Raw genomic sequence first — 55,501 nt, 5'->3', positions numbered from 1 at the left:
CAAAATCGTTCCCAACCTTTCTTTTGTGGTCATAAACCTTGTGTCAAAATTTCATATATTTCTATTAACTTAAACTAAAGTTATAGTGCGAAAACCAAGAAAATGCTTATTTGGGCCCTTTTTGGCCCCTAATTCCTAAAATGTTGGAACCAAAACTCCCAAAATCAATACCAACCTTCCTTTTGTGGTCATAAACCTTGTGTTAAAATTTCATAGATTTCTATTCACTTTTACTAAAGTTAGAGTGCGAAAACTAAAAGTATTCGGACGACGACGACGACGACGACGACGCCAACGTGATAGCAATATACGACGAATTTTTTTTCAAAATTTGCGGTCGTATAAAAACTTAAACCACAGAGTGAATATTTGTGGACGCCGCCGCCGACGACGACACCGACGACGACGGAATGTAGGATCACTTAGTTCGCTTTTTCGACAAAAGTCGAAGGCTCAACAAAAATGGATAGATTAACGTCCAGTGAAATTTGTTTACACTGGGATATTCTTTGTTTTTATAATACCTATGCCTTTTAGTTTGGTAGGTTGGATATTTTTTTTGTCAACAATATTGGTTACATTATTATAGACAAGACCATGTGCTCCGCAGGGCATAGCTTTATACGATCACAGAGGTCGAAACCCTGAACAGTTGGGACAAGTATGGACACAACATTCAAGCTTGATACAGCTCTGAATTTGGATTACTTTCAAATTTTGACATAATGTAGGTTTCTGACACAAAACAAATGTCAAGTCTTACAAATATATTGCGCAATACTCCTAATATACATGGTCTATACAAACAAAACTTCAGAGAGGAATCGTTTGTTTAAGGTGTTTATGATAATTTCGATTTTTTTAAAGAAATTAATGAATAGGAACAAAAGACAATTATGGAGTTACATGTATTAATTCCCACTAGGCGATCTACTTTAATTCGTTTAATTTCTAAAATTACTTATAATAATGAACAAATAAGTTTTATTTAGAGACAACAAGGCAGCCATTTTAAAAGGGGGTTGTTACCAACTCAGGATAAAGAAGGGGGCCTAACCACATTTCCCCATTCAAATGCATTGATCTTCCAAAAAAAAAAGCAGGATTCAAACCCCCGGACCCCCCTTTTGGATCCGCCACTGCAAGGTATACCAACAGAGACAACATAAGCTCTAATGAGCTTTTAACCGACGTTGGTCAACACTTATTTAATTTCGTGAATAATGGTTAATTGATCGATTTTTGTTTATCAGCACTATTTTGCTATCTTTATTAGTGGAAGAAGCCGATATACCCGGCGAAGACTGACAATCCAAGTGAATTAAGATTGGAGTCGAACACACCTGCTACATGTACCTGCCGGAATCAAACACACCAGCTGTATCCGATGACTATCAGTATGTGTGTAAAAGATAAGAGATGACAGAGATGCATGCACAGGTATCAGCTCATCAATGCAAAATTTTCTAAATAGGGTGTTCAGTAATAATTAGAAAATAGTGTGACAATTTTGTTTCTCAGTTCATTTAACATATTAAACCAGATGCTCCGCAGGGCGTATCTTTATACAACCGCAGAGGTCGAATCCTGAACAGTTGGGGCAAGTATGGACACAACATTTAAGCTAGAAACAGCTCTGAGTTTGGATTGTGATTAAAAAGGTGACACAACAAAGTTTCTGACACAGAATGAATGTGGTCTAAGAACTAAAAACTTAAAAACTTTTCTTATTTGGGCCCTTTTTGGTCCCTAATTCATATACTGTTGGAACCAAAACACCCAAAATCAATCCCAACCTTCCTTAACTTTTGTGTTTAAATTTCATAGATTTCTATTTACTTTTACTAAAGTTAGAGTGTGAAAACCAAATGTCTTCCGAAGATGAGGACGGCAACGACGCCAACATGATACCAATATATGACGGTCATATAAAAATTCAATCAAAGTATCTGAAAACAGTAAGTAGGCGTATGAAAGATCCCCAAAAGCTACTGACCAGGAGTACCTGAGAAAAGATTGACAGAATTTGTGTTTAGTGGGGGTATACTTAATATGTACTGTTACACATATGTCACAGTCTGGGGAGTGTTGGTGCCCTCAAAATAGTTTAACCCGGCCTTATTCTGTATGTGCCTGTACCAATGCAGGGACATGTATATCAGTATTTTTGCTTAATATCATATTTGTCTTCTGATCATTTTTTGTACATAACTCGGGCTGTTAATAGTTTTTTGTTTGAATTGTTTACATTTGTCATTTCAGGACCTTTTATAGCTGTTGAGTTGTCTTATTGGCAATCCTACCACATTTACTTTTTTTATTTGTATTAAATATTAACACATAAATAATGATCACATTTAATTATAAAAGCGAAATATATAACCAATGACAAATAATTAACAATTATAAACAGGATATTTTATCAATAACAACTTGTTGTAAGTTTACACTTGATCTAATTCTCTTTTTGTGTGTGTTGTATGGCAAACCTTTTTTCTATTTCTTCTAACTTCAAAGATATTTTATAAATGTTTTTATCGCTATTATCTGTATTTTTCCTTTGATGTTTTTTTGTGATAATTTTCATATCACTCGTGTAGAGTGAGAATGAAAATTATCGCTAGTTTCTAAGGTCCTTAGCAACAGCGTATTAATCTAATTCATGCGCTAGAGTGTCGGCCAATCAGAAAAGATTAGCCAGAACTATACAAAAATCTGTTATCGGATGACTTCACTGAAATGTCAACAATAAAAGATGATTTCTCGTTTTAATATTTTACCGTGAATTTCCCCGTTAAATAATTTATTGGAAGTTAATAAAAGTAATCAAATCATGTTATTAACAAATAAAAAAAATCCTTTTTTTTTTTAAATAGGTCTACTTCAAATCATCGTACGTAAGTCTGTCTGCATGTACATTTCTTCATGCATGTATATTTCTTCGTCTGCTTTGAAAATACATAATATATTCAACCGTTCACTTCATTTAGAAACACCAAATTACAGCTTATCAACAGTGAAAATGGTTTTAGCCATTTTTGAACACGCCGGATGGTCAGATGAGACATCTTATTTCAAATGAATGAATTACCTGAGCGACTACATATATATATCAAATAAGCTTACGCCAAAAAAAATAGTACCACAAAAGAAAATGCATTATCATCGTATAAGATACTCTTTTTTTTACTGAAATTTAAATTATATTATTCGAAAATACAAATAATAGCGATAAATAGATTATTTATGTTTTTTTTAAACTCGATGCATTTTCTCATTCTCATCACATCTCAGGGCTCCGCCCTTCGATGAGATGAGAATGAGAAAATGCATCTCGTTTAAAAAAACATAAATAATCTATAATTATAGAAGATATCTTTTAAATATTTTTCATATAAGATATCTTATAAAGTTCATTACTGATAGATATTTCGAAGTTATAATAAATAGTAAAACAGCTTGCCATAGTATTGGTAAATTATGTATCCTGAAAATATGGTTGCAGAACATATACCATGAAAGTACAAAGTTAGTATATTTTGAACAGGAACATATATATTAACAGATAGATATATTGTTCCCAGATAAACATATAGTTTGCACATAGATACCATTACAAATATGTAAAAATATTTAAGTGTTTATTTTATTTTCCACTACCAGCTTAATTTGATGACAAATTATTTTATTTAAAAATAAGCCAACCCTGCTTTGAGCTTCTCCTCTCCCCACCAAAAATGTCAAATTAAACAGAACAGTAATGGACTGTCATTTACTACATGTATATTGGAATAAACATTACTAAATACTAACTAAAGAATTTCACCTGATCATTCAAACTTTAATATTAATTCTTCATTTAAACTGCAATGCAATGGATATTTGCTTGGCTGTGCAGATAGTAGGCCCGAGACCACAATTAATTCCTCTATCATTTCTTTATAACGTTTTGTCGCATTAAAAAAATGTTGCCTATTCTTTTTGTCTAATTTTTTGTGTGTGTAATGTACAGTGCATGCAAGTCCATAAATATATGTCATTTTCAGAAAAATTGCATCATTACATCATACAAAATTTGGACAATACACATCCATACCCCTATAAGCAAGCCAAGAGATGTCCCTATAAGTGTAAATATGACCTTTTTGCACCTGGCCTAATCACTCTTTCCTTATTAAAATCAGTTAAAATAAAACCAAAAGTTTATTTCAGCTCTCTTCTTTCATTTCCAACCCAGAAATGCTCAGAAATGAATGAGAAAGGGAAAGAAAAAAAATAAAGAAAAAATACACTATAATTAAAGAAAACTGAATTTGTGAACAACGAAAAGTGGGGTCAGTAATTGTGGTCTTGGGCCATTATATAATGAGCAGTCAATACTAGTTGGATAGGGAATGTTAAATCATGTCTCATGTAGGGAGGAAACCCACCTGCACTCTGCATACTGAAGAATCTGTGCAAAGAATATTCCAAATGATTATAAGGGAGCTAGGATGACAAATATGGTCCTGCCTTTTTATATTTCTGACACTCTATTAAGTTCTGCCTTTTTTATTACTTAACATTTACATTGTCACCCTGCCTTTTTTATTGCCAAGTTGCTCACCCTGCCTTTAAATTTACTCAAAACTTCTATCCTGCCTTCTTTTAAATTTTATTCTACCCCCCATCCCTTTCCCATAAAATTCAAATAGTAGATAGGGATAAAATTTCTTACATCATTATCAAACACAACATCATTTTCCAATGACAGTCCACATTTCTGTCCTACCAAACCAACCTAATTTTTATAACTGACTTTTAGATTTATTTTTATTTGTTCTTGTCCTGAGACTTGAGCTATCATCTGGAAACACAATTAGGATGTACTTAGGTGAGGTTTATGATTTTGAGTCAGATGTTTGGACTCCTTGTTTTTTTCCCTTCAATATGAAGTAAAATGTTTTGCCCCATAACACCAATTTTTCTTTTCAAGAGACTTCAATAGCTCTTCAAAGGTCATTTACCAAAATTCAAGCATATTCTAGAGTTCTTTTCGTTCAATATGAGACCCCAATAATACAAATGCAAATATAAGGTAAAAGTATGAGTCAGCCTTTTCCTGTCATATTTTTTTTATAATCAAATATCTTGAAAAGGAGTTCCATAACAGTTAACCCATCAATATTTTTGGTTTATTTTGTTCCTTAACTAATGTTCTTCCAACTTATAGCTTCAATTTTAAATTCTTGATTTTTTTTTTAAATTTCAAGTACATCCTTAAATAAAGAAGTTTATGCAGATGAAGAACAAACTGTTTTATCTTATGTATTCTATCATAAATCAATATGTGACACTTAAATAAATAAACTATTATTTATCTTATCAATGGTATAAGTTGAAAAAAAGTACATTCAAATGAAGAATAATAGTTTGATAAAAAGCAAAAGCTACTAAAGTAAAACAATAATTATCACATAAAAAACATCAGATCTATTCATCTTTCATCAGGTATATTTTCTGCCAGTTTCTATGACATAAAAACAATTGTTATTTACAAGTGTATGTGTTGCACTAATCAAGCTAAGTACCATTAAATATAGATAAAAAATATGAACATTGAACAAAATCTAAAAAAAAATCAGTAGCATTTGAAAACATTTATCATATTGTAACCTCAGTATATGAAAACAATAACAACTTTAATTCTATAAATGACAAACAATCATCATTATAAAAACAACAATCATTTTACATTGAAAAAAGAATATTTGGTGAAAATTCAAACTAGAGGCTCTAAAGAGCCTGTGTCGCTCACCTTGGTCTATGTGCATATTAAACAAAGGACACAAATGGATTCATGACAAAATTGTATTTTGGTGATGGTGATGTGTTTGAAGTTCTTACTTTACTGAACGATTTTGCTTCTTACAATTATATCTATAATAGACTTTGCCAATTAGTAACAGAGAACTATATTTGGTAAAAATTTACATAAATTTACCAAATTGATGAAAATTGTAAAAAATTGACTATAAAGGGCAATAACTCCTTAAGGGGTCAATTGACCATTTAGGTCATGTTGACTTATTTGTAGATCTTACTTTGCTGAACATTATTGCTGTTTACAGTTTATCGCTATCTATAATAGTATTCAAGATAACCAAAAACGGCAAAATTTCTTTAAAAATTACCAATTGGAGGGCAGCAACCCAACAACCAGTTGTCCAATTCATCTGAAAAAGGACAGATAGATATTGACTTGATTAACAATTTAACTTCTTGTCAGATTTGCTCTAAATGCTTTGGTTTCATAGTTATAAACCCAAAACTGCATTTTACCCCTATGTTCTATTTTTAGCCGTGGCGGCCATCTTGGTTGAATGGCCAGGTCATCGGACACATTTTTCAACCTAGATACCCCAAAGATGATTGTGGCCTAGTAGTTTCAGTGGAGATTTTTGTAAAAGATTACTTAGATTTACGGAAAATGGTTAAAAATTGACTATAAAGGGCAATAACTCCTAAAGGGGTCAACTGACCATTTCGGTCATGTTGATTTATTTGTAAATCTAACTTTGCTGAACATTATTGATGTTTACAGTTTATCTCTATCTATAATAATATTCAAGATAATAACCAAAAACAGCAAAATTTCCTCAAAATTACCAATTCAGGGGCAGCAACCCAACAACCTATTGACCGATTCATCTGAAAATTTCAGGGCAGATAGATCTTGACCTGAAAAACATTTTTATCCCATGTCAAATTTCCTCAAAATGCTTTGGTTTTTGAGTTATAAGCCAAAAACTGCATTTTACCCCTATGTTCTATTTTTAGCCGTGGCGGCCATCTTGGAAGGTTGACCAGGTCACGCCACACATTTTTTAAACTAGATACCCCAAAGATGATTGTGGCCAAGTTTGGATTAATTTGGCCCAGTAGTTTCAGAGAAGAAGATTTTTGTAAAAGATTAATTTAATTTACGAAAAATGGTTAAAAATTGACTATAAAGGGCAATAACTCCTAAACGGGTCAACTGACCATTTTGGTCATGTTGACTTATTTGTTGATCTTACTTTGCTGAACATTATTGCTGTTTACAGTTTATCTCTATCTATAATAATATTCAAGATAATAACCAAAAAAAGCAAAATTTTCTTAAAATTACCAATTCAGGGGCAGCAACCCAACAACCGATTGACAGATTCATCTGAAAATTTCAGGGCAGATATATCTTGACCTGATAAACATTTTAACCCCATGTCAGATTTGCTCTAAATGCTTTGGTTTTTGAGTTATAAGCCAAAAACTGCATTTTACCCCTATGTTCTATTTTTAGCCGTGGCGGCCATCTTGGTTGGTTGACCGGGTCACGCCACACATTTTTTAAACTAGATACCCCACTGATGATTGTGGCAAAGTTTGGTTTGATTTGGCCCAGTAGTTTCAGAGGAGAAGATTTTTGTAAAAGCTAACGCCGGACGACGACGGACGACGGACGACAGACGACGGACGACGGACGACGGACGCCGGACGCCGGACGCAAAGTGATGAGAAAAGCTCACTTGGCCCTTTGGGCCAGGTGAGCTAATAAAAAATGACTTGATTTTTTTTATGAAATTCATTTTCAGGAGGCTGTTCTATTAAAATCCTACGCTACACCTGGAAATTAAAACTGTGAATTCACCTGTTTTATTTGTGTCACTGCTCAAAAGATATGCTGACAAAATAACTACATGTTTTCCACAATAATCAACACACAGTACAAAATCTTTGAGGGTCTGGATGGGGTATCCTTCATTTCTGTATTTTTTAATTTTTATGCCATTTTTCTCTATTCTTAATATTGTTTGTCCATAATCTATTCTTTTCATTGAACTATCTCATTATTCTCTTTTATGTTTTGTTTTGGATGTTTTTCTCTATTCTTCATATTTTTGGCTTATCTTGACTGACGCCGTTTATATTTGACTTGACTGATGCCGTTTATATTTGACTTGACTGATGCCGTTTAGATTTGACTTGACTGATGCCGTTTAGATTTGACTTGACTGATGCCGTTTAGATTTGACTTAATTGACGCTGTTTAGATATGACTTGAGTGATGTTGTTTAGATTTGACTTAACTAATACCGTTTAGATTTGACTTGACTGATGCCATTTAGATTTGACTTGACTGATGTCGTTTAGATTTGACTTAACTGATGCCGTTTAGATTTGAATTGATTAATGCCATTTAGATTTGACTTGACTGATGCCGTTTAGATTTGACTTAACTGATGCCATTTAGATTTGACTTGACTGATGCCGTTTAGATTTGACTTGACTGATGCCGTTTAGATTTGAATTTACTGATGCCGTCTAGATTTGACTTGACTGATGTCGTATATATTTGACTTGGCTAATGTCTTTTAGTATGACTTGACTAACTTCTAGTGACTAGATCAACTACAAACATAAACAATGAACACAAGTATAAAAATGAAGCTAACTCAGAGATTTCTCTCCCCTGCTTTCACATAGTAATTCAACAGACTGAGTATAAACAATGTTATACACATCTGCATTACTAACATTAAATAATATGCAAGTATGTCTAGAAAAGGTGAATATCAAAAAAATAAAACTAGTGCCTAATTTAATAGAAAACAACATATGAAAGTCAAATATGACAAACATGATCCAATGTCAACCACTGTACTTCAGGCTCCTGACTTGGGAGAGATACATGTACATGGAGAAAGTGCCAGTTAAACATATTTGTAAGTGTTCAAACCCTCCCCTAACCTGGGACAGTGGTGTATTAGCAACCACACAAAACAAGAACAAACTGTCAAAATCAGTTTCAATTTGCTTTAAACAATTGATACTAGACAAGGGACAGAGTTCCAACCAAATGTTCCCAATTAAAAGCATTGATCCTCAAAAAGAGGAAGTGGATGTTCTAACCCCTGAAATCCCTCCAAAACCCTGGATCCACCACTGTAGGCAAAAACACTACTTGCATACAAAAAAAATAGACACAAAGCACTGAAATAAAACATTATCATTACCCCTTGTCTTAACTATGTATCTATTTGATCTATTATATAGTGTTGAAAAAATAAAAAGTCCTTTAATTACATTTAATTATTTGAGTTCTCTTTCATAAGTCTTGCACCCTGAACTAGCTAACTTGGAACCATGAGAATTCCAGCAGAGTTATATGAATTTACTACAACATCAACATATATTTACTAAGAATTCACAAAAATTTGTGAATATTTTTTGTGTGCGAAATTGAATCAGAATATGTTCATGGGCGGATCTAGCCATGTTAAAAAGGGGCTTGGGGATCCCCAACCCAGGACAAGGGGGGGGGGGTTCAACTATATGTGCCAATTGAAATGCATTGATTGTCCAAAAGAAAGGGAGGTTCCAACCTCCAGACCACCCGCAGGATCCCCCACTGACGTTTAACATAAAAAATATGCTTATAACAGTTGTATGTAGAATTCATTGAAATTTCAATAATTAAGCTTGCAAATTGATCTGCAGTAACAGTAAGTTATCATGGATAGTTTTTGACTACAAAACATGGTTGCACAAAATTACAACGACAATTATGAAGACACTTAGTTAAAATTGGGAATGTGAAAAATTTAATACATACATAACAAAACAATATCAAAAACTTAGCACTTTATATTCAAAAATATTATATATATACAGTGTAGTGTTATATCATAAAGAGGCACTGTCTGGGGACATGATGAATTATCCAAAACTGTTTATAATTCTTTTGAAGATTCTGAAAACGGGGAAATCAATTTATTGAATTGAAAAATACTTTTCATACAAAAAATAAATATTTATCAACATATCATACATTTTGTACTAACTATTCACAAATTCTGACGGCACAAACTTCTATATCCAGTAGAAAAATTTCAGCCGAAATGTCAATTTTTCCGTGTCTTTTTTTTCTTAAGTGTAGGGTAGATAAAAATCGATCACAGGTAACTTGTGAAATATTGGATAAAAATTAGTAACAATACACAATCTATTTATAACTAAGATGAAGCCCATTACATTTGATTAGTTATATGAAACCCAGTACAGTTGATTAGTAAGATGAAATAATAAATATACAAAAAGTATCAATGTACCAGACATTAATTTGATATTTACAAACTATGCACTGTATATAAACATGATTAAATATACTAAATAAAAGCACAAAAACATGACGTTTTAATTATTAGACATATACAAAGATATCCTATTCAATAATAAATAATATAGTGAAACCCATCATGCTTGTTTACAAAATGCCTAAATTGATATCTTGTATAGATAAACATATATATACTGTTGGAAAATATAAAATTTGAACTACCAAACAAACAAATGAAGGGCTTGAGAAGGATACATTTTCTTTGATTTAGTTTAGAAATCAGGCAGTAAATTTTTTTCTATAGTTCATAACATTTGTATAAAACTAGGCTTGAAAGAAGAAAGCAAAGAGGACCCTAAATGAAAGTTAAAATTATTGCCTTTGTCACACAAGTAATAAATTAACCTCTCCCACCTTGTAGAAGCCTCTATTTTAATAAGTATAAATAAAATAAACATTTATTCAAAATTGAGAATGGAAATGAGGAATGTGTTAAAGAGAAAACAACCCAACCAAGGAGAAAACAGCTGAAGGTCACCAATGGGTTTTCAATACAGCCAGGTTATTATTTGTGAGATAGTTAGCAGATTGGACGATAAAACGACTTACGAAGACGGTGCTTCATTTGTTCAATATTTGTGGTACATAACACATGGTAAAGTGGCAAAGTTTACCTATTTTGACAGGTTTCACTGTATTTGACAAAATATATCTCTCTTTCAGTCAATATATACATATATAAAACAATCCCTGAATATTAAAAGGTTAGGATTTGTTCTTTAATGAAACAGAATATACAAAGAAAAAAACTAATTGTAATTTGTTTACTAACGGTAATAACCTACCCAATATGTAATGTACAGTTACTTAACATCAAAGTACATGTAACGTAAGGGTACCCAAATTGCACCGGGTACCCAAATTGCACCTATTTAGAAAAGATATCTATCGGAAATCTTACAAGATTTCCTAGAGACTAAACAATTTGTATTTTTATTATTTGATACTATGCACGTCTTTTAACATAGGTAAACATATTTAAATACACACAAAATGTTCACAGTATTTATCAACAGATGGACTGTTTACTGAAAAAGCATAATGTACGAAAAACGTCACCATGCGACGTCATCAAAACGTCATCTTTTTAAAATTAGCAAATACAATATATTATAAGTATCCATTTCCTAAAATATGGAGAGTAAGCATGGACTAATATCCAATTGTTCAAAATATTTGAAAAAATTTAACAAAAGCTCGGTTATTAGACTTTTGACGATGTGAATTTAAGCATAGATGCAATTTGGGTACTCCTCGTTACAGAATCATGGATAGTTTGGAGGTTGATTCAAACCCATTTTTGTATGACTCAATATGGATTAAAAATCAAATTGGTGTACCTATACAATAAAGAAGGATAGGGCTACAAAATAAACACAGTAGAAACATTTTTTTCTTGATCATAAAAAAACGTAGGTGGAAAAACTGTCAAAATAGGTGCAATTTGGGTACCGTCACGTTATGTATAAATTTGTAAATTTGAAAATGGATGCCATCATGGCTTTAAAAAATTGAGATTCATATACTATATTTGAAATTCATTTAAATGGTCATTACTTCATTGATGTACCAGGAATAAAGGGTTTTATTCATCCAAAAACAGAAATAACTTCAAAAATGCACTATTACAAAATTAAAGTTAATTATAATGAAGACATGCCATTGTCTACATTTCTTTTCTTCTTTTAAGCAGCTTGTTTTCAGTAACACTTTCTTGGGGTTGAATTTAAACTATTTTACAATAAATTTTCAGAACGAATCAAGTTTCAATTCAAAAGGTGAAAGGAAAACCTGTGCAAAAAAATAAATGAAAAAGAATAAAAAAAAATGCTCTGACAGTGACGAGCCATTAAATAAATCTTATGGTGTACATATTTGTCAGATACAATACATGTAGCAGGATTCTTGACACCACAACTCATTTCATATCTATATTCAATGATCAAATATCAGATTTCCAATTTAGAGAATATTTTATGCTAAGTAAGCAATACAAATTAAAATGGCGAAAGAACCACATATAAATTAACAATATGGCGAATGGGTTATATGCATTAAAGTTAAGCATATGGCTATTAAAAGGCCCATTTGCCAATGCAATTAACCATCAGGTCAAAAGATCATAGTATAATAAACATGATATAAGATTCACTGCATGCAGATATTTTTTTAAATAAAACTCGGATATTTGAACATTGATTTAAATCTACAATTCCCTGACATTAAACCTCTTGCAAATGGGAATATTTCTGTGACCCATCTCTTCCACGATTTCCACCTTGATCTTGATAAAAATCATAGTCCATTCTGCGTGCTTGAATTTCATCTTCAGGCAAAGCACTAAAGTTGACCCTCTCGTGATCGTCTTTTAGCTCCACAGTCCAGAATTTGTTGCCGTTGGGAAGGCTGTTACATTTACGATACAGAATATATCCCACAACAACACCTATCAGAATCAACAGACCAATACACACTCCAGCCACTATTCCTCCTGTGTGTGCTGATGTTGCTTTTATCTTATCTGCAAAAATACAGTGGATTCATTTATATTCATGGGTATCAGTTTTAGTGAACTGAGGAACAATTGCATTATCCTTTGATATTGGATTTCCGGGTTCCCCTGTATCCACAAAACCCTAGAAAATTAGTTTAAAAAAATGAATGTACAGTACACAAATGTGTATAAAAAGAAAGACAGAATACTTTATAATAAACCTTATAGAACAAGATATTTATAGAAGAATATTTATATGTGTCCATAAGACATGTTACCCCACTCTTACCATTATTCTTCCCTGTTTCAATGGTTCATATCATTAATAATGAACATCAGCAAAAAGTTTCACCTCAATTCAAACACAAACTACTTAAAACCAAAACCAAAATCTGATAATGGACAGACAGACAGACTAACAAACAGAAGGATAGACCAAACTAGAGGCTCTCAAGAGCCCGTGTCACCCACCTGTATTTACTGCTGATTTTGAAATCATGTAAAATAAGGTTAAAATCATTGTTATTAGTATAAGATAATAAATAAAACTTCAAAATTTCCTTAAAATTACTAATTCAGGGACAGCAACCCAACAACAGGTTATCTGAAAATTTCAGGGCAGATAAATTTACACCTGATGAACATTTTTACCTGATAACAGATTTGCTCTAACTGCTTCGGAGATATAAAATCAAAACAACATTTTACCCCTATGTCCTATTTTTAGCCTTCAGGCCAGGTGAGCTTAAACAATTATGCTGTATGTATGGCATAATTAGGTTGGTGTTAAAAGTTTTATACACAACAGTTTATCAGTTATTTTACTGGTTTATATGTACAGAACATTTATTCAACGGTTACAGCTGACAGTCATTTATCAACATGTTTATTGATAATATTTCTAAGTAAATCCTAGTATGTTCCTATATATCTAACACAGTGATTTAGCTAGCGCTCGTCACTTTCGTAATTTACGAAAAGGTTTTCGAAATGACGAAACTATTTCATATCAATTTCGTCACTTAAATTTGGAAAGTGTAAAAATATTTACACATCAAATTACTTGAATTCTACCTGTCTTTATGTTTCTGACAAGTTTATGACCCTCAGGTAATTAACGTTTACCAAAGGTGTTAAAAGTTGTGATGACAAGTAATCCGCCTATCGCCAATCAGATGGGTCGCTAATCCCTTAATTATCATTATAAAACCTCATAAATGACCATCATAATAATCTATTTAGGTTAAATCAGTCAGTCAGCATTTCATTTTAATCATTTCTCACAGTTCAGTCGTATTTTCGTCATTTGAACAAAATTGATAAACTTCCCGGACATTTCAACTTTATTTTAATTTCAATATTTCCCTTACGATCATAATTTGCAGTTTGCTTGTCGTAGTTTCGTCATTTCAACGTATTTTCGTCATACTTTATATAAATATTCATCAAAAACTTTCGACAACTTCGATTAAAAAGAATGAACTTTATTCAAAACGTAAATATTTTCACTTGCAAACAGGTGCTTCCTGTTCTATGTATTGCGCATGCGTAAAAGATCGTAGATGAATCCGGTTTTATTCTGAAATTATAATTCAATTGTCACTTCCCGTTTTCATTTCATTTCGTTTAAAAATCGAAAGTAAACATGATCTACAGTCTACAGTCATTAGAATCGTCACATTAAATACGGATGCAGATCCTTCTATCCAATATTAAAGAAATTGATTCCAAATAGATATTAAAACGTATTTTCAAGGATATACATGATTGTGAAGTGAAAAAGTCGTTACAAGTTCATTTGTGCAGTGGTTAAAAAATAGAGGCACCCAAATTTTGTTGATAAGGGGTGTGCCCTGAAAATAACTGAAGTGATTTTTTGACCATATTACCAGATCCCTGTTCTTATCTTCATATCTTAGCATCACATCAGTCAATTCATTCAATATTGTCAATAACTGCCTACATTAGCAATCCTAAAGTCTTCAATGATCCTAGACTAGTCCTTGAAGAACTTGGACATATATGTATAGCTAGTTTGATAAACATCCTAGATCCCTTGCTTTATAAAAAATTAAGGCTGATTTTTATCATGCGCAAAAGTGACTAAAGCCCTCAAAATCCTAGCTAAAACCCTGTCTAACAGACTTATCCCCCCTTACCTTTATGTATACAAGGTCTATTATGCATTGGGTCCCCTATGTAATCATCTTGACATCTTTCACAGCTCTAACCAGTAGTATGTTCCTATATATCTAACAGACGTATTCCCCACTCACCTTTATGTATACAAGGTCTATTATGCATTGGGTCTCCTATGTAATCATCTTGACATCTTTCACAGCTGTAACCAGAAGTATGTTCCTATATATCTAACAGACTTATCCCCCCTTACCTTTATGTATACAAGGTCTATTATGCATTGGGTCTCCTATGTAATCATCTTGACATCTTTCACAGCTGTAACCAGTTGTTTGTTCCTATATATTTAACAGACATATTCCCCACTCACCTTTATGTATACAAGGTCTATTATGCATTGGGTCTCCTATGTAATCATCTTGACATCTTTCACAGCTGTAACCAGTTGTTTGTTCCTATTAGTCCGGCGGCTACAAGCATATTTCAGACGAATTGTGCACATCCTGTTACAAGCATGAAATTTGGCATAGACCTTCCCCAACTATTACTCTTTTCTTTGAGATAGGGAGGCATTTGAAAAAAAATGTCTCACTTCCGGTAAAATCCAAAATGGCGGACGTCATACTTAAATCAGCCCAATATCGAAGGCTAGCGTGTAAAAATGTGTTATTATCATGCTACTATCATAACATTTGGTACAGACCTTTGTTTTTTACTACTTTTGGATAAATAAAATAGATTAGATGTCTTCAGAAACCCCACTTCCGGTTTAAATCCAATATGACTGACATTGTACTTAAATAAGCTTATTTTTTAGGGAGGGTAAATGAAATGTGTTTTAACGTATTGCTACTATCATTACATTGTGTATGAACCTTTCTTTGGTGTTTCTTATGGATACAACGCATACGACATATGTCTTAAAAACCCTTTCTTCCGGTAATATCCAAAATGGCGGACAGAGAAATATTAATTTCTTATTCAAATTTTCATTTTTTTCAAAATTATTTTATTTTGTGCTGGTCATTAAAACTTTTGGCTTTAAGTTATCTTCAAAACTACTTATTCTAGCATGTTGTAAATATTTAGATATAAAGTTGACACTTCCGGTTAAAAATATGACGTAAATTTCAAAGATAAGTCCTCAATCTATTTCTTCGATGTAGAGTTTTGGATAGATTGATTAAAACAAAATAAAATCACTATAGTACTTTCTTACATCCACAATGTATAAGCTTTTGACAAAATGATGAGGCCTCAAAAAGAGTCTTTTAAAAGTTATCCTCTTTGTCCCCGCCTGGAGTGGGCAGCACCAGAGCCAATCCCAAGCTCGTCTCCCTAAACACCTACCTAAGTATATTGCATGATTTACATGCTGGAAAAGACTAGACCAAGTTGAGGGAATAGCCTCAAAAAGCCGTTCCTGTTGCGCAAATAGCTATTTTCTTGCTTCGTTAACCATGTTATACCCATCTGTTAAGTTTGTGCGATCTTACAGTAAAACCTCGGTGATTTAGTCTGATTAATCATCATTCTTTTTGTTAAAGTCACATCTTCAAATGCAATTCAATGTCTCCCACATAGTCTTTATCCCCCTTTCAAGCAAAGAGAGAACCATATCACTACATGTAAAGACATGAATAACAATAAGTGTTTCAGATCACTCAGATCACTCATTGCCTAGAGCATTTGAAAGGCCATTGATAGATATTAATCCAATGTCTTTTGCCCTCCCAAACACAATCCATAGTTCGTCTACCCCTATGTCACGGAATAGCGAAACAGTAGTGACAGCATCATCATTAACGACTGTTCGAATCATGACTCGTTTAAGTGCGTGTTTCACTGCATCAGACACATGCACCATGATTTTAGTGTCTGCCTCTAAATGTGAACTTGGTGCTGAACTTGAAATACATTACGTGGTGGATAAGATAGAATATCCTGACCATTTGTTGCTATAACTACCATACGCATCCAAGACTTCATCCACTCGTATTTCAGTTTCAAGGTATTTTATTTAGGTAAGGACATAATACCCATCAGCATACTCAGTAGGCCGCAATTCACAATCGGAGAGCTGATTTCCAACATTTACAAAGACTGTGGTATTGTTTCTCACATCCATAAATTCTGCAAAAACACATATTTTCTTGCCTTGTTAACCTAATCTGCTTCTTTTCTTTTTTCGATATTTCAACAAAACCACGTATCGTTTTCAATGACATTAAACATCAAATACATATGGTGATGTTGGCTGGTCAATCATCATTCTAAATGCTATAGTCACATCTTCAAACTCCATTAATGTCACCAACGCAGTTCATTTTTCCAGCAAACGTGTTACCTTTAAATGCATAGTGCATTTAAAAGGTCATTGATTGATATATATCTTATACTTTTCCCCTTCCAAATGCAAACCAAAGTTTGTCTGCCCCTATGTCACGGAATAGCGAAACAGCAATGACATCAGTATCGACTGTCTGAGTCATGACTCAGTTAAGTCTATATGTTTCACTGCATCAGATACATCTATCTTGATTCTAGTGTCAGTCTCTTCGTGTAAACATGGTGCTAAACTTGAAACATCATCAAGTGGTGGATAACACTGAACATCCTGAGCATTTGTTGCTTCAACTACCTTGTACTCAAAATTGTATTGAGCAAGCTCCTGTGAATAAAAACTTAAAAGTCATCTCTCATAAAACTTTCCCAATTTTGAGGATGTTTTTAATCCTGGGTTCGTCTGTGTATTCCCTTTCCCCTAAATGTTGCCCTTGCTTCTTTTAGCAGCTTTCAAACTACCAGTATTGTCTATGTTCACATCCAACACTACATCCACTGTTGTTACAGTTTCAAGGTGTTTCCTAACGAGTATGATTGGGTATTATGTCCTTACCTTAATAAAATACCTTGAGACTGTAACACTAGTGGATGAAGTCTTTGATGAGTATGGTAGTTGTAGCAACAAATGCTCAGGATATTCTATCTTATTCACCACGTGATGTATTTTAAGTGTAGCACCATGTTCACATAAAGAGACTGACACTTACATCATGGTGCATGTGTCTGATGCAGTGAAACACGCACTTAAACGAGTCATGATTAACAGTCACTGATGATGCTGTCAATACTATTTCGCTATTCCGTGACATAGGGGTAGACGAACTATGGATTGCATTTGGGGAGGCAAACATCTTTGGATTAATATCTATCAATGGCCTTTCAAATGCACTAGGCAATGAGTGATCACACACTTTTATTTCTGACCCATACCTTATGACGGGTTGTGATACTGTTCTCTCTTTGATTGAAAAGGAAAAAAAAATGACTGCGTGGGAGACATTGATGGTATTTGAAGATGTGACTTTAACATAAAGAATGATGATTGATCAGCCTAAATCACCGGGGTTTTACTGTAAGATCGCACAAACTTATCAGATCTAACATGATTAACGAAGCAAGGAAGTCAATTTTTGCACAAAAGGGAAAACTCATTTTAAGTGAGGCTATTTCCACGACTTGTTCTAGTCTTTTCAAGCATGTAAAACGTGTAATATACTAATGCAGGTATTTAGTGAGACGAGCTTTGGATTGACTCTTATGCTTCCTAGTCTTGTCACTAATAGATTGCAAAGGGACAAAGAGGGTTCCTTTAAAAAAAAATCTTTCTGAGACCTCGTCATTTTTTCAGAAGCTTGTACATTATGGATGTAAGAAAGGATGCCACGGTTATTTTTAATGTGTAAAATCGGGTCTCCCGTGCACTGCCTTGTGTGCATGTGGTGGTGACTGTGAACAAGCATGTATTCTTGGCCAAATAGTAGTAATTTTAAATATTTTTTAGTACTATAGTAATTTTATTTTGTTTAAATCAATCTATCCAAAACTCTACATCGAAGAAATAGATTGAGGACTCATCTTTGAAATACGTCATATTTTTACCGGAAGTGTCAACTTTATATCTTAGCATTTACAACATGCTAGAATAAGTGGTTTTGGGGATAACTTAAAGCCAAAAGTTTAATGACCAGCACAAAATAAAATAATTTTCTTTACATTTTGAAAAAAGTTGAAAATTTTAATAAAAAATTGATATTTCTCTGTCCGCCATTTTGGATACTTCCGGAAGTAAGGGTTTTTAAGACATAATTCTTATACATTGTTTCCATCAGAAGCACCAAAGAAAGGTTCATACACAATGTAATTATAGTAGCAATACGTTAAAACACATTTCAAATACCCTCCCTAAAAAATAAGCTTATTTAAGTACAATGGCCGCCATATTGGAATTTAACCGGAAGTGGGGGTTCTGAAGACATCTAATCTATTTAGTTTATCCAAAAGTAGTAAAACACAAAGGTCTGTACCAAATATTATGATAGTAGCATGATAATAGGACATTTTTACACGCTAGCCCTAGATATTGGGCTGATTTAAGTATGACGTCCGCCATTTTGGATTTTACCGGAAGTGAGACATTTTTTTTCAAATGCCTCCCTATCTGTAATTAAAGAGTAATAGTTGAGGAAGGTCTATGCCAAATTTCATGCTTGTAACAGGATGTGCACAATTTTTCACAAAGCCGCCGGACTATATATATTTAACAGACATATTCCCCACTCACCTTTATGTATACAAGGTCTATTATGCATTGGGTCTCCTATGTAATCATCTTGACATCTTTCACAGCTGTAACCAGTTGTTTGTTCCTATATATTTAACAGACATATTCCCCACTCACCTTTATGTATACAAGGTCTATTATGCATTGGGTCTCCTATGTAATCATCTTGACATCTTTCACAGCTGTAACCAGTTGTTTGTTCCTATATATTTAACAGACATATTCCCCACTCACCTTTATGTATACAAGGTCTATTATGCATTGGGTCTCCTATGTAAATATCTTGACATCTTTCACAGCTGTAACCAGTTGTTTGTTCCTATATATTTAACAGACATATTCCCCACTCACCTTTATGTATACAAGGTCTATTATGCATTGGGTCTCCTATGTAATCATCTTGACATCTTTCACAGCTGTAACCAGTTGTTTGTTCCTATATATTTAACAGACATATTCCCCACTCACCTTTATGTATACAAGGTCTATTATGCATTGGGTCTCCTATGTAATCATCTTGACATCTTTCACAGCTGTAACCAGTTGTTTGTTCCTATATATTTAACAGACATATTCCCCCCTTACCTTTATGTATACAAGGTCTATTATGCATTGGGTCTCCTATGTAATCATCTTGACATCTTTCACAGCTGTAACCAGTTGTTTGTTCCTATATATTTAACAGACATATTCCCCACTCACCTTTATGTATACAAGGTCTATTATGCATTGGGTCTCCTATGTAATCATCTTCACATCTTTCACAGCTGTAACCAGTTGTATTGTCTTCACATGCTATGCAATGGCCTACAAAGATAATAACTTATTTGTAAAAAATTGTTAAATGATTTCTTATTACCAAGAACCTTCAATAATATATTACTCAACAATAATGAATATAACAAGGATTATGCATGTTCTGTGAGTTTTGCATGGGAATACATATTTCCCTACGGATTAAAAATTCATTTTAAATGTTTTTGAAAAAAATTAAAATTTGATCTCTAACATGGCATGGTGTAAGCTATATAACAAATTTCAATTCTACATTTTTGACCACATATAAATTAAGTGTTGAAAACTAAAATTATGGTCCATAACTCTTCAAAAATGATTACACCAGAACAAAATTCTAACTTGATCTGTAACTTGTCATGATAAAACAATATACGAAATATCAAATCAATATCTTCAAGCATGACAAAAAAAAGTGAGGAAAACTGATTGTTTGAAAGAATTTTCTAAGTTCAAGGACCATAGTTGATAACTTTTGTCTAAATCATCAATATCCTAAAGCATGACGAAAAAAAGAATGCAAACCGAAAGTCCCCTTCGACTTCATTGGTAGGGGACTAATAACTTATTCTGTAATATGTATTGCACAGCAAAGTATTTGATTTTAACGATAGAAATTTCTGTATTACTAAAAAATATCACAAACTAGTAAAAACATTTTCTAAATTTTATCATCTGTAGAAGGACATCATTTGTTAATATAAATCAACATGCAGACAACTTATACATTCACGTATTTCACATTCAATATTTAATGGTAATATTCTTTACAAAGCACAAAAATGTTGGCATTCACCTCAAAAGCTAACCATGCAATTAAACCTTCAGGTCATTCAGGATTTCATATTTTGGTATTAATATTGATTTACTCATAAGGTCCTTTATTAAGTTTTGTATCATTGTCATTTTGCTTGGTTTCATTAAATGTATTTTGATTACCACCCTTACACTACTTTTAAATTGTCTTTAAAATTGTCCTTTAACTAGAATAAAATCCTTGTTTTCACTCCTCTTTTAGCCCCAATTCCTAAATGGTTTGACCCAAAACCCCTAAATTCAATCCTAACCATCCCTTTGAAGTATGGAAACTTGTGAATTTCAGAGAGATTCATACACTTAAACACAAGTTATTGTCTGGAAACTACAAAAATGCTTGTTTGGGCCCCTAATTCCTCAACTATTGGGACAATAACCCCCAAAATAAATCCTAACCATCCTTTTATAGTTATAAACCTTGTGTTAAAATTTTATAGATTTCTATAAACTTACACTTAAGTAATTATCCAGAAACAATCTGTCTTCGGACAATGCAGTCTTATTAAAAAATAAGGAGATAAGTTATGATTGCCAATAAGGCAACTATCCACCGTGCATAATGAAAATTAGATGGGGACACCTCTCTTGCAAGCTGTGTTCATTTTTGTTGCACTGATTGTTAATAGTTGTGAATAATTATGGAAAGCAGAATTTAGATTTTTTTTTAAATGTACTCGATCTATATCATCTTAGAAGTACCATGAAAATAGTAATAAATTTTAAATACCTTTGCAGGACTCAAATGAAAATATTTCAATGCATTGTTATAACTTACCTGCCCTGTCACAGTAATTTGATCTGCCATAACACATACATTTCCTACAATGTTCATCTGACGAGAGACGGAAATATCCATCTACACATTTCTCACACCGCCTTCCTCCTTATCCTTCTTTACACCCTATGCACTGGAGTTTATCCTCATCTATAATAAATATATATATAACAAATATATATGCAGCTTTAACATGTTTAAGTTCATTACAATTGAATCTTATTTCACGCAACTCTTAATGTAAGGCTAAAATAAAAATATGCACTAAAAAAAAAATAATCTGTTGGTAGATAAAATATTCATTTATTTTAAATATTTTCCAAGAGGATTTGTTTTAGATTGGTAATTTATTTTTGTAAACTAGATTATCTATTTTCTGCACAATTTTTATTAAAGCAAGGAACTGATCATTTATTTTCCCAACTATATTTATAATATTTGAAAACATTTTTTTTTGTTTATTATAAATAATACATGTATAGTTAGGTCATTAAATGTACCATTTAATTAGAATTAATCATCATCCTCTGCAAAAATGAATCTTCCCAACTGCATATACATGTATTGCATGTATTCACAGTAACCCAAGTTTTGATGTATCTAGCCTTTTTTCAAAGTATTTGCAAACATGTTTTGCTGAGCGAGGAAAATTTAAAAAAAAAGCTTTTTGGAGCCACTGACGGCACAAGAAGCTGAGAACAAATGATGCAAAGTCATTCTTTCTTGGTGTTTCCCAGACCCTTTTTTAATCTAAAAAATGCAAGTCCTGTTTTTAATAATGTTTTGACAATATTTTGGTCTCAAAGCAAAATGTAAAGATTCAGTGAAAGACTTAAGTTGCTAGGGACAATATCAAAAGACCAATATGCATTATAAAGCAAAAATGTAAATCACATAGTTAAGTCTGGCTTCTTGTTTTTTTTATTTTAAACTCATGATCAAGTTGATAACAAAATTACTAAATTACAAAAAGGAATGCAATACTAACAAAATACAGAAGGGCTCTCAATGAAAAAAAGACAAATAAATAGGAAACATTGATCCCAAAAAATCAGGGGCTATGTCTGAAGGAGAATAGAACTTGTTTCTTGTAAGACACTCACCGTGCACACAATTTGATATGGAGACAAGCGTTTGGGTTTGGAATTACCCACATGAGGCATTTGCCTCAATCATGTCAATGTACAATGATGTAGTTACAGCCCTTTTATAAAAGTGAGGTAAGTGTTCCTGATGGCAATAGCTCATAATGCATTTCAGCCTAGGTGAGCTGGAAATTAAATTACAAAGTACTAACACCAAAATTATCAATGATTATTCGTGCATGTGAAATTCAGATTCATTTAAAACCTATTTATTTTTCTGCAGCTTTTGAGAATTTAACACAGCTGTAGTTCCATGTGTTAAACTTTTCTTTGGTTATAAAGGGAAACAACTGCTACATACTTAAGATGATGACTAGTAGAAGTATGCTTGCCTGATCAAAAGATATCCAATATAAAATTTAACAAATTTATTTCTGTGTTTATGATTTTTTATGTTAAAGTGATGAAGACACTCCTTAAATGATCAATTGTTGGTTGGAATTGAATTGTTTCAGAAAAATATTTCAAAAAAACAATAAAAGAACAAAGTAATAACACTATGTCCATGCTGTACCATCATTTCCCATGTGCTATGTGTGGTACCTTTAATCCAAACTGTAGTCAAACATCCCCCCTTAAATTTTTTTTTAATATCCTAACAGAACAATTTATTTTGTTGAAGACATGTGAAATTGATAAAACAAAGACTATAATTTAAGGATTTAAGTCATTCTGATTCAAATTTTGGTTTCTTGTATGCATATGTTCCACGTCCAAAATAGGGAAAATTTTATATTTTGAAAAAGGTAGATAACCCAATCAAAACGTATTAAAAATTATGAAAAAGATCATTATAAATCAAATTATTGACAAAGGAAAATAATTTCAATCTTAAAAATTATACCATTGATACTTTTGGAACAGATTCCTTTTTTTTCGTTTGTACAAGAGCATAACTCTAGAACAGTCGAAGTGACAACAACAAAATTTAAACTTAGTCTGTATTTTGTGGTAATAAGCATTTGTAAAACTTTAATAACATAATAACATGTGGTTGAGGCAAACTCTGTCTGTGCCTGGTCAAGTTAGAAAATGGAAAACAATTTTGGGACATACGTAACTATGTATAGACGGACAAGGATAAAACTAAATGCTCCCTTGTCAACGACAGGGGCATTTAAATGTAAAATTGATTCTTTACTCAATAGGCTATTTGCCAATTCCTGTAATTGACCCTGTAATTAGAGATCCCTCTTTCCATTGTCTCCCTTACGAGGGACATTAATTTTCATTCATAATGGAGAGCTAGCAGAACGAGCAAATTTATGTAATGTGAGTAATCTTTTAGGTTTTCAAATCTTTTAATTACATTAATTTGTTGTTAATCTAAATACTTTTGACATCAGAAATTATTTTTTAAGAATAATTAGTTAAACCGCCGATACATCACTTTCAATTCATCATACTTTGCATTGGCAAAAGCCAATTTTGTCCGGTATGGAACCAGTCTATGAATGACAAAGGGAAGTAATTTGTGGACTAATGTCAAATGGACTATTGAAGATCAGTAAACGTATCTGTTTCAACATGTTTCATTGTTTATTTCAGGATTTTAAGTCCATTTAATATGGGTAATTTTGGGCATTCAATGTACTCTACTATGTGAGCTTATATAAATAAAAAAAAATGTTCCAAATGTGTAAGTAAAACAAAACAAAACATGTAAAACTATGAACTACTGCTCACAGATGATACCCACGCCAACATATTTCAGTGAACAGGAAGTTGTTGAGTGATGAATCTGAAAACCCATCACACGGTATAGATGACTTATATAAACCCTGTAACCAAGTTTAAGATATCCTTAACTTGTATTGTAGTTGTTCAGAAAAATGAAACGATAAATTTGTAACTTTTGACTATTATTGTGTAATGATACAAGACTACAAGTGTTCGGTAAACAGAAAGTTGTTGAGTGATAAATCTGAAAACCCATCACATGGTATAACTGACTTATTTAAACCCTGTAACCAAATTTCAGAAATCCTTGTCAAGTAGTTCCTGAGAAAAATGCAATGAAAATATTCATGGGATGGCGGGACTGATGGATGGATAGACTCACGGATGGAAAGGTAGAGGTAAAACAGTATTACCCCACTTTTTTAGAGAAAGGGTATAATGACAGGGTACTCAGCTTCCTTTTAACCTTCAGATCAGATTGTTAAAGTGATAAAATTAAATGGTGGGTGAGGGGATTATAGAAAACAATTTGAAAAAAAATCCATTTTAAGAGGATTTTTATAAAAAGGAAACAGGAAGAAACAATTTCTGCTTTTTTATCTTTTGTTCAGTCTAATGTTTTTCGCAGAAACTGATTGTCAGCCTACATATAAGTTGATATCATCTGATAATTTGAAGTATTTTAATCAGCGTACTAGAAAGGTCCAGATGTTTATGAACAAAGAGAAAAGAAGGATAACAATTTAAAGCTAATTTTTTGGTATGTATATACATCATTTAAAAAAATATATGAGAGTAGAAAGGCAATTAACAAATTTAACTGCTTAAAACATAAATTTGTGGCTGCTTAAGTATCATTTGACCCAAATTTGATAAGTAAAGGAACTGTTTAATCTACACAAGGAATTGTAATGCTTCTTCCATAACTTGTAATTGAAGCCATAAAAGTGACAAAGTTTACTTTTTACTTGGTATCTTATTATATATCGTACTACAGATTTACCAGGTGTTGGTTCACTTTCGTTATTATATATTTGTTCAGTTTCTTTCAAACTTTGAATCTACAATGAGTATTCTACTCGGGTTACTGTTGTTTGGTTAAAGCAATTTAGAATCTGCTGGGTTTAATATATGTGGCTTGCATTTAATGTTTCACCTGATTATCTATGAGAATTGAGTATTTCATGGTTCCATTAACAACATTTTCCTGTCAAAAGGTGTGAAGATTATATGGATATAAAATAATTGATAGAACTTGCTTGTTTTACTACATTCATCAAGTTTTGAATTTTTTATCAATTAGTTGGTTTACACAAAATCTCCTTTTAAACATATTGTATAGTAACTGGTTTGAACATTTCTTCCTCCATTAATGGTATTTACTATATATATTTAATATACACAGCTCCTCCCCCTTTTCCTTCCCATTAATATCAGCAGTTAATAATGTCAGATAAATCATAGTAGATTTTTTTTTCTTTTTCACATTATTCTATTTTTCTTTTTTAGGTAAATAAGATCCAGATAAACAAACTTAACTATCTTATTGAAGAACTAAGAGAATGTCTCACAACAAAGCAGAATCTTTGCATTTTTATAATTATTTGTGTCATAAGATCGGTTCAGAGGAAGTTGTAAAAGCGAGACGACTGACACTGACAAGTCAAGATATTGCAGGTTCACCTAAAGACTTTTTAAGACTAAGCAGTGGCAGTAAAGGAGAAGGTCTAAATCTAAATGGTAGTGATTTAGATGTGATGTTCTTTGATCAAAGATTCAAAGTATATGAATCAGAGAGAGAAGCTGTCCAGAATCATGATTGTGTGTTAGTTATGGAAACAGAAGATACACAACCATGCTACACATATCTTCGTCTATTCACAAATTATAACATTTTACCAAACAAATACAAACAAGTGCTCCAGCAACAATCTGGGAAGAACCTTATTTCAAGTGAACTTTACAAATTATGGATGATAGACAACACTATTTCAGACATCATGATTAATTCACCAATAAACAATATCCATGGACCCTGCTTATCAGATAAAAAAGGCGAGTATGATGTTGCATTCTGCTTTCAGTGTGATCAGTGGGTCTCTCATGCACAGCCATGGATTACTAGAGCACGTGAAACATGGCCGTCACCTGAACTTATTTCAAAAATAACTTTATGTGGTGTCTTATTCGTTCCTATTGGCTACAAAGGATCTAAAAATGATCATCTACAATGGAGAATTTCTTTTTCAATAGCTGAAAAGTTACTTATATATTCTTTTAGTCATACTCAGTTTCTTTGTTATGCACTGTTAAAAGTTTTATTAAAAGAAATAGTCGATAGAAATGAAAACTTAAAAGGTTTATTATGTTCATATTTCTTGAAGACATTGATGTTTTGGATTGCTGAAGAAACAGAACCCTATATTTGGAGATCAGACAATATAATACAATGTTTTAGGGTTTGTTTAAAACGATTGTTATACTGTATTGAATATTCTACATTGTTACATTATTTCATTCCAGACAATAACTTGTTCTATTTAAGGTTTACCAACAAAAAAAGGGACACTTTAATCAATATCTTAAAGAATTCATATATAAAAGGAATTGAGATTTTCTCATTTTCTCAGACTCTGCACGACTACAGCATTTTGTGCAGTAGATTTCATAAAGAAATTACCAGATCTAGAAGCAAAAAGGATAAATTAATTAGAGAAATAGGATTTTTTTGGAGAAATGACACGTTTCTTTTCGTTTGTGGTGGTTCTTTAAGTTGTAATGTAAAGAACTTATGTAACACTTTGCTGTATCATTGTAGAACTGAATTATCTAAATTTATCTTTACTGTTTCTTTATCAAAAAGTTACAAAATGATTTGCGTTCATCATACAGAACAAATTAATAACCCAAACAATAAACAACCGTACAACAGTTACAGACATCAACTCAGTCAGCTTTTGGTTGGGACACATTCAGATGCTGTATCAGGATGGCTGACATTAGCCTCTTTCTTTTATGTCCATAAACATTACTTAAAAACAATAGCCATAACAAATCATGCTTTGTCAAAATGTTCAAATGAAATTTTGACTCCTTTTAATTCTTGTACATTTATCAAAAAGCAAGAATGTGAGCTGAAAATGATAATGAAAGAAAGGCTGAGCTCAGTATGGAAAAAAATAATAATTCAAATGGTATTATTGAAGAGTGTTATCTCACCAACAGAACTTACATTAAATATTAGTGACCTTTATTTAAATGGTTACCATCCCATTTCATTTGCACACCTACTAAGTTTTTTAAGTAATTACCATCTCAATGATAATATATCATGTAGGCAATCTCTGTTACAGTTTATAGATACATGTACACACAATAAAATGTGTGTAACAGAACGAATCAAATACAATGATATTCTTCAGGCACGTTTATCATATATATTCAGTAATCCAACATGTAAGAGACAAGTTTGTGAAAGTGTGGCCAGATTGATGAATATGTTTAATAAAGTGTTACATGCCAGAATATAGAATAAAGACTCAAAAGAGACTGAAAAAACTTGAAACTACCATTTAATATTATATTAATCTAAGTTTAATGTATTCTGAAACAATAAAAGTGTACTCACTGCATTATTCATGTTATTGTGTTAACATATGTAAACAAAAGTACCAAAAATGTACTTATTGCATAAACATTTTAAATCTATGTGCTATAAACATATTTATTGCATAGCAACATAATATTTCCCACAGAAAGTAACCAAAAGTTAGCATGCAATAAATCTTTAAAATTCATGACGTCATCAACAACAAAATCTTAGTTTAAACCAATTTTTACTTTCAAATATAATATTGCTATACAATAAAAGGTTTAAGCTTGCTAGTGCAATATATGTTCTACGAGGGACAATATTCCCCAATATTCATGCAACAATCCTATAATATGCAATGCTAAGTTGAATGTAAATAAAATATAAATATTGCATAAAAATGTGTTTTATAATTTGTTATTATCCCAGACTACATAAAAATGCTCTTATTGTATAACTGTGTCAAATATCAGCTGAGCTCATACAAGTTATTTGTCTGCCCTCCCTCCTTATTGATCTAGAGCAACCTACAGTAATACTGGTTGGAACCAAATTATTTTTAAAGTTAAAAAAAGAATAATGTGGATCATGAATAATTTTGAATTCTGGAAAATTGATATGAAATTTATGGAACAAATGGATCTACATGTATGTATAGATGTATGCACTGACTTAAAGATGGACAAGGGTTGAATCAAATGGGCATAAACATTTGAATCTTGAAGTAAAGCAGTGATTTTATCCAGCCATAAAATATTAAAATTTAGTATTTCAGAATTTGTGAAAAGAATTTATGACCCCGTTAGCTTAACATTGTCCATATTTTGAGTTAGAGCTGATGAAGTTATCTATCATCTTGATACAATCTGTTCCAAAAGTAGTGCACCAAACTGTTAAAATATGATTGTGAAAGCACAGGTGGATTTTTTTTTTACTTTTCATTTATTGTCTTAGAAATACACTCCAAAATAACTGTGTTCTCTGGTCCCATAATGCATGTGGTAAATTATAACTGTGTTCTCTGGCCCCACGATGGATGTAGCCTCAAAGTCTCAGGACCTATGATGTAGTGGCAAAGGGAAATAACTGTGTTCTCTGGCCCCATGATGCATGTGGTAAAGGGAAATAACTGTGTTCTCTGGTCCCATGATGTGTTCTCTGGTCACATGAAACATGAGGCAAAGAAAAATAACTGTGTTCACTGGCCACATGATGCATGTTGCAAATCAAAATAAATGTGTTCTCTGGCAACATGCTGAATTTGGCAAAGAGTCCCTTAATGCATGTGGTAAATTATATCTGTGTTCTCTGGCCCCATGATGGATGTAGTGGCAAAGTCTCAGGACCTATGATGTAGTGCCAAAGGGAAATAACTGTGTTGTCTGGCCCCATGATGCATGTGGTAAAGGGAAATAACTGTTCTCTGACCCCATGATGTAGAAGCAAGGGGAAATAACTGTATACTCTGGTCTTATGATGCATGTGACAAAGGGAAATAACTGTGTTCTCTGGTCCTTTGATGCATGTGGTAAAGGGAAATAACTGTGTTCTCTGGTCCCTTGATGCATGTGCTAAAGGGAAATAACTGTGTTCTCTGGCCCCTTGATGTAGAAGCAAGGGGAAATAACTGTACACTCTGGTCTTATGATGCATGTGGCAAAGGGAAATAACTGTGTTCTCTGGTCACATGATGCATGTGACAGAGGGATATAAATGTGTTCTGTGGTCACATGATGCATGAGGCAAAGGAAAATAACTTTGTTCACTGGTCACATGATGCATGTTGCAAAGGGAAATAACTGTGTTATCTGGCCACATGATGCATGTGGTAAAGGGTAATAATTGTGTTTTCTGGTCACATGATGCATGAGGCAAAGGGTAATAACTGTTTCTTCTGGCCACATGATGCATGTTGCAAAGGGAAATAACTGTGTTTTCTAGCCACATGATGCATACTGCAAAGGGAAATAACTGTGTTCTCTGGCCACATGATGCAAAGGGAAATAACTGTGTTTTTTGGTCACATGATGCATGAGGCAAAGGGTAATAACTGTTTCTTCTGGCCCCATGATGCATGTTGCAAAGGGAAATAACTGTGTTTTCTGGCCACATGATGCATATTTCAAAGGGAAATAACTGTGTTCTCTGGCCACATGATGCATGTTACAAAGGGAAATAACTGTGTTCTCTGGCCACATGATGCATGTTGCAAAGGGAAATAACTCTTATCAAAATCGCATCAAAACAAAACTTGCTGTAACTAAACTTACCAAAATCACACAATCCAGTAGAGACTGATCTGTTGCACGGACATGGATAACAGGGATGACGTCTTTGTGTTCTAAAATATGTATGTGCACAATTCTCACAGAACAATCCACTATGACCTTGCTTACAGTCACACTGAGGAATCAAGAGTTTTGGATACATTTTAACTTTGAGACATTTTTTCCCGTTTTCCTTTGCACCATATGGATCACAATAACAACCTTCATCTGAAATAAATCCATCTTTTTTAAAACATTTAAAGAAAAAAAACTGTAGTACTTTGGATTCATTATTATTCACTGGATACTAATTTTCCTGGATTGCGTTGTAACAGGTAAATGCAACTATTCCTCAATCCACGAAAAATAAATGAATCCACAGTACTTGATTGTTTATATAAACTTTTTTCCCTTTGGTTAACAAATATAAAATGGGGATAAAAACTTTTATGGCTTAAGATGAACTCAAATGAAAAAGGCAGGTTGGTATGCAAAGATGTCATAACACTAATGCGGTATGGTCTTTGCTCATTGTTGAAGGCTGTACAGTGACCTATAGTTGTTAATTTCTGTGTCATTTAATTGGTCTCTTGTTGAGAGTTGTTTCATTGTCAATGATACCACATCTTTTTTCATATCCAGGAAAATGAAATATCTCCTTCTGTAATAAATAAAATTGGTACCCCATGAGGATAATGAATTGATAATTGGTACCCCAGGAGGATAATGAATTGATTATTGGTACCCCAGGAGGATAATCAATTGATAATTGGTACCCCAGGAGGATAATGAATGGATAATTGGTACCCCAGGAGGATAATGAATTGATAATTGGTATCCCAGGAGGATAATGAATTGATAATTGGTACCCCAGGAGGATAATGAATTAAAATTGGTACCCCAGGAGGATAATGAATTGAAAATTGGTACACCCAGGAGGATAATGAATTGATAATTGGTACCCCAGGAGGATAATGAATTGATAATTGGTACCCCAGGAGGATAATGAATTGATAATTGGTACCCCAGGAGGATAATCAATTCATAATTGGTACCCCAGGAGGATAATTAATTGATAATTGGTACCCCAGGAGGATAATCAATTGAGAATTGGTACCCCAGGAGGATAATGAATTGATAATTGGTACCCCAGGAGGATAATGAATTGATAATTGGTACCCCAGGAGGATAATCAATTCATAATTGGTACCCCAGGAGGATAATTAATTGATAATTGGTACCCCAGGAGGATAATCAATTGAGAATTGGTACCCCAGGAGGATAATCAATTTATAATTGGTACCCCAGGAGGATAATGAATTGATAATTGGTACCCCAGGAGAATAATGAATTGATATTTGGTACCCTAGGAGGTGAAAATCAATACAGTGAGAAAATTCCACACACGGATATATTTAAGGAAAACTGGTATAGTGTATCTTCTGACTATATACCTGGTATAGAAGTTGAAGTTGTATTTAGTATTGCTAATGTTGTTACATAAATGTCTTCACTCTTCATAAATGTTACACTCTTATAGTAGGCTGTCACTGAAATCTGGTATGTGGTGTCTGGCTGTAAGTCTTTGATGTGGTACTCTGTTTCATTCTTGGACAAATTAACATTTGTAGTGTTTGTTTCTGAAATCAAACATTGTATTAAACAACAAGGAACATAGCAAAATACACAACAATTACTTGATAACAATGAGGGAACATACATTTGTAGCTAAACACCAAATGATCACTTGATCACAAAGAGAGAACATATAGCAAAATACTCAATGATCACTTGATCACAAAGTGGGAACATGGAACATAGCAAAATACCCAATAACCACTTGATCCACAAAGAGGGAAAACAGAACACTACAAAATACCAAATGTTCCTTTGATCACAAAGAGGGAACATGGAAAACTGCAAATATCCAATGATCACAAAAAGAGAACTAGGAACAAAGCAAAATACCCAGGATCAATTGATCACAAGTGGGAACAAAGCAAAATACCCAATGAATACTTGATCACAAAGAGGAAACAAAGCAAAACACCCTATGATCAGTTGTCAGGTTGAATTTTGAAAGTTTAAAAAACATTTAAAAATATTCTAGTTAAATATTTTGTAGAAGTGCAGACTAAAAAATGTCAGAGGTTCGAGACTAATTACCCCAGATAACACACTTAAAAAATGAAGCTTTTTAGAAGTTATACATTTTTAAGATCCAGTTGTAAATTCTATCGTCACATACTTTTAATAAAAATTGTACATGTTGTAATTCGAACACACCTACTCTTTTGTTATGACTCATTAAAAAGGTATTTAACTTGACCCATATATTTCATTCTTAAGAAATGTGAATTTTTAATGTTATTATATCAACCTGTAGATTAAATATATAGTTAAAAGTAATAGAACCTGAAGCGTGTGTCAAATATTTTTGCATCAAGACAGAATTTAAACTAAAACACGAACATAAAAAGGTGCACTTTTGCTGGGGGCAGACATGCAATTTTTTTTTTAGAAAGACCAATCTATTATCTACCTGTGGCATTTGTTTTAGCAAAAATTATGCTTATGCACAAAATAGATCCACTTGTATTTGAACCCAGGGGTTTCACTTCATTTTGTTTGAAGGGGCCAATTAGAGATTTAAGCAGGCCCAAACCTAACAGGGGGGGTTTGGGGGGGCTTGCCCCCCCCACGATTTTTTTAAAATTAGACGCAAAATCCTGCATTCTGGCGCATTCTGGGCATTAAATTATAGTTCTGAAAATGTCACTTTTACCACTAGCCCACCCCAAAATTTTAACAAAAAGGCTTAAAAACCTGCATACCTGCCATAAAACTATAGTTCTGAAAATGTCATTTCTACCACTCCCCCACCATCAAAGATTTAAAAAAAAATTAGACACAAAATCCTGAATTCTGGGCATGGCAGAAAATTATTATTGTTCTAAAAATGTCACTTTTACAGTAACACTGTTAATGTAGGCAACCTAAAGTTTTTCTAAGTAAAAAAATTGAATTAATATCTAACATCACCAAGTCAGAAAGTATAATATTGAAATATTTTCATTTATATCACTTCAATAAGAGATTAATTATTAGAATGATTGATGGATACAATTCAATGACACTTATGTATAAAAACTTGTTATTCATGCCAAAATAGAGTTCACCAGCAACAATCGTCCTCAAAATCTGATCATCCTCAGAATAAAAAAATACTACATTGAGCATCATAAATTTATGTCTGGCTATATAATAATAGTTGATAAAAGGTTACATGTAGTAGCAAAAACTCTGAATCTGAAAAGAGGTTTATTTTATTTAAATAGGGACATGGGACAATAAGAAAATTATGGTGCTATTTACATTTAAAACCAGATACTTGTCCTACCTTTGGGGACCCCTAAAAAAATTTGGACAGCACTTCCCCTGCACGCAGCAGTTTTAAATATCCCCCTTCCCATTATCCCGGTGGTATGAAAAGATGTGTAAAGAAAGAAAAAGAAGAAGTGCTGGCCAGGCTCATTTATAAGAAAACATGAGCTTCCACTTCTTCTAAATTTCGTTTGATAGCTTTTAAAAGGGTTACATACCTCACAACTGAAAGTATTATCACCAGAAATATATCTATGATTTGGAACGGGACCAGAAGTTCTGCCAAAGCAATTTTTCATCGATGTACCCTGCCCCCTTTTCGGATGCTCTGTAGTTGCCGGCAGATCGACGGGGTCCGTTGTAGATCACTTAAACAGTAAAACTATGTATGTGTGTACGTAGATCCCTCCGTTTACGGAGCACCCCTCGAGAGCTGCGAGGGTACAGTGGAATCCGTGTACATTACTATTCATTCAATCATAACAACGATTAGCACGTGTGTCAAACAGGAAGTCTGAAATAACAGCCAATGAAAATCGTCGTTGCAACCGCATGTCGGTGAAAAATATAAACACAAATCTTCGAACTCCGTTGTAATGATTTAAATATAAAAAGATCTGATAAAAAAAATCGGATTTTTTTTTATTTTTAAAGGACAACTGAACCGGCCAGAAATTGATTTGAACAGGTCAAAATGGCCGGCGGCCGGTTCTTAATGAAAACACTGTGAACCTAAGCCACAATCGACTGTTTTATGAAAATTTGTCTAAATTATTTAAAAGTTTACAAATACATCAAAGTTCCATACTACAATTCAAGTAAAAACATTTAAATGCAATGACAAAATACTAAATTATACACTTTCGTTAACCTTTTAATTTAAAGTCAAAGAAACAAACGTAAACATTTCAAACATGTCAAATACCCCTTCTCTAACAAAGTTACATTACTTAAGTTTAATTTTGACTAAGTTTCCACCTGTAAAAGGCAGCAAATCTACAGTACAGTTCAAGAGTACCAACTCTCCCACACCCTACACCGAGGAAAATGTCGGAGCCACTCCGACAAACTCCGATATTCCTCCCAAAATGTTGGGAGGAATTTGGGAGTAATCTCTCCCAAAATTAGGTAAATGTTTATTGTGATAACGAGCTCACTCTCTACACCGAGGAATTAATTGCCCTTATCCTACTTTGATCTATACCAGCACAAGACTGAATGGGTAATTGGATTACCTGACAGGTAAAGGTAAAGGTTGAAGTAATAAAGAGTTATATTTCCGGTCTACTGTACCAGTTTAAGTGTCAAACAGGTGTATAATTTTAAATGTCTTTTATACTAATTAAATTATATTTGTGGTAATAAAAAAGTCAAAATATTTTCGTATTTTTTGTTAGCCCATCTAAAAATATCTTAACCTTAATGTACTTGCTTAAAAAAAAAACGATTATAAAATATAGCGGAATATGTGAAAAACAAAATATTCTACTTCAAAGTTAAAGTCTTTATTTAAAAATTATAAGTCTAAAAGTTTTATATATGCAAGTAAAAAGGAAAATTTATTCACCATTCATTAGACAAAATGATTGTCCCGTATTAATTGTGTAAATCTACGGCATTTTCTTTTTACGTTTATCTAATTGCTGGAATGAATAAAAGATTTAAAAGCAAAATGTTGTTGTTAATTCTTTCAATTGTATTTAAGTTTTATAAAAAAATAAAACTACTTAATTTTGACCTCGATGTCTTCACCAGTAAATTAATATTTTATTTACGAAATGAGCATACTTGTGTAAAAATAACCGGAAACTTTCGCTAAATTAATCTGAGCAGTTAAATAAAATTACGTGTTTGAAAGTTTTGTATATTCAAGTAAAAAGGAAAATATTATTCACCATTCGTTATGCTTAACAATTACGGCATTTTCGTTTTACGATTTGTTGGCAGTACAGCAGAATAATAATACATTTCCGTTACAACAGGAATACTTCCAGCTGCATTAATTCGTCTTTGTTTAATATTAACTTTCGCACAATGAATGTAAATTTGTGTATTTTCAACAAAAGATTTTAAAAACAATTATTTGCCGTGCGAAGACAATTCCACGATACACATCTCAGTTATCAACAGTTTGGGTTGAACTTGAACTTGACTTACTTAACAATGTTAAATGCTAAAAATAGTTAACATCAATGTTATCCACAGCACGAGTTTTTTAAAGGGCGGGAAAAAATATCGCGTACTAGTAAACTCAGGTGACCTTTCTGGCCGACCGTGGGAAAGTCGATTCAAGGTTTCTAAAGTTGTAGAACGACATTTTTGTGCAATCGTATTGAGGCTCCAGAAGGTTCTTTTACAATTGATTAATAGGAATCTATAATACAATTCTTATCCGAATAAACGAGAACAAATCTTTTACTATATGAATCTTAATGTTTATCTTTCAAAAAAGAAAGTAGACCTGAACATTAGTTATACGTCCATGGTTAATAATATAAATTCACGGTTGATGATGTATTAATTGAAATTATGATGGAAATTGTCCCGGGTGATTTTAAATTGTTTTCAAATGACAATAAAACGATAAAGAACTGCCAATTGTAGGCGGGGGTTTCAAAAATAAAATGATGACTGCTTTAACTGGAATAATAATTATGATGGGCAATTATGAGGTTTAATAAATTTTATTAATAATTAAAGGATTAGTGACCTATCGGATAGCATACGCGGATCACTTATCATCACAACTTTTAACATCTTTTGTAAACGTAAAATGATTGAGCGTCATAAACTTGTCAAACATATGGAGACCGGTAGAATTATAGTACTTTAATGTGAAAATATTTTTACACTTTCCAAATTAAAATGACGAAATTGATTTAAATACTTTCGTAAATTTGAAAACCGTTCCGTAAAATACGAAATTGACGAGCGCTATCAATATCACTTGAAATTATTTCCTTTGTTCAACAGAGTTGTCATTTTACAGTTTCTGTTCGTAATTTAAATTATTCAAGTCTGTATAAATGTACCGAGGTGGTGAAACATAATATTTCACATTGCTCAGTAAACTAAGTTTACTTGATGATCCGAGCGTAAAAACAACATGATTTTATTAGCCAGTTGATTTTTAAATAATGAACAGTTAATGCGCCGATATTGCTTATTGAATAAGTTACAAAAGATACTAATTGTGGCAAAATCGTCCTTGTTGAAAGAACACAATGTATGACCTGACTGGACTGTAATAGAAACACAAAATAACACGTATTTTCTTCATACTTTTTCGTATGAACGTTTTATTTTAAAGATAATGGCACAAGACAAAAAATATATAAGATAATAATTATCTTATTCTAAATGATATTGTCACATCTTTATCTGTAAAAGAAAGGAAAACATTTGCTCAATTTATAATACCGTGATTTTAAAGCACACCTGTGCAACCAAGATCGATTAAATGTTCAAAGGTAAATTATCTGGGTAATCCAATTATGATGTCACGCGTCGTTAATTTTAAGTACATCCGATGGGCAATAAACCAATTAACATCCACGCGGTGTTGGGAGAGAATCTTTGGAGGATTTTAGGAGTGAAATCCGCGGTACGCGGTGTGATTCCGAGAAACACGGAAATCGGACAAAAAAGATATCGAATCGATATTTTTGGATGGTACTGTATTAAGGTCATAAATTTCTACAGTAATTACAAATTCCATCTGTGTTCATGGCATTACTGTAATCACCTATAATCAAAACTGTACATTACATTTTATTTATTCTGTTTGTTTGTAAATGTATTGAAATACCTGTTCCATTTTCCTTCCATTTTACCATGTATTCTATTAAGTGAGCCTTGTGAAAAGGAACCAGTTCATGTCCAAACCAGGTTGTTTCATTCATCTTCTCTTCTGTACTGGTTCCAGCTTCTGTTTTCCCTGTAACTACATGGTATGTATTTTCAGGACTGGAATGAGAAGACAACTGGTTTCCACTGGTAGGCTTAGGTCTGTCAATGGGATCAACACTAGATAGATCCATGAAGAAAGGTATTTTCAGATGGTAGTTTTCAGGTTCATACCAATAAATATATATGTTATACGTCCCAACATAACCTGTTGTTACATTGCCTGGTGGGTGTAATTTAATCAGTCCTGTTGGTAATCCAATATCAGGTTTAACTAAAAAATAGATGAAATTTTCTGAATACTAAGTTAATCATGTTAATTAATTGTATAATATTAAAGGGGCTACTTCAATACTTTAACAACTTTGACAAAATAGGAGTAACATTTATCAAAAAAAAAAAAAATTAAGAGTAAATTGTGAAAGTGACAAAAAATGGAGAACGGCATTTTATCAAATAACTTTAAAATAGACAAATTATGCATGACCTTAATAAGACATGTAAGATAAGGTATTTTCTGTTTTTTAGCAGTGTGTTTGAATCCAAAGATATCAAATGAAGCCTAGCACTTAATGGATCACTTAAATTGACAGTTATAAACACAACTATTCAAATTTTGTGTCCAGGAAGAAATACAAATTTGCTGATATTAAAAAGGAAAATCACTTTTAGGAATCAGTCTAAAGGCTCAAGAATTTGGGTTAAACATGTCATTTACTGAATTCACAGGTTATCAATTGACCCATCTGGTACTTACCAAAAATACTGGGTATGGGGTGAAATTCTTGGGTGTGACTCACAGGATACTGTTCAGTTGACAGGTATTATCAAATAAAAATTACAATCCCAAAGTGTTGCATGTGATGCATTGGTTTCATAAATTTTTGGGACTGCAGTCAGAAAGAGTGGGGTGATCTCAGGTGAATGGTGAAACTTTGACTAATCATTGCTTATTGTCTTCCTGACAGATGTAATTGGCCTAATAATTTAAATCTTTCGCTTTATAGGAAATTTATCTGTCAAAATAGAGTTCTAAATGGATATACATGTATAAAAGTATAAAATGCATCTTGTTTTTAATATACATGTACATATGGAATTTGATCGTTTTACTTTAAATTGAGTACAAATTCAGTAAAAATTTATTTATTTACATGCATTTACTTTTAATTTCTATTTTTCTAACCAAAACATTAAATACAAATTCAAAAATATAATTTGCTATTTTCTTCCCTGAACCAACTCACAAAATCAGTAAATAACTGATATTTTGGTTTCTCATAATATGGGTTTTTGTCACAAAATTAATGTGGTCAAAGATCTAACAAATCTATTGCACAATACTGTGCAATTGAATATTTCTTCTTGAAACTTTTCAAAATTTGAAAAAAAGGAATCCCTTAAAAAAATGGTTAACAAACCCTCTCCCCACTTTTTGAAACCCCCATTGGAGCAATAACCCTTAAACTCAATCCAATGCTTTTTTTTGTAGTATTGAACCTTGTAGTACAATTTCAGAGAGATCCATACACTTAAACACAAGTGATCGTCATGATTGTTTGGAAACTAGGAACATGCTTCTTTTTGGCCCTTTTTAGGACCCTAAATCCTACATATTTAAGGCAATTAACCCAAAACTTAATACCAGCCTCCCCTTTGTTATATATGGTACGTTGTGGTACAATTTCAGAGAGATCCACACAAGTTAGTCTTGAAACTAGAAATATGCTTGTTTTGGCCCCTTTTTGGCCCTTAACCCTGAAAATGAATCCAAACCTTCTACTTGTGGTTTTAAACATTGTGATATAATTTCAGAGCAATTGAAATACTTGTACATGTATACAAGTTATTACCCTGAAACTAGAACAATGCTTGTTTTGGGCCTGTTTTGGTCCCCTAATTCCTAAATGGTTAGGACCATCTGGCATCATCCCCAAAATTAATCCCAACTTTCATTTTGTGGTATGAACCTTCTGAAAAAAATTCATAAAGATCTATTCACTTAAACTAAAGTTATTATATATCCGGAAACCAATGTGTCTTTGGACGACGACGCCGCAGACGATGCCATTATACCATTATACATGATTATACGATCCCAAAAATTTTTGAGGTCGTATAAAAAGTAAAAACTTAAATATCTACTGTGAAGAAATAGCGTATTGGAATTCCGAATTCATTTCATAGTTTACAATCAAATTGAAACATCCACGTTACCAGTTTACATTCAGACTCGAAAGATGCATGTTGCATAGCATCAATTTGCTAGATACAGTAAAGTCTTTTAAAACCTTTTCATTTGTCATTGTTTGCTTTACAAAAATCTCTCCAAACTTTTGCATCACCTGAACAAATCTTCGTGTTGATGCTGCAAATCAGGCATACGGTAAAGGGTTCATGGCTTCTGAATTTGACAGTGTCCAAGTAAAATATTCAAGCTCTGCATGATTTTTAACCCTCATCATGCTCATAACAATTACCATAAATGGCAAGAAAACTGCATTGGGAAGTCATTCAGCTTTTGGTCATTCTCAACTAAGGAGGGACAGTGAAGGATTGGCATTTGAATGGTTATAAAACAGCAATTAATGAAAATATTGATACTTCTATAATGAAAATTCAAATTAATATAATACAATGAATTAGCATGTTCACCATTCATTATATGGAGGGATGAAATACTTTCGATCACGCTACATTGTACAGCATAGACACGGTTTGTGATGATGAAAGTTCCTCCGTTGTTCAATTTTCATCCATGGAGATCCCTGTACAGTTGTATAAAAAAATTAAGCAACCTACATGTATGGTTTGCGGTGATCTCAGAAGATGATTGGAAGAGATTAAGGGTTATTACCTTGATCAGCTAACTGAATCAAGCAAAATATGCTAACTGGTGTTAATGAAATTGACAACTTTGTGGAATGTGGAAGGCCCTTAAAGGTGATTTTCGTTTAACAATATTTTTTTTTAATTATTAGAGAAACAGATTCTTACATTGCTACTACTTGTGGATTATCGGATTTCTCTATTTATCTATGGATATGCATACCTGCATGCAGGTATTCGCACACTGCATTTACAGGGGCGAATTTAGGGGCTCATATGGATAGTAAACCTGGCAATTGTAACAAGCCCCTCTGCCCTAACTTGAAATCCTGGATCCGCCCCTGCTTTAGGCAAAGGGTACACATGAACCATTAGGCTTAACATGTTTAATGAGCGAGACGAAGTTGATATTTTATATTAGATATCGAGCACCATTGACAGTATAATAAAAGGGGAAAACGAAGACGAATAGTCTTTTATAACTGTATCTACATGAATGTATATAGTTTTGGTGAAAAACATTTCTGATTACGTACTTGACCCAGGTTTTACTTTTAATGCCAACAATAATGTGACATGACAAATGATGTTTAGAAGGCACAAACTATTTCGGATTGACATCATGGTCGATGAACTTCAAACTATTTCACATAAGGGCATAACACTTGTGGTTTTGGATGTAAAGGTGATTCACGTCGATTTGGAAATTTCACAGGAAATTAATTTATCGGTGTAAACTGCGGTTCGTATACGGAACCGGAACAATGATGATGATGATCCGGTCCATTAATTAATATTATAATAAAACCTGCTTTGTTCTTTGTGACTTTCCCATCATATAGCTACCAAACTTATCCTAAAAAAGGGGGTTACCTGCAAAGTAACAGTCCACAGGAAGACACGTCACCAGTGATCTAAATACAGCGGAGACGCATACTAAGCAAACTTTTTAATTACCAATTACAGTCCGATGTTTGATTTGAACCGACCGGTGTTCGAAACCTCGACCTCCCGCAGTCGAGGCGGAATAAAACTAAATGTACAATGCCGAGCGGGAGAAAATTTTAATGCAATTTTATAATTTAAAAAAAATAATTAAATGTTATAAGAGAAATTGGCCCACAATCAATTTAAGTCTCGGTGAGCGTTGATTTTTTGACTAGCGAACGGCTCCATCTAGATCTCTGATTTTCGCTTTTGTCAGGAATTTTAAAGACAAAGACCATAGCAGTATACAGGCTATACAGCTACACACGTAGCTATCCGTGAGCAGCCGCGAGACAGTTGATTTTTTTAACACATGGCAGTCATGAAAGTAAAGAAGGAGTCAATCATGCATATTTCCCCATACAAAAGCATTTAAACATTGTCAAACTAAAAAGGTGGTTCCAACCTTCTGAACACAATCTGAACTCCCCCTGTACCCGCCACTGATGAGTAAAACTCGGTTCAAAAATTAATACAGAAATAATATAGATAAAGACATTGCAGGGCCGTAGCGTAATGGAGGCAAATGAGGCAAATGCCTCACTTTTGAAATGACGACCAAACTTTAGAAGTGTCATTTTTTTTAATTATTTATTTTACATTATCAATATGCGAGTTTCGAGTTTCAAATTATCTACCGGCACACTACATACAGTGCGTCCAATCTGTAGCAGCGATTGCAGCTTTTACCATAGCAGTGACGGTAAAAAAAAATAAGTGTTCCGAATAAAAATGAAAATAAAAAAATTTAAACAAATCTTAATGTCGTTACAAAACTGTTTGAAGACGGTTTCTTTAAAGAGAAAAAAAAAAGAAGAAAAGGGTAACTCATGTGTATACCCCCTGACCCCCCTATAAGTATGCTAGCTTACTAAGTTACTTTCATTGGTTTATTTTTGAATCGATTTTGCTATCAATTACCAATGTTTACACTATCAACTCACTGAACAACAAATGCTTATCAATAAAATAATTCCTTGACCAAAAATATAATAATTATTTATAATTAATCTAAACAAAATCATGAAGTTTTCTATGGAAGTGTTTAATGTATAAGGCAATTCATGGTTTTTTTAATCTTTAATAAAAGAATGAAGTATATTTTTGGTATTGTTTGAAAATATCTTTTTCGTGTTTCTTTTTCTGATTATGATAAGCATTGTCTAGATGTATGCTATTGTGTTGATTCTAGTGCGGTAGGTTGTGGGTTCGAACCCCGTTAGGTCAAACCAATGACTTAAAAATTGGTAGAATAATGTGTCCAGGTAGGTTTTCATGTCTTCCAGCGGAATGTTTACAGATAACTTGTTATCACTTGTGACATTAGAGCGTCAAAAATTCGGTTAAGAAACAATGTTGGTCTGGTCTTCTCTGTACCTATTCTTATGGTTAATGATTATGTATAATGAATATATCCTAATTGATGCTTATAAAATGTTCTTCTCGTCTTTAAAAAGCTTATAACTTGCTGTTGGACATAAATATATATATATATATACATAAGAACGTGTTGAAGCTTTTCGATAGTACAGGTCACAGGAGAATCGGAAAGTTTTGGTAGACCAACTGAGATTAACTTTAATATTGAAACATGTTTTGTTACTTACTAGGCTTGTTGAAAAACGCATGTCTGTTTTATTTTTTTTTTTTTTTTTTTTTATTATAAATAGTTATGCTAAAATAAGCTTCTCCCGTTCAGACACCTGAATCCCCCTAAAAAAAAGGCTCAAAAAATTTTCGCCTCGCTCCGCTCGGCGAATTGCCTCATTTGACAAGGACACGCGCTACGGCCTTGATTTAAGTTCAAGTACACTGCCACAGATTTCATTAAAAACAAAGTCTTCCTCCTTCCTTGGTTGTTACCCCGATTTAAATATCAAAATTGATTGATCTAAAATTATGTAAAAATTATAATTCACACTTTTGAACAATGCCGTAAATTTTACATAAATTATAGGCAAGAATATTATAAACATTTCAAATGATTTTATTATTTCCCCTATGCCCAAGTTGTGCTGTTACACTAGCATGACTAGTACTGTCCCAGGTTAGGGTTAGGCAATCGTCAAATTAAACCCCTGTAGATATATTGGTAGAGATACTGCATAAAAGACGCCTTTTACCAGTAAGGTAACAATGAATAGTAAATACGACTTCAAACTTTTTTGATTCGAACGTGGCTGACAGTGAGTCTTTTTTTCTGTCCTCCAAATCGATGGCAATTGTGGGTTTGGTGAAAAGAGCATGATACTTATAGTAGTGCTGGCTGTTGATCCACCAATGGAATTTTCACTACGGCGACTTTTTCAAAGACGGTCTCCATTAATGAGCAAATAACTTGAAAAATATATGACATGTATCATGTATAATTCCATGTACACTAAATTCCTTGCGGTTACACCTATACCGGATATTATTAAAAAGAACTAGAATGAATACTTTGGGGGCCTCTGTTCAACGGTTTCTTTTCTTTCTTGTTTTAGGGAGAAGTAAAATTATAAGTTTACTAATGATTGTAAATCTCAATGAAACCGTTGTTTTTCCACTTATTTGCTAATTTGACAGGAAAACAGATAAAGTTCAAGTACACTAACACAGATTTCATTTAAAACAAAATATTCCTCCTTCCTTGATTGTACTAAACCCCATTTTCAATTTAAATGATTGATTTCATTTCATTAAATCTATATTTCAAATATAGATAAAATTTAAATGAACTGAATATTTTTAACAAGGTAGGAAATTATATTCCAAGTGATTGGTGTTTAAAATAAAGTTGCGATATACCCACCTTGAAAGATCTTGAAAATATATGGCGACTTTCTCCAAGATGACCGCCATTACATGTATACAACTGAATCAACAAATATCACTCGAACTAGTCAAACATGTAGCCTGGCAGCAGTGCTGAGTGTTTCGGACAGTATATTACTGTCCTTAACCAATTCTAAAAGTTTAATGCGATAGGGTTTTCAAGATGGCCTCCATAAAATATAAAAAAAATCAACAAATATCTCTTATTAACCAGACACAACTTGTTTCCTTTTCCTTTTTGCTTTTTCGATATTCATATTTTAAAAAAAATATTTTAAGACCAAAGGTCATATTTGGCATAGAAGTTTTGAACATTATAAGAAGCTAATTTATCTATAGATCCACCTTGAAAATCAAATATCAATTTTACGACTTTTATCATGAGGACCGCAATGAAATGTCATCACTTATTGAAACTCACATTCGACATAGTAATCGTGGTGAGGTGGGTGTTTTGAAATAAATATTAGCTATGGAACCAGCTTGAAATATCAATATTGCGACTTTTTACCAAGAGGGACTGGGTCGCCATAAAATATAAATTCAACAAATATCACGTATTTAAGGTTACTAATTGTTTAGTTTTGGCGCTTTTTCCAGTAAAACTCAGTACCCTTTCATGTTGACCAAGTGTATTTACATACTAAAGCCATGTGATACCAATCATAGGTAATTGTGACCACTGTATAATTCTATCAGAATAAAAGTCTACAACGAGGGATCACATAATGACACTGGTGTTATTCTGATATCCTTAAGCATGACTATAGCATGTACACTTCTTGATACGAACATTTTATATGATTAACCGAAAGAGGTATTAACAATATTTATCATATATTTAGTACAAAATACAGCTATTTTGTATATCTAATAAAGGTTCTTTTTTCCAGTCTGTATCACCTACCCTGTATCGCATACCCCGTATCGCATGGCTAAACCCGTATCGCATACCCCGTATCGCATGGTAAAACCCGTATCGCATACCTTTTTTTTTTTTTTTTTTTTTTTAAACTTAAGTCAGTTTTTTTGGGGTTTTTTTTGCTGAAGAATTTTTTTTCCATTAAAATTTTTTTTTTTTAAACATTAAAAAAAAAAAAAAAAAATATTAAAAAAATAAATAAAAAAAAAATAGGTCAATTTTTTAATGACGTCATTGTTTGGTATGTAACGTCACGAACATCAAGTTTTAACAACAATTTTTTTGGCACACTAAATGCAACTATAAAAAATACAAAACACTCAATAATACAATAATAAACAAAATATTTTCAAAACAACAGATTGTAAGGTAACCTAGGTGTTTTGTATAAATAATTGAGCAGTTATTTTAAAGCTTTGAAACAAGACAAAAGCAGAACTGAAGGTAACCCAGTGCTATGGATCAGAAAACAGTTCATATAATATAAAACTCTTCTGTTGAAATATATGATAAAGCGTATAATACATGGCAAAATCCGTATCACATGCCGTATCACCCTCGACCAATATCATCCCTCGGGCCTAAGGGCCCTCGGGCTGATATTGATGTCTCGGGATGATACGACATATGATACAGATTTTGCCATGTATTATTCTCTATATAATATAAAAATGTGCATTCCTGTAGTAGTTCTTATATGACCGGGCATAATCAAGACCGGTGCTACGATCTGCTTACCCTGTATAATGACAAACTTGGTATAACAATTAGACAGGCAATAGGAATAGCAGCAAACAAATTAATATGTCAGATTACAGAACTCGATATTGTCGCATATATATACACAATAATAAAAAAAAAGTTGCAATAAATTCTGGATTCATGGTAGGTAAAAAAGTCTTTTCAGCAGTCGTTTAAAACCATTAGTTCAAAATCGAAGTCGGGTTTGGACAATTATTCAGATACAGTCGTATTATTCCATTGAGACAAATACAACGCGAACCAGTTTGAAGACTATTTTTTTCAACTTTCCTAGCAAGCTGGAGAGCAAAAGTGTAACAATTTCGTTATAAACCAGCCGAAATATCAAAGATATAACATTCCTTATAAATCTTTATTTTCTTACACCCAGATCGAAGTTTAAACTAGAAAGGATACTTTAGGGGCATCGGTTAAACGGGTTGTTATTTTTTTTTGTGAATTTACCCACTCGGATTAAATCCTTAATTTTTGCTATCCATACTTAAAAAACTGCACGCATGATAGTATGTGTTTTAGCTACCATACACATCAATTTAACTAATACATATATATCTTCGACATTGCTATGATAGCCTCGGGAGGTTTCATATTGCATTAAAGCTATAAACGCAGCTACGATTAGTTGCGATTCCGGACATTTGTTAGAGTACCGTTTTTTTGGGGAGGGTTCTAGATCAAATATAAGTAAGTCATATAAAAAGGGGTTCTCTCCATATGTCTCCATACAAAAACATAAGAACACCCCCTAGGATTGTCACTGTCTAAAGGATAGTTGTAGGACGCCTCCGGGTGCGGGAATTTCTCGCTGCATTGAAGACCTGTTGGTGACCTTCTGCTGTTGTTTTTTTCTATGGTCTCTTTGACACATTCCCCATTTCCATTCTCAATTTTAAATTTAACATATATATTGTTGGGGATGGAGAGAACGAGACAGATTGCTAGCAATATCTTTCGGATGGAAAATGTATTTTTACTTTTGATTGAAAATCTCAATGTAACCGTTGTTTTTTCCACTTATTTTGACAGAAAAACCGATAAATTTAACTACACTTACACGTATTTTTCTAAAACAAAACCTTCCTCCTTCCTTGATTGTAACCACGATTTTAATTTCAATTGATTCATTTAAAATTATGTAAATAAAAAGAGTGAATTGATTATATTGAACATAGCAAGTGCAAGGTTACTTTAACTAAATTTGAAGATTTTTTTGTGTAGTTTTTTTTTGTTTGGAGTTGTTACGATCATTCTTTAATTTTATATGTTTTGTTTTGTGAACTGTTGTTAGTCTTTTGTTTTTCCTTTTTTATCTATTGCGTTGTAAGTTTATTTTTTCCTTTGAGTTGGAATTTCTATTTACACATGTATTATCTTCGACCTCTCTCTTTTTGTTATACCGGTAAATTTCATAGATTACAATACATGCGGTATACGGTTTGCTTACAGTTCTGTTTCGTTTTTTTTGTTTTTTTTGTTTATTAAAATGTCCTGTATATCAGAATCTCAGGCTGGATTTAGAAAAGGATTTTCAACTACCGATAATATTTTTGTTCTGCATTCAATTTTGTCTATATTTTTTTCGATGGGCAAAAAATTATTTTGCACATTTGTGGATTTTAAGAGAGCATTTGACACTATTTGGAGAACAGGGTTATGGCAAAAGTTACAAAAATCTCACATTACTGGGAAATTTTTTACAGTTATTTATAATATGTATCAAAATATAAAGACATGTGTTCGATATGGTAACCAAAGTTCAACTTTCTTCAACTGTGGTGTTGGTGTTAGGCAGGCTGAAAATTTATCACCGTTTTTGTTTTCAGTGTTTTTTAATGATTTAGAAAACTTTTTTGTGGAAAATGATGTAAAAGATTTAGAATGTATTTCTAAAAACTGTGAAGAGTTGTTACAAGTATTAGTTAAAATCTTTGTAATTTTGTACACAGATGACACTGTTATTATGTCTGATAGTAAGGAAAAAAATGCACTCGATGTTTTTGAACAATATTATACAAATATAGCCTTTGTATGAGGTCGATACAAGGGTATATTGACCTGAAAGAAGTATATTGACTGAGGACGAAGTATATTGAGCTCAAACCAAGGAGGTTATATCTAATATAACCTCCTTGCTCATACAAAGGCTATATTTGTTATATTATTAATTCCAGACCACATCGTGTTTCAAATGTGACTGCTTATGTCCGGGTAAAAATTATATGATGACTACAAAAAAAAAAATCAAATCCATTCATCAATAAGTAAAATACATAAATACATAAATAAAAATAGAAAAATAGAAAATAGCACAACGTGATATCTCAAATATATATATAATGTTTTGATTGATGGATAATCATTTTCCCATGTTTTGAAAAATAAAAGAAAGTTTGAAAAACTGAAACCCTAAATATAAATTTATCAGTTATCAGTTAAATATGGTAAATGAAAAAGTAAAGTTAGCTAAAGATGCCATGTCTTGGTCAAGAAGAAGTTTTTATTTCAAGTCGTGTAAAATTCCGAATTTTTTTCAATAACCAATCATGGATGTCTATAAAACTTTAATTTCAGTCTGAAATTAAAGTGTTGATGACATTGACGATGCCAGCCCTGACGTATATGATCGCTTCATCTCGACTTCCGGCTGAAATACAAGTGTTGATGACTTCGACGACGACAGCAATGACGTCTAGGATTGCTTTATCTCTACTTCAGGCTGAAATAAAAGTGTTAATTACATCGACGATGCCAGCACTGACGTCTAGGATTGATTTTTCTCGATTTCAGGCTGAAATTATAGTGTTGATGACATCGACGACGACAGCAATGACGTCTAGGATTGCTTAAATAAAAGTGTTGATGACATCGACGATGCAAGCACTGACGTACGCGTCTAGGATTACTTTATCTCTACTTCAGGCTGAAATCAAAGTGTTGATGACATCGACGATTGCAGCAATGACGCCCATGATAGCTTTATATCGACTTCAGGCTGAACTAAAAGTGTTTATGACACTGACGATGTCAGCACTGACGTCTATGATTGCTTCATCTCGACTTCAGGCTGAAATTAAAGTTTTGATGACATTGACGATGACAGCAATGACGCCCAGGATCGGGTTATCTCGACTTCAAGATTTAAATGAAACCGGCATACTTAGTTGGATTCATTATATATATTCAAGTCTACATATTTTGGTAAAATTCATCATAAGACACCAGGGTGTATCAAAGAATAAAATTCAAATAATTAGAGGTAAATGTACTTGCTCACTATATAATAACTTGTGTAGTACGTAGTTTTATTTATATGAAATAAAAACGCCTCTCTTACAACCTCCTTAATACGATTCTTAATCGATGCAAATAATGTGTTTCCACGTATTTAGTATTTGACAGGAAAGCAGATAAAGTTTACAATAATATATACTAAAACAGAGTTCATTACATTCCAAAACAAAAACTTCCCTTTTCCGTGATTTAAACGCTACAATGAACACTTCAGTGACCCCGTTTTAATTTTCCATATTTTTAAAATATAATTGTTTGATGAACTGAATCATTGAAACTATATAGTAATGTTTTACATCTATCATTTGCAAGACAATTATACACATAGTACATTAACAAATTAACCAAAATAAATATGACTATTGACAACTTTAATGCATTGAGTTTGTGAAAAACTGTACCCAGAGTCATGAAGAAGCAAAGCATTAAACATAATACCAAATTTATATATTTTTAAATCTGAATTTCTTTCATCAAACATTTAATATATCGACCTACGTTTTTACCTTAAATTGATATGTGTGAAACAAAATGATATTAAAAGTTGTGCATGCAATTCATTAATCAAAGTAAATGCCAAATGCGAACATTTTTTTTACGGGAGGCTTGTATTGGTCGAACTTTGCCTTTGCACATTAAATCGGGTATAATATTGCTATCTTCTTTACAAGAATATCGCAAGCTCCATTTTTTTTTTTTAACTCTAAATGTTTTGAAAACAATGATTTTTTAAAAGAATAGAAATATTTCGTTGGTATTGTACAACATATTAGAATCATATTAGAGGCTGCAAGAATAGTAACAGGTCTTCCAATATTTACAAAAACTGAAACTTTATATTCTGAGGTTGGCTGGGAATCTCTTTTTGAAAGAAGAAGGAGAAGAAAATTACAGATGTTTTATAACATGAACCAAAAGCATGCACCAGAATATCTATGTAATCTTGTACCTCCTTGTGTACAAAGTACAACCAACTACCCGTTGCGAAATGGTCATGATATTATTGTTCCATTTTGTAGACTTTCCCTTACTACTGAATCGTTTATTCCCTCTACTATACGTGAATGGAACAAACTTGATCCAAAAATTCGCAGTGTCGACTCTATTTCTAAATTTAAGAAAGAATTAAAAAACGATAGTCTAGTATGTAAAATTGAAACGTTTTATTTGTACGGCCCAAGGAAATTAAATATTATCTTAACGCAATTGCGATGTTCCGCTTCATCCTTAAACAATGACCTATTTTAGAGCTAACATTATAAATGATCCTTCTTGTCATTGTGGGTCCGATATTGAGGATGTCTACCATTACTTCTTCGTTTGCCCAAAATACACATTATGTAGGGAAAACTTATTCGATAACCTTAACTGGCTATCTGAAAACTTTGTTTTAGATACAAAACTATTAATTTGCGGACACTTATTACTTTCGACCGAACAAAATATTCACAAATTTTCAAACATGTTCAGAATTACATAAAAAGGTCAAACAGATTTATTATGCCTTGATAGAGCGTTATTATTGCTGACACAGGACGTCATCGTTGTCATCAATCCACAAGTCATCGTCACAGAAGTATACGATTTTTCAAACTTTCTTTTTCCTTTTTTACTTTGTCTCCTCTTTGTTCACCTATGAAAGCTAGTATTATATTGTATAAAATGTTTGTTTTATATGCATGTCCATTATATTATACTATTATTGTAACTTTATATTGTATTATGGAGAAGACTTCATAAGTATGATTTACTTGTGTCTAATCCATTTTGCTTTAATTCAGCAAATAAAATATGTTTAAACTAAATTCACCTTTCAACTCATTTCTTCTTTTTCTACAATTATGTGGTTGAAGACAATAAGCATGTGTTCATACATTTTTAGCTATCCAGATAAAAAAACTTATCTTCTTCAAACTTGATATTAAGATAGGAGATGGGGTATTATTTTCAGTGAGGCAACTTATCATAAAGACTAAACGACAAAGATATAAACAACCACCACATGTTAGGGTTACAGATAAAGGCAACAGTACACAGGCACTTGTCTCAGAAAAAAAATCCTATATACCTTATTATAACAAGGTATATAGGAATTTTTTTTTCTGAGACAAGTGCCTGTGCAACAGTAGTATACCGCGAAATTCATAAATCGATTGAGAGAAAAAAAAAAATCCGGGTTACAAACTATAACTGAGGAAAACATATCAAATATAAGAAGATAACACAACATTAAAATGTAACACACACAGAAACTAATTATAATATAACAATGGCCATTTTCCTGACGTGGTACAGGACATTTTAATAAAAAAAAAACACCCAAAAAACGAAACAGAACTGTAAGCAAACCGTATACCGCATGTATTGTAATCTATGAAATTTCCCGGTAAAACAAAAAGAGAGAGGTCGAAGATAATACATGTGTAAATAGAAATTCCAACTCATAAGTAGAAAAAAAAACTAACAACGCAATAGATTAAAAATGAAAAACAAAAGACTAACAACAGTTCACAAAACAAAACATATAAAATTAAAGAATGATCGTAACAACTCCAAACAATAAAAACCTACACAAAACAATCTTCAAATCTAGTTAAAGTAACCTTGCACTTGTATTGTGAACAAAGTATTATTTTCAATATTTACAAAATGTCTGAAGGCGCAAGACCAAAAATACCAATGGAGAATAGAACTACTAAGACATGCCACATGTATCGATGCTAATGGAAGTGAATGGTTCTTTACCAATTAAATCATAAGTTCAGTTATCATCGAATCTGACATATCATTGATGCAACTTGTCTTCCTCTGTAAAACTGTTCGTAAGATTTTTATACCATTCTGAATATTAATACCGATTTAATTTATATAAAATGTATAATGAAACGTACATATGGCATGCTTAATTGATCACTTGGTATGTTGGTGAATTTGTTCGTCTTGTTGACGTGTTTATAAAGTATTTCTTTTTATTGAAATACATGTCTATTATGTACCAAATACCAATCTAAATGATCATTATAAAAGAAAGGTAAAATATACCAAAGGGATATTCAAACTCATAATAAGAGAGCCGTGGTGTAGTAATTAGTGCATCGGACTACTAACACAAAGGTTCCTGATTCGATTCCCGTTTAGGATGAAAATTTCAGGAAAACAATTTTCGGCTCTCCCTTGACACCATTTGCGAGTATGGTCTTGAGGAAACGATGATAGTCCGTCGGACGGGGTTGATAAATGGCTGAACCGTGTTAAGAGAGAGACATATTTCTTGCACGTTAAAGACACCCTTGTAGATTTCGAAAAAGAGTAGGCTAATGCCGCTACAAGGCAGCACTCGCATCCGCAAAGTGGAAAGGGATTGATATAAGTTGCAAAACTTGTTTCCCAATCCATTGTAAATAAATATGTTTAAACTAAACTCATAATACGAATATAAACTTACAACGACAAAAAGAAAAGACCGACACACAAACAATAGTTTACAAAACTAAAGACTCAACAACACGAACTCCCTCTTAAAGTCGGTGTCGACTTTGGTCGCTCCGGAGTGGTTAGCAGATCCTGCTCCACATGTGGTACCCGTCGTGTAAATATAGAAGTACTTTAACATTAACATGAACAATGATAAATGAAAATAATACTTATCCATATTATAAGGTGATTTACTTGAATTTCCTGGTAAAGGGGGAATAAATCCAAGTAATTTTGGTAACTTCGTATTTTTACAAATGCTTTTCAACATTGATTTTAACTTAATTTGTTCGAGCATCACTGAAAAGTATTTTGTAGACGTGTCTTGTATACACAATGCTACAATGCCAAGCCTGGTATCTTTAGTGAGTTTTATCTATCTTCGGATTTCAAATGTTTGGTTTTGAGCGTTCCTGATGAAGGTAAATTGAGAAAAAGCGCTTCGGGCGCAATACTTTTTTTAACGTGTTGTTTTCAATTTTTCTTTATATACATGTAGCTCTAAATAATTATACAATAAATAATTCTAATACTAGTATTGCATATTAAAATAACGACCAAATAGAAAAAGCTTGAGTGGACCCCGTTAAGAGCATATTTTGTAGTACTAATTTAACTAGGAAACCACGAGTAACTTAAAAATAATCGTATAGGCAATTATTTGCCGGTCAAAGCAAATTTAAACTAAATTTTATTATACTGATCATAAACGTATCAACTGAACAGTCTCTATTCGAGTTCTAGATATACCAACTTTTAAATGCATAGATAAGACAGATCAGACATATAACAGCTAATTTAATTGTGATATATTGATCTATAATAGCATTATTGAAACACAACTTCAGAAAAACAGGACCAATATCCAGCCTTAACAGACTTATGTGACACTGAATATACAATTAGAAAAAATGGAACGTGTTTTCGGATTTGACCGAAGCGTTTCCGTCACTTTTATAAAAAAAAAACCAAGGTTGATGACGTATATATAAAATAAACTGATACAGTTACTCTATCGTAAAAGAGCATAAGATGCAGTTACAGAAATAGTTACGTGGGCCTAAATAATAAGTACGACTAAACAAGTGATAATTTTACGCCGACAGATCCATCGATTGGATCACACAATGTAATACACGACTTTAAAACATTTTATACCCATAATTACTCTTGATATCAGTACAACAATGTTAATCTGCAAATTTTCTGTCGCAATTTTTTGTTCTTCACTCCCGGGGATTTGAACTCATGCTATTTGGACATAGAGACAGCACCCGGCTTCCATCGCTATAGACCACTCGATCGTCTAGATAGTTATTAAAGGTACCAGGATTATAATTTAATTTTAATACGCCAGACGCTTGTTTCGTCTACATAAGACTCATCAGTGACGCTCATATCAAAATAGTTATAAAGCCAAACAAGTACAAAGTTAAAGTGCATTGAGGATCCTAAGTTTGTACGGCTAAGGTAATATATGCCTGATATGAAAATCCTTAGTTTGTCAAGAAAATTCAAAGTTTAGTAAACAGGAAATTTAAAATTTACCAACATAACTAATATTCATGTCAACACCGAAGCGCTGACTAATTGACTTGCGATACTCTTTGGGACGAAACGTCCATCAGCAGTGCATATATTATTTTGTAAACCGCATTGCTATAAATATAAGACCGTTAGTATGATCGTTTTATACGGTGTGGGGGTTTTTCCCCATCGAAGGTGTCTAGAGACTTATAACTGCTTATTTCATGTCATTTGAACTCTGATGGATAGTTGTATCATTGGCACTCGTACACCATCCTCCTATTTTATATCATTTCCTATTCTTTCTTCTCATGGTAACTTTAAAATTTAATCCTTTTTTAGACGAAACGCGCGTCTGGCTTAAATACAAACTTTAATCCAGGTATCTATGATCAGTTTATTTAAGTTCAGAAAATTTTGCGATGTTTGCATTATTACGAAAATTACGACGGAAAATATTTCATAAATGTCAGCAGCCGCACTTAGACTTATCATTGTATTATTTGTTGGTCGCTTTGCCTATTGTTTAACAGTCGCAATTATTATAAAATGTAAATTTTAAAACCGATTCGGCAAAATCATAAGCCTTTATATTGACTTCAACATTTGGTTTACTTAAATTCACGTTTCAAAGACTATACTGTTTAATCAAATATCAAATGCATGTAATGTAATATAAGATTGATGGTAGCAATCTTTACAATAAAATTAATAATGAAATAGCAAACTTCACTGAATTCTGTTTCCAGCCATACGAAGTAAATTAGCTTATCCAATTAGTAACAATTTAACATTGCCGTCATTGAAATGAAACATCATACTGCCTAAGGTAATAAAAATAAATAATTCTTAAAAGCAAAGAAATGCATAAATGGAAATCGAATAATTATATTTGAATTATCAATTTAGAGTACATTTCATGAAAAGTCACGAATGCATATAAAGACGTAGTGTATCGTTAATACCATAAAGTCCGCAGGAAATTACAATTATTAGAAAACAACAAGTCAATCTTAAACGCTATAACATTCATGTATAAAATGTTAAGCACGGTTAATTAACAATATAAGTTACTTT

At 32.6% G+C, this 55,501-nt stretch overlaps 2 protein-coding genes across 2 annotated transcripts; one reads left to right on the top strand and one right to left on the bottom strand.

Moving 5' to 3' along the window:
* Positions 1-20,155: 20,155 nt before the first annotated feature.
* Positions 20,156-41,361, bottom strand: LOC134707721 (uncharacterized). The gene is made up of 6 exons (XM_063567727.1): positions 41,184-41,361; positions 37,721-38,092; positions 31,983-32,168; positions 30,532-30,756; positions 21,845-21,994; positions 20,156-20,265 (listed from the first exon to the last, which is right to left on the bottom strand). The coding sequence occupies exons 1-5, from the start codon at positions 41,269-41,271 to the stop codon at positions 21,954-21,956; spliced, it is 912 nt and encodes a 303-aa protein (XP_063423797.1). The 5' UTR covers positions 41,272-41,361; the 3' UTR covers positions 20,156-20,265; positions 21,845-21,953.
* LOC134707720 (uncharacterized) lies at positions 25,289-28,650 on the top strand. The gene is made up of 2 exons (XM_063567726.1): positions 25,289-25,429; positions 26,179-28,650. The coding sequence occupies exon 2, from the start codon at positions 26,232-26,234 to the stop codon at positions 28,197-28,199; it is 1,968 nt and encodes a 655-aa protein (XP_063423796.1). The 5' UTR covers positions 25,289-25,429; positions 26,179-26,231; the 3' UTR covers positions 28,200-28,650.
* Positions 41,362-55,501: the final 14,140 nt, after the last annotated feature.

Source organism: Mytilus trossulus, chromosome 2 (genome assembly GCF_036588685.1).
Source record: "Mytilus trossulus isolate FHL-02 chromosome 2, PNRI_Mtr1.1.1.hap1, whole genome shotgun sequence".
Taxonomy (NCBI): domain Eukaryota; kingdom Metazoa; phylum Mollusca; class Bivalvia; order Mytilida; family Mytilidae; genus Mytilus; species Mytilus trossulus.
The sequence above is the reverse complement of the archived record's forward strand: the minus strand, read 5'-3'. Positions and strand labels throughout refer to the sequence as shown.

What these genes read in the sequence shown, in the direction of transcription:
- LOC134707721 (XM_063567727.1), bottom strand. Translation starts at nt 41,271, where the DNA reads ATGATGTCAATCCGAAATAGTTTGTGCCTTCTAAACATCATTTGTCAT. An exon ending in ATGGAAGGAAAATGGAACAG is followed by an intron (nt 32,169 to 37,720) that starts GTATTTCAATAC and finishes GTTTGATTTCAG; the next exon opens with AAACAAACACTACAAATGTT. An exon ending in AACTTCAACTTCTATACCAG is followed by an intron (nt 30,757 to 31,982) that starts GTATATAGTCAG and finishes GATTTATTTCAG; the next exon opens with ATGAAGGTTGTTATTGTGAT.
- LOC134707720 (XM_063567726.1), top strand. Translation starts at nt 26,232, where the DNA reads ATGTCTCACAACAAAGCAGAATCTTTGCATTTTTATAATTATTTGTGT.